Consider the following 60948-nt stretch of genomic DNA (forward strand, 5'->3'; position numbering starts at 1 on the left):
AAAAGTTTTAACATTTGATAACACAGAAAGTGTGAAAGGCTGACTTTTTTAATCAATATGGAGGTATAATCTATGCATAATAAACTGCATTCATTTAAACCAGTTTGTTGAATTTTGAAAAATCTATTCACATATGTGAGTATCAACACAATTAAGATATATCATAACTCCATTCCCCGACACCCACCCCCCCACCCCTGGGGCTAGGAAATAGATGTTTTCTACCACTATGCAACCATTTGCACTTTCTATATACAGTCATAAAATATGGACTCATTAAGAATGTCTGACTTCTTTGACACAGCATAATTTTGGAAATTAACCTGTGCTTTTGCAGGTACTAACAATTCACTCTTCCTGCTGCTAAGCAGCATTGCTTTATATGGTAGTATCACCACTAGTTTAACAACTTACTTGTTTACTGACATTTGTTTCCCATATCCAATTATGATTTAATCTACTATGAACATTCAGGTATGTTCATGTATATTGATGCATGAACGTCCTTGTATTTACATTTGTTCCTTTTATCTTGGGAAAATAACTGTGGGTGGAATGGCTGCATCACATAGTATGAGGATATTCATCTTAAAGTTTTTTTGCCGTAAAATATACATAATAAAAATTATCATTTCAATAATTTCTCAACATACAATTGGGTGAAACAAATTGCAGTCACAATGTTTTACAACCATCATGTCTATTTACAAAACTTCTTTTTGTAAAATAAAATGTATAGGACAAAAAAAAAAAAACCCACAAATTAAGAGCCCTAGCAAAAATGCTGTAGTCATTAAGCAATAGCCACCCATTCTCTCCTTCCATCCCGCTGCAGGTAGTCTCTCAATCAACTTTGTCTCTGTGAGTTTACCTATTCTAAGTATGTTGTATAAATGCAATCATACAGTATGTGTTCCTTTGTGGCTGGCTTATTTTACTTAACATAATGTCTTCAAGGTTCATGTTGTGGTATTTATTAGGAGAGAGGAATGACAAGGGTGACTTCCTTGTCTATAACATTTCCTTAAAATGTGCAGGAGACCAAGTATGCTATTTTAAATCTGAGCAACAAATAGATGGTTTCTATTTGTTACCTTTGGGCATATTTAAAATGTCACTGGGCCTCTCTGGTGGCACAGTGGTTAAAGTTTCAGTACTATCAAGCTATCAGTAGCCACTGCGGCATGAGTTCAGTGCCCCAGCCAGGGAGCTAACACACATGCCACAGCAGACCTCTCCTGTCTCACCTGCTGCTCCCCTCAGCAGTCCATTTTGTTATAGGGCAGCCCCGATATTGAACGGGTTGCCTGGCTGTGGGTCCTCACCCGCGCGCTTACAAGGGACTTATTAATACTCCACTACAGGCATACACAAAAGGTTAATAAAAGGTTTATTTACAAGGGAAAAGGAAATAAGGAAAATGTACAACTCAGGGAGAAAATAGGGAAATAAAGTCTTTTAATGCGTCCTACCCGATCCACTGACCTGGAAACCCAAAAAGCACTCTCCGAGCTGGCCAGACGCTGCTAGCTGGCAGAGAGTCAAAATGGGGGACCCCTCCAAAGCCCACGTGTCTGGCTTTATACCAACCTGGCTGCTTAACCCCACCCTCAGGTCCCAACCACCTTCCCTTTGGTGGTGATGGGATTTGGAGTTCCCAGAGTCTTTGGCTTTGGCCTGGGGCGGGGGTGGAGTCCACAAAGCCTGTATGGAATTAGCTTTAGGACATCCTTTTCCCCCTAACAATTTCAGTAACTCTGCCTGTTCTGTACCCCTCTCTCTCTGGTGAATCTTCTCTCACACGCACCCCCACCTCTGGCCTACACCCCAGTTCTTGTATGTACAAATCTTAAAAAAAAATTTAAGTGTCACTTAAACGATACTGTAATATTCGTCTATTTGCTGCATGCCACCAACCGAGGACAGCTCATGACTCCCTGGGGATGTCACTGACCCCATCAAAAGGTCAGGCCCGGGGCCTCCCCGGTGGCGCAGCGGTTGAGCGCTGGGTTGCGAGGCTGCCCGCGGCCTCTGCAGCGCCAGTTCAAGCCCCGGCTGCTCCTCGGCCACCGGAGGAGGGTCCCACATGGCGCGCAGACCTCTCCTGCCGCCCGCTGCTCCCCTCAGCAGTGTACTTCGGTCCTTCTGCCTGCTCTGCTCCCTGCTCTGGCTCTGGTGAATTCTCTCACCCTCCCGCGCTTCTGACTGTGCCCAGTGCTTGTATAAATAAATAAATAAATCTTTAAAAAAAAAAAGGTCAGGCCCGGCTGTTCCAGCAAGTAATCAGACGGCTTTAAGGGCGAGTCACCCACGGGCGCCAGTGCTGGCCTCGCTGCTCTAAGGCTACAATTGCACTCACGCCAAACAATCACATCAAATATCAGCAAGGACGGGCGTCCACGTCCGGGGGCGGTGTCTGGGGCTGAGACAAGGCACGTGCCAGCCACTCATCAAAGGCTGGAGATGGATCTGCTGGTCCGGCCTCCCGCTGGACAGCCCGCAGCCTCCGAGCACACCCAGCGCGCGCCCGAACTGGATTCCACAGCACCGGAAACGGCGACTCCCACTTGGGGCGCTGCGGACACACGAGTCGAGGCAGCCCTCCAGGAAGCCAAAAAAAATTAAAAAAGGGAAAAGAAAGAAAGAAAAAGGAGGGATAGAGGAGCGCAGGGCCTCGGCCACCGCACCACGCCGCGCCCCGCCTCCTCGCCGCGCCGGCCGCCGCCCTCGGGCCCCGGCGGCTTCCCGGGGGCCCAGGCCTCAGCCCCCGCGGCCCGCCGGGCGCTGCCCGCGGCGGGGACCTCAGGTGCGTACCCCGCCCCGCCGCAGCCGCCATTAAGAGCGGGGGCTTTTCCTCGAACTCGCTCCTCCCGCGGGCCTGGCGAAGGGGAGCCCTGGGGAGGCCGCCCGTCCAGTGCGCGGCAGGCGACGCCCCTCGCCGCCCCGCGGGCCCCGACCCGCATTGCCCCGGGGCCGGGCCCCAGGAGTGGGGGTGGGGCGGGAAAGCCCTGCCGCTGGGGGCTACGGCTCACGCAGGGAACGCGCATCCCTCTCCCTCCTGATTGGCTGGGCGGGGCTGGCGGGGGCGGGGCTGTAGACTGGGCTCTCTCTTGGGTCCGGAGGCGTGAGGTCGCGCGCCTCCTGGCTTACGTGAGACGCACTCTCGGCGAGCGGAGGCGCAGGATTGGCTAGTGAGGGGGCGGGGCTGCGGCTGTTGCCAGGTAACTGCACCCGCCTCCCTGCCCGGACGCCCGGACTCCGCCTCTCAGGTCGCGTGTTGCGGGAGGGTGCCCCGCGCGGGGGCTGTGTGGGGTTGGCTGGCAAGGGCCGCCTTCAGAGGTTAGTTTCTTCGCAGAAAATTAATGCAGAGACCAGAATAAGAGCTTTGGGCCAAGGCCTACAATCGGTCACAATTCCTGTGAAAAAGATTCTCAGGGCCTTGTAGTCTCCGCCTTGCCAACCCAAACTTTGTGTAATGACAGCTTTATTGAGATACGCCATAAAGTTCAGCCTTCGAACATGCATAATTGAGTTATTTTTAGTTTATTCCTGGAACTGTAGAATTATCGCCAGTGTCTGGTTCCACAAAATTGTCATCACCCAAAAAAAATCCCATACCCATTAGGCAGGAAGAATAAATATTTCTTCTCAGCCCAGCCCTTGACAATCGGCTTTCTGGTTCCCTCTGTGCTTTTCTGCACATTTTCTGTAGGTTGGGTCTTTTTTTTTTTTTTTTTAGGACTTATTTATGCATACAAGAGCTGGGGTAGAGGCCAGAGATGTGGGGGTCGGGGGGGGGGGGGTGAGAGGACTCATCAGAGACAGAGTGGGGAACAGCGCAGTCAGACTGACTGAAATACACTGCTGAAGGGAGCAGCGGACCAGACAGGAGAGGTCTGCCTCGCCATGTGGGTTGCTCCCTGGCCAGCCCAGGCTCGAACTCCTGTTGCAGAGGCTGCAATTGCTTCTTACTGCGGTGCTTAACCCCTTGCGCCACCAGGGAGGCCCTATAGGTGGGATCTTTCTAAGGAATCTTTTATGTCTGGCATCTTCCATTCCTGTTTATGGCTGAATAATCATTGTATGGATATAGCATATTTTCATTTTTCCATCCATCAATTGATGGATATTTACATGGTTTCCGCTTTTTCACTATTGTAAATAATGCTGCTGGGGTCTTTTGTGGGCATGTCTTCAACACTTGGGTATATACCAAGGAATGAAATTGTTAGACCATGTTTCATTTTCCTGGTAATTTTAAGTAAACATTTCTAGATAGAAGCTTGGAAGTAGGCAAATTAGATATTGCTCGCTGCTGCAATTGAAGAAGCATTTTTCCACCTTTTTCTCCCCCAAATGCAAGGAGGGCATTTGGTGCACACAGGGCTTGGACGTCACCTGTAAGTGTTAATCTGCAGTGGCAATTTAGAGAGCCTGCTTGTTAGTTCCTGAACCTGCTGCCCAGGGCTCTGGCTTTTGCCCAGTCACAGCCTTGACAGTCACACCCTCATTCTCAGGATGCTGACCTTGGAAGTAATTCTCACATGCTTCCACTTGCTCCTCCTGTCCAGCCCACACTGGACCATATGCTTTGGGACATTTCAAGGGTGTCTGACTTATTTTCCCTGTATTACATGCTATTCTGTCATGTCTATGCGGTGTCTCTCATTGGAGAGCACATGAGTTAGATTCATTCACCTTTGTTTCTCCCAGCTCTCCCTCCCCGCTGTCGATGTTTCCACATAATGGGGCCTCAATGCATCTCTGTTGAATGGTGAATAGGTCACTTGGGTTTGCAGTTTTTATTTACTGTAGGCCTGGGCTGAGCTGTGGAGAAGGTGATACCCCAGAAACTTGTTAATTAAAATCAGGAGCTCATACCTGAAAAATTAACCCTTTGACACAATTTTAAAAATAATCCAGGCCTCTATTTCAAGATTTTAGAGATTTGCTAAGAGAAGTAGATTGTATTTCAACTTAGGAAAATCGTGAATATTAGCACAGTTTACACCAACTGATACCTGTTTTTAGTTGTACCTATTTTTTCCTGTTAAAAACCATGGTTTTTGGTCCTCCCTGGTGGCACAAGGGGTTAAACATCAGCACTATGAAGCTATCTGCAACTACTGCAGCACCAGTTCGATCCCCAGCCAGGGAGGTGACCCACATGGCACAGCAGACCTCTCCTGACTCACCCGCTGCTCCCCTCAGCAATGTATTTCAGTCAGACTGCCTGTTCTGTTTCCCATTCTGTCTCTGGTGAATCCTCTCACCCCGCTCCCTGCACTTCTGGCCTGTACCCCAGTTCTTGTATGCATAAACTTTTAAAAATATAAAAAAATAAAAACCATAGTTTTGACATCACAATCCTCTTAGGGATTTCTGTGATATCATGAACAGAAATGATGCATTTACCACTGGCACTAGCAGTTGTCAGTTAAGACTGTGTTTTAAAGAATGTCTTTGTTAAAATTTTCCGTATGAAAGAAATTGTGTGAAAGAGTAGATACAGTGGAGCAGTACCAAACATACACTCAGCTTAGGAGAGTTCAACCATGGTTGCCCTGCAAAAATGAAATGAAAAAAAAAAAAAAGAGCTATTTACATATCATAGGCAATTTCTAACTGCAGTGTGTGAGAGCATCTGACTTAGGAGAAAGCATGCTTGGAGCCTGGCATATGCCCATAAATGGTCTCAGTCCTCTGGGACATCTCAGCACGAACATCTAACAGTGGGTGTAAGTCTAGTGATTAAAACTGTGATTAATGCTTCATGGCACCTAAACTACTTCATCAGATGAGTAATGGAAGAAAGAATAATCTGTGTCAACATTGCAAGGGAAACTGGGGGACTCAGTGAGAGGTCACAATGCTTCCCGTGCTTAGACCATCAAAGTGTGACATCAGATGGTCAGGGCACTACTATGTGGCTAGCCCAGTATGTGATGATATTGTAGAGACTGAAGGTATTAACATTCTGGCTGGAAGGCATGAATTCTGAAGACATATCCTCAGTGGTAAAATTCTAAGACGAAAGGCACCCCCAAACAACACCAAAGAGGGATAACTTTCTGATAGACAACTCAAAGCCAGCCCAGGGTGACTGACAGATTACAGAACTACTTTATCTGAAAAAATGTGCAGTGTGGGCCTCCCCGGTGGCGCAGCGGTTGAGCGCTGGGTTGTGAAGCTGCCTGCGGCCTCTGCAGTGCCGGTTCGATCCCCGGCTGCTCCCCGGCCACCGGAGGAGGGTCCCACATGGCGCGCAGACCTCTCCTGCCGCCCGCTGCTCCCCTCAGAAGTGTACTTCGGTCCTTCTGCCTGCTCTGCTCCCTGCTCTGGCTCTGGTGAACTCTCTCACCCTCCCGCGCTTCTGACTGTACACAGTGCTTGTATCAATCAATAAATAAACAAATAAATAAATAAAAATACATGCCTCTTTAAAAAAAAAATGTGCAGTGTTGGCATAGTAGCATTTGCTGATAAAGAGCTAGAAGATCCGTTAAACAAAGAAATCATGGACACAAAAATCCATGTCGTAGTGATTTTTTTTTTCATGTCAGACAACCACTCTCACACAAGCATTTTATGATCCATTTTATAGCCACTTCGAGGAAGGGAGCACTATTAATAATCTCACCCTCAGGCAGGTGTGAACTAGGACTGTCCTGTCCAAGGATGTGTCACTCGGATCATGGGACCCTGTCCCTGTCAGGTCTCTATCCAGGCTCTGTGTGCTCTTCCGCTGCCTGTCCTCTCCTCCACTGTGGTCCCTGCCCCTGCTCGCACACCCCCATCCCTGCCCCATTCCCTCTGGTAACCATTATATTCTCTCTCTGTGTTCAAGATTTGTTCCTACTGTATTTTTGCCTGTGTTTGTTTGTTTTGTTACTGTTACTTATATTCCTCAGATGCATAAAACTATCTGATACTCTTTCACTTTTGACTTATTTCAACATAATCACCTCAATTTTCCATCCATTTTCTCCCAAATGCCACTATTTCACCTTTCTTCACAGCTGTGTGGTATTCCATCGAGTATATATTCCACAGTTTCTTTATCCTTTCATCTCTTGAAGGGCACTTAGATTAGTTCCGTCACTTGGCAGTTGTGGATTGTCCTTCTATGTACATAAACATAGATAAATCTTTTTGTATTACAGTTCTGAGTTCGGTGAAATTTAGAGTGAGCTTTTATGCAGAAGTCCTAGCAGGAAAGAAATGGGGATTTTTCTCTTCTCATCTTTTGCATGCAAACCCACTTCTCTCTTTTTCTGCTTATGTGAAACAGAATGTGATATGTGGCGCTGCTGTGCTGAAATCTGAGAAAATACCGTTGGATCCGTGAGGCACATTTCCTGGCCCCCTCATCTAGTGTTACTCCTGAAATTTATTTTAGAGGAGAAAATGTCTAGACTTAGTGGGATTTACTCCATATGAAAGTTTGCATTACTATAAGAAGATCTTGGGCAAATCATTTCATGTCTTTGTCAGTTTCAGCAACTCTAAAGGAAGGTTTGAACTTTGTCCTCTGTGAGGACCCTCATAGCTCTAATCCTGTGTTTGGAGAGACACTGTGGATTTCTGCCACTCATTTTCTCATTGCTTCTCTCACACAGGGATCATGGCCCAAGTAGCTGTTTCTACCCTGCCTGTCAAAAATGAGGAGTCTTCAGAGAGTAGGATGGTGGTGACGTTCCTCATGTCTGCCCTTGAGTCCATGGTGAGATGGCCTTACCGCTCTATCAGGTGTCCTGCAGCTGGGTGACTGCTGAAATGGCTGCACTGAGAAACACTTCACTGACATGTTCATACTTGATTTCAGTTTGATGTCCTATTTGTTGAAGTGTATCCTTCATAGTGAATAATGGGTTTGTCATATAATTAAGATTTTCCCCCCTTATATTATGGATGTAATTATATGCATTTAAGCTTTCCAGATCTGTAAGTTTAATGATGGAACCTCTGTTACATTATTAAAGGTATTTTTTATTTCAATTCAAAGGTAAATCAATAATCCATTGTGGATCAGTTTACATCCATAATGTAAACTTTACCTTTTGTGTACATTTGATGAGAATTTTATATGCCCTCCAAGTACCTGATCACAAAATACTTGTTGATTAAAAGGGGAAATTAATAACTTTATAAAAGTGGAGAGACCTGACAGATGCCCCCCCCCAATCATGGATTGCAGCAGCAGCCACAAGCCAGGCTGACATCTCGCACCAGGAAAGAACATTTTATGAAATAAATGGACTAGGTTCATATAAATGTTGATACCATGAGGGGGCCTCCCTGGTGGTGCAGGGGTTAAAGTCTCAGCACTATCAAGCTGTTGCCAGCTACTGAAGCATGAATTCAATCCCTGCCAAGGAGCTGACCCACATGGCGCAGCAGACCTCTCCTATCTCACCCGTTGCTCCCCTCAGCAGTGTATTTCAGTAGATCCGCTTGTTCTGCTCCCCGCTCTGTCTCTGGTGAATCCTCTTATCCCCCCACCTCTGTCCTACACCCCAGTTCTTGTATGCATAAATAAATCTTTAAAAAAATAAATGTTGATACCATGAAAGACAAAGATTAGAGACTCAAGAGACGGGGCACACAGAAGGGGAGACATTGGATTGGATCCTGAACCAGAAAAAATAGATACAGATATTTCTTTTTTTCCTATAAAGAACATCATTGGGTCAATGGACAAAATATGAAAATACAAACAACAAACAGACCCGTCATATCTAAACCGAAAGCAAAGTGTATACCCGCAGTAAGTTGAATAATGCCCCTCAGTCCATGTGCTCATTCCCAGAGGCTCTTATTTGCAAAAGGAGCCTTCTGGATGTGGCTAAATTAAGGAGTTTGAGATGGGGGGAGGTTATCCTGGACTATCTGAGAATAAATAATACTGTTTAAAAAAAACTGGGAACAGGGCCTCCCTGGTGGTGCAGCGGTTGAGCACTGGGTTGCGAAGTTGCCCACGGCATCTGTGGCGCCGGTTCGATCCCCGGTTGCTCCCCAGCCACCAGAGGAGGGTCCCACATGGCGCGCAGACCTCTCCTGCTGCCCGCTGCTCCCCTCAGCAGTGTACTTCGGTCCTTCTGCCTGCTCTGCTCCCCGCTCTGGCTCTGGTGAATTCTCTCACCCTCCCGCGCTTCTTACTGTATCCAGTGCATGTATAAACAAAACAAACAAACAAGTAAATAAAAATCATAAATAAATAAAAATACATGCCTCTTAAAAAAATAAAAAAAAAAAAACTGGGAACAGATTTTAATAGACAGCATCAGCATCTGTTTAAAGGGTACTTACCCCAGAACTGATCACATGTGCATTCACTTGACATATGTTTGTGAAAGTGTCTCCTATGTCCAGGCCCTCCTCTGATGTTGGGACCCCAAAATTCAATAAGATAGATAAGGTCCCCTCATGTCTATTTGGGGAGACAGACAATAAAAGAACTTCTATGTGTATATGTTTGCGTCAATAAATATAATACATATCAGAAAAGCAGGGTCAGTGGGGAAAGAACAGATGGTTAACTTAGGGTGTCTAGGGGAAATTCTCTGAGTATTTGCCTTTTGTACAAAAATCCCAGTCAGTGTCTGGGAGCAGAGTGTTTAGGGCAGTGAGAACAGATTGTGCAAAGGCCCTGACGTGGGAACAAGTTTGGTATTTGCAAGGAAGTCAAGAAGTTCAGTAATACTAGAGCAGAGTGAGGAGAGAAACGGGTCAGAGGCAAAGTTCCAGAGACACGTAGCAACCAGATCACATTGTACAGAGCTCTGGACTTCTGTCCTCAGTCTGATGGAAGGTTTGGAGAGACCATCTATGAGTGTATGTAGTATATAACATACAATTTACCAGCTAAATCATTTTTAGGTATACAGTTTAGTGGTATTTAAGTATTTGGTTATTGTGCAACCATTACCACCATCCACTTCTAGAAATTTTTTGTCTTCCTAAACATCTGCCCCCATTAAATAATTATTCCCCATTTGCTCCTGCCCATCCCCCTGGAAAATGAAGAGTTTGGTTATTTTATTTTAACAAAATTTTGTTTAGGAATACTTCTAAGGTTTGCAAGAAAGTTGAAAAGATTGTACGGAGAGCTCCCGTATGCTCCTCACCCATAACCTACATAACCGTAACTTGAACATTTGTCAAAATGAAATAGATCAATATTGGTACATTTGACCAATTCCAGGCCGTATTTGAATTTCGCCAGTTTTTCTGCAAATCTTCTTCTTCTGTTCTGGGATCCACCTTACAACACCACACCGCATTAGTCATCACACCTCCGCTAGGGCCTCTGGTCTGTCAGTTCCTCAATCTGCTCTGGTTTTTCATGACCTTGACAGTTTTGAAGAGTACCAGTCAGGTATTTTATAAAACTTCCTTCAGTTTGAGTTTCTCTGATGTGTCCCTCCTGGTTAGACTGGAGTTATGGAGTCTTGGGAAGTCCACCAGGGTAAAATGTCCCTCTCATCACATCACGTCAGGGGTGCATGATCAACATGACTTACCACGAGTGACATGATGGTAAATTCATGTGTCAGCCTTGCTGGGCCACAGGATGCTCAGATGGCTGGTAAAATAATATTTCTGAGTGGGAAGAGATTAGCATTTGGATGGGTAGACCAGGTAAAGAAACGCTCACCAATGTGGGGGGTGGCCTTATCTACTCCATTGAGGGCTGGAATGGGACAGAGAGGTGGAGACAGGGTGAATTAGCTTGGGGTCTGACTGCACCCTCAGCACTCCTACTTCTCAGGCCTTCAAATCAGACTGGAGTCTGGACCCTTCATGTAGCACTTGGACCTTAGAACTGTATCATCAGCTTTCCTGGGCCCCCAGCTTCTGAATGGCAGATTGTGGGATTTCTCAACCTCCTTTATCACATAAGCCAATTTCTCATAATAAACCTCATATTTTACATCTATATATCTTCATAATAAACTTACAGATAGCTATGTGTGTGTGTATATATATATCATGATAAATTTATATGCGCACACACACGCACACATCTATTCTGTTTACCAGAGAACCCTGTGGCAGACACTCCTGAAGTCCAGGAGTGCGACTAAAAGTTCCAACTCTAATCACATGATTGGTTCCACTGGCAGCCATTCCCCCCCATCTCTAAGGTTCCGTTGTCACCTTATTAACAACCAAAGGCACTTGTCACCGCTCTCTTAACTTAGGAAAGACCAAGGATTTCTGGAGCTCTGTGCCAGGAATGTCAGTGAAGATGAAAAGCAAATATATATTTCTTACTATGAATCACAATTTTATCACATTGGGTTAATAAAGATGTTTTTCTTTGCATTTTAAGGTGCTTGTGGTATTTGCCATATTCTTTTTCTTGATGATTTTTCTAAGTCTAAACAAACATCTGTCTTCTTAGGGCAGTATTTGTGGCTCCATAAAATCTGAATCTGTCCTTATATATAATTCTTCCTTTTTTGTTTCTATTTCAGTGCAAAGAATTGGCCAAGTCCAAGGCAGAAGTGGCCTGCATTGCAATGTATGAAACAGACGTGTTTGTCGTTGGCACTGAGAAAGGATGTGCTTTTGTCAATTCCAGGACGGATTTGCAAAGGGATTTTGCAAAATACTGTAGGTGTTAATAATTTTTTTCCTTTGTATTCTTAATTCTTAAGAATTTAAGATTTATGCATTTAAGATTTATGTAATACTTTCTTCTAATATAGCATAGGTACACTCTTAAAAATAGGCCCTTTGACTTGGCTTACCAATGAATAGCTACTTCACAATGAAGGGAAAATGGACTTTGTATTTTGTGCCGTGTCCTCTGCAGTTCTCTGGTTTATAGAATACATTTGAAGACTGTAGAATAAATTGTCTTTGATTCCTAAAATAATCCCACATGTAAAACCCTTTTATTTTACTCCTTCCCAAAGGAAAAGGAAAAACTCTTCCAGAGCTTATTAGGTACTATTTTCAGGTAGTACTTTACTCCTTTTCCCTTTTTCACTATTGGACTTGCAAAATCTACAATGTGCAGTACATGTTGCGAGTGGCCAAGAGCATCAGTGAGCATATTTGGCCATTCATGAGGGAAATTCCTCTAGGAGGTTTAAACCTTCACCTTGTACAGTGATTATCTCTGCTACTGCAGGTTATCTACCAAGTTTTGAGCTAGCACTTTGTAGTATTCCCCGCGAGTAGTATTCCCTGTGACTATAAAGGAAAAAAAAAAAATGCCAGAAAGGCTTATCAGAAGGACTAATGTATCTACTACTCCATCCACCTATCTGCCTACCTATCCATATATCTATGTGTTGTCTAGAGATACACAGGCGTCTCCTATAAGGTGTGTGTGTAAGAGGGTTTTAAAAACAAAATTTAGAAATTTAGAAATCTAATTGTCTTTATTAAATGATTCATGAATTGGGCAGCATCCCTCTAGACTTAATAACAAATGGGAGGGGATTTATAGACAGAACAAGGATGGGGCAGGCCATTAGCCAAAGAAAAGATTATTTCAGGTAAAGCCACCTTCCTTGGGGGAAGCCAGTGGGGTTGTAAGCAGATCACCTCGCTAGTTCTGATTAGGAAACTCCAGAGTAATTGGTTTCAGGTTACACTTTCTGGAGGCATTGAGACTGAGGTAGGTATTAAGTCTGGGTGGGAATGACCTCAGCAAACGACTCCATTATGACCCTTTTTTTCTATTTCTAACAAAGAGTACACAATAATTTACTTTGTGCCCCAGAACTTGCAATGGATTAATTTTGTTTACTTATCTTTCCCATGTGCCAACTTTTAGCTTTATTGATTTTCTCTCTTGTTTGTGTATTTTCTTGCATTTGTTTCTTTTTTATTTTCTTATAATTTTTTTTATTTAATTGCATTTCTAGCTTCTTGATTTGGTAACTTACATCATTATTTTTAGTATAAATTTAAAGTTATAGGTTTCCCTTTAGGTTCTGCTTTAATTGTATCCCAGAGACTTTGATATTTTGTTTTCATTATCATTTAGTTCAAAATACTTTCTAACACCCCTAATATTTCTCTTTTGGACTCCTCCTTACTTAGACACATGTTGCTTTATATCCTAATACTGGCGATATTTTTGGTTATTGCTTTTGAATTAAATGCCATTGTAGTCCAAAAGAATGATTTAAATGCTTTTGCATTTGTCAAGTCCTAATGTATGACTTCACACATAATTTATGTTGGTCAATATTCTATATGCTCTAGAAAAGAATTTTGGATTCTGCAGTTAATAAACCAATTAGGTCAAGTTGTTAAATAATGGCATTTAATTCATCTATATTCATGTTATTTCTAATTTTTTGCATACTTATTGTGTCAATTACTGACAGAAGTACATTTAAATCTACAAATATATTGTGTATTTGTTCCTCCTTATGGTTTCTACTTTTTGCTGCACCTATGTTGAAGTCAGGAATCTGAGTGTTATTAGAAACATACACATTTATATTATCATGTCTCCCTATTGAACTGACCCTTTTTTCCTCATAAAATGTTCCTCTTTGTTTTCATGTATACTCTAAATCTTATAGTCTACTTTGTCTTATATTAAAGTGGACACACCACATTTCTTTCTTGTGATTACTATTTGCATGATATATTTTTTTTTCATTCATTTACTTTCAGCTTTCTGTACTTTTATATTTAAACAGTGTCTTGTAAATGATACGGTTAGGTCCTTTTTTTAAAAAAGTCTATATGAAAGTATCTGACTTTTACTCAGATCATTTTGTCTATTTCCTTTCAATGTAATTATTTATTGGCTTAGGCTTCTAGCTTGCAGTTTCTTTTCTACTGATATCTGTCTCACGTATTCATTCTTCCTCTGTGCCTACTTTCCTCTGTTGTTTAATACTATTTCTTACATTTTATCTCCTCTGCTGACTTTTTGGCTCTTCTATTTTTTTTCAAAGATTTATTTATACACACAAGAACTGGGGTACAGACCAGAAGTGTGGGGGGGGTGAGAGGATTCACCAGAGACAGAGTGGGGTGCAGAACAGGTAGATCTACTGAAACACACTGCTGCAGGGAGCAGCAGGCAAGACAGAAGAGGTCTGCATCGCCATGTGGGTAGCTCCCTGGCCGGCCAGGGATCGAACTTGCGCTGCAAAGGCTGCGGACAGCCTCGCAGGCTGCGTCTTAACCCCTTGCACCACCAGGGAGGCCCCCAGCTCTTTGATTTTTATAAGTTGTTCTTCAGATTACATACAATATGCCTTCCTGTCACAGTGAATCTAAAATTAATGTCTTAATTCTATATCTATAATGTAAGAACATTAATAATTCTGTATACTTCCCTCTAGCTGTAATATGTTATAATACTAAAGTACCTTATTATTGCTTTAAGCAATTTCTTTCCAAAAATTTTAAGTCCTTTATATTTACCTATATGTACCATTTCTAATGCTCTTTATTCCTTCTAGTCAATCTTCATTTCCGTCTGGGATTATTTTCTTTCAGTCTGAAGAACATTAATATTTCTTTTGGTGTGGGTCTGATGGTAACACATTCTCTCAGCTTCTATTTATCAGAAAATGTCTTTACTTTGCCTTCATTTTTGAAAAAAATTGTAGCTAAAAAAATCCCGTAACATAAAATTTACCTTGTAGGTTCATGTTGTGAAACAGATCTCCAGCCCCTAATAACAACCATTCTACTTTCTGCTTCTATGAATTTGACTACTTTAGATACCTATATATGTGGAATCACATAATATTTGTATGTACAGTTGTATATACAACGTTTGTGACTGGTTTCTTTCACTTAGCATATGATTTTCTCAAGGTTATCCATGTCATAGCCTGCTGCAGAATGTCCTTTTTTTAAAGCTGAATGATATTCCATATGTATATATCACATTTTATCTATTCATCTATTGATGTACATTTGGATTGCGTCTACATTTTGGCTTTTGTGAGTAGTACTGCTATAAACATGTGTATGCAAATACCTCTGAGACTGTGCTTTCAATTTGGGGGGATATGTATCCAGAAGTGAGGTTGCTGGATGATAAGGTAATTCTATTTTTAAATTTTTTTTTAAAGATTTATTTATTTATTTATACAAGCACTGGGTACAGTCAGAAGCACGGGAGGGTGAGAGAATTCACCCGAGCCAGAGCAGGGAGCAGAGCAGGCAGAAGGACCGAAGTACACTGCTGAGGGGAGCAGCGGGCGGCAGGAGAGGTCTGCGCGCCATGTGGGACCCTCGCTGGCGGCCGGGGATCAAATTGGCGCTGCAGAGGCTGCGGGCAGCTTTGCAGCCCAGCGCTCAATCGCTGCACCACCGGGGAGGCCCCTATTTTTAAATTTTTGAGGAATCTGTATGTTGCACCATTTTACATTCCCACTAATGATGCCCAAGGGTTCCATTTTCTCCACATCACTTACTATTAATGCTTATTATTTTCTACTTGTTTGATTGTAGCCATCCTAATGGGTATGAGGTTATATCTCATTGTAGTTTACATTTGCATTTCTCTGACTATTAGTGTTGTTGAACCTCTTCATATGCTGGTTGGCCAGTTTTATATCATTGTTGGAGAAATGTTTATCCAAGTCCTTTGCCCATTTTTAAATTGAATCCTTTAATTTTCTGTTCTTAAGTTATAGGAGTTTTTTCTATATTCTGGATATTAACCCCTTATCAAACACATGATTCAAAGTTATAACATGATTTGCCCGGTCTCCCTGGTGTTGCAGGGGCTAAAGTCTCATCACTATCAAGCTATTGCCAGCCACTGCAACAGGCACAGCACAAGTTCGATCCCCCAATGGCACGGCAGACCTCTCTTGTCTCACCCACTGCTCCCCTCAGCAGTGTATTTCAGTAGATCTGCCTGTTCTGCTGTCCAGTCTGTCTCTGGTAAACCTTTCATGCCCACCCCTACCTCTAGCCTATACCCCAGTTCTTGTATGCATAAATAAATAAAAATAAATCTTTATAAAAAACCCACAAACATATGATTTGCCAAAATGCAGTAGATTGCCTTTTAACTGTTGATCATGACTTTCCATACCCAGAAGTGTTTAAAGTTGTTTTGATTCCATTTGTCTATTTTTGCTTTTGTTGCTTTTGCTTCTTGGTGTAATATCCAAGAAATCACTGCTATGTTTGATGTGATGATGAAGCTTCTGCCCTGTTTTTTTTTATTTTCTCCTTAGGATTTTTATAGTTTGAGGTCTTATGTTTAGGTCTTGAATCCATTCTGAGTTAATTTTTGTATGTGGTGTAAGATAAAGATCCAGCTTACTTTTTCCACATGGATATCCAGTTTTTCTGTCATCATTACTTGAAGAAACTGCCCCTTCTTGGTTTAACAAGGGCTTGGGTGCTTTAGCTTTTCAGCTGGTCTGCAGAGCTCTCACAGAGGTATCCTAGTCTGTGCAGTGTTAGTTCAGAGTATCTGTGGGGGAAGGAATGCCTATTGCTTCTTCCTCTCCCATCTTGCTTACATCACTCTCATGCTTTGTTTTTGAAGAATATTTGTACTTGATACAGAATTCTAGCTTGACAATTTTTTTCCTGTAGTACTTTAAAATTTTCATTCCATTACCTTCTGGCATCTACTACTTTAGATACAAAATCAGGTTAGAATTTTTTTACCTCTTCTTGCTTTCCAGTTTTATTGAGAAATAATTGACATACCTCATTGTTTAATTTAAGGCATACAAAATAATGGTTTGATTTATATATGTTGCAAAATGATTACCACAATAGGCTCAGCTAACATCTATCATCTTATGTAGATACAATTAAGAGAAAAGCAAGAAGAAAGGAAGAAAGAAGAATTCTTATTTTTGTTCCTTTGAAGGTAATGTATCTCTTTCCCTAGCTCTGTTTAATATTAAGTTTTCCATACTTGGTCATAATTTGCCTATTTGTGGTTTTCTTTATTTTCACTCTGCTTGGTCTATGGAGTTGAATCTGCAGGTTGATATCTTCATCAATATCGGACATTTTTGGCCATTATCTCTTCTCTCTTCAAATATATTCTGATCCATCCTCTTCTTCATTTATACATATAGAAGAAAGTTTAGATAGTACCAACAGACATTAAAGCTCTGTTCTTTTTTTTTAATTCTTTTTTCTATTTGAGCTTCAGATGAAATAATTTCTATTGACCTTTTCTTAGGGTCACTGGTTATTTCTTCTGCTGCATCCAGTGTACTGTTAATTCTATCCTGTGAAGTTTTCATTTCCAGTGATTTTTCATTTCTAGAATTGCAGGTTAGTCTCTTCCCTTGGTCTCTGTCTCATCCCTGCAGTGGGAGCTGCTTCAGCTTCCGGACACTTGTATCATCTTTAGAGTTCCCTTCACCCCTTACACTACATTCCATGTTATTAGTTGTGATTCTTTTCCTTTTCCTTAAACCTTCCCTGTGCGGTTCTTTCCGTGGCAGCTGGTTGGGGCACTGGACCTGAATGTGATCAGTGGTGATGGTCTCTGGACAATGGCTGTTACTTTTACACTGCACAGCAAATAACATCTGTTACAAAAATACTTTCCTTCCTATTACTAATATTTCCTATGAAAAGAATTATTTATAGTTCTTTAACAATAAATACATTTCAGGGATGATCATCGTTTTACCATCATGAGTACCCTGTCCTTTGTGTATTAAAAGATCTTGTCTTGTGTTTATTTCTCTTTTCAACGCCAGCAACTCAGCCACTGAGAAAGTATGTCCATGCTCAAACGCTGAGTTTGCGCCATCATTTGTTTGCAGGTCTTGCCGAAGAGCTGCCTGAGGGGGAACACTTGTGCCCTGCAAACGGGATGCAGATCCCTGCAGGAGAAACAGAAATACTCAGAAAAGCCGTGGGGGACTATTTCTGCTTGTGTTATGGTAAAGTTCACTTGAAGCATTCATTCTCTGGATAGTACACTACCAAGTAGGTCGGTGTTACAGATCACGTTATTGACATGACTTAGAATGTCCCTAATATTTTAAAATCCACATACTCATCCAGCATGAGACTTTAGCCCCTTAGGGCTGGCCAGCCAGTGCAGAGAGAAGGACACAGCCCAGAGGGCGCTATTGGGCAAGCTGATGTCATAACTTCCACAGGCATATTAGCCTGACCTGTGCTGTGTAGTAAGAGGACAGTTAAGCTTGGGGTGGGGCTCTCAGCTTCTCCTGGCAGCAGCCTGAGTAACCTCAGGATGCTCTCTGCAGACCTGGGTACACCCATTTGGGCAATCTTCAAGAAAATGGGAAAAAAAAGGCCAATTTCTTTTTCTGTGTGAAGATTAAATGAAAACATTTTATAAGTTTTTTTTCTTTTGCCTTTGTTTAGTTGGAAATTTTATTCACTTGCGATATAGAGGGACAGGATGCTATGTGTTTTTAATACATCAAACCAGATGTCACCAGCTGTGTTTACAACATGATATGAAACTGATTGGCAGGGGTTTTTTTATGCTCACACTAAAAAAAATGAGTAAGACCAAGTCTTTAAAAAAAAAATGAAGCTCTTTCAATAGCTCAAATACCTTATAGAATCACACTATTATTACATGAATCCAGCAGATTAGGAGATTCTCCAGAGCACAGTTCTGGGGAAAATGAAACCTTTTCACGTTCATCCCCCAAAGAGTTGAGACTCCTTAATAGACTACTCACAATCATAATTGGCCGTATTATCTGGGTCTTGATTTTGTTGAACGACCCAAGGGGGACCCTTGGCTGGTCCTCTGCTGATGTGGATGTGTGGTCCAGGTTAGAAGCTCCCCTTTGCCTGCAGGCTGCACTGTTAACCCTTCACTCCTTCCTTTCCTGAACTCTAAACCAGTGCCTCTGGTTAACCTGGCGCTGACCAGATCAGAATCCCATCCCCTTTTTATCCTAAATTTTAACCAGCTATTTAGCTAGCTGCTATTTAGCCAGCTAGATATTTGGCTAGCTAACTAGTTTGTCTGCTACTAACTAGTTATCCAGCCAGTTAACTAGTCACATGGATAATGAGTCAGTCAGCCTGCTAAGTAGTTAACTAGTCAACTAATCAGTTAACTGGTTAGTTAACTAGTCAGTTGGCTGGTTATCTAGTTAGTCTGCTAGCTAGTTAACTCATCAGCTTGTCAGTCAGCTACTCTCGAAAAATTTCTGTCATTGTCAACACACTTCATCATCAGAGAAACCCCTCCAGAGCCTGTGGGGCACCAGGCTGCCTGGACACGTGCTCTAATGCAAATGAAACATCTTGCCTCTCTTCCAGGCAAAGCCTTAGGAACTGGGGCAGTGGTGCCTGTTCCATATGAGAAGATGCTGAGAGACCAGGCGGCTGTGGTGGTGCAGGGGCTTCCAGAAGGAGTTGCCTTTCAGCACCCTGAGAACTATGATCTTGCAACCCTAAAATGGATTTTGGAGAACAAAGCAGGGATTTCATTTATCATAAACAGGTGACAGGCTCTCTCTCATCATAACAGCAAATTAATTTGGAGATAAACTTATGGCTTCTTTTCAGTTTGTTAATTATGTCATTACATTTTAAAGTGGTTATTCAGATTTTTGCTCTGTCATTCTTGTGTGTTCACAATGGGTAATAGTATCGGTTTTCTTGCAGACCTTTCCTAGGTCCAGCGAGTCCTCTAGGTAAGTGACAGCATCTCATACTTGGTGACTGGCCTTGGCTGCTAAACCAGTTCTGCTTTTCTTAAATGCCAGTTTGGCACATTCTCAAGTTTGTTTATTCTTTGCCCTCTCCCCATTAAGGTGGCAACCCCTGACATTCCAGGGTGGGGGGTTGTGATGTAGACAGTATGTGACTCAGGGAGGATACATGGAGCTGAGACACAGCCCTCCTCCCAGCTCACATGCCAGCGAGCTTCTGTGTCCAGACCTTCACAGAAGGCAGTAGACCTGCCTTATCCTTGTGTATAAGAGCTTGAGGATTTTGGGGGACACTTCATGGTCCTGGACCACCAGCCCCACGCCTGGCTTTGTTAGGTTTGGAAATGGATCTGAGCAGCCATTTCATGTTTCTGAGACTCATGGTTCAGGAAAAGGAATGAGCCCATTCAGCAGAGGGTGAGGGGTAACCCATGGTGCCCTCAGGCTGGCTGGAGGAAAGCCTCTTGAGTCCCTGGGAGGAGATTAGAAGTGTGTGACAGTGCACTTCCTGGAGAAGCTGGCCCTCAGGATAAGTAGGGACTGCCCTAGTGGGTTCTTCCAGAAAGCCCACCAGCTGGTCTGGCAGGAAGCTTTTTGGAAAGGAGTTTGAGTCCATATCTGAGAACCCAGGACACCCCATAATCTCCTTAACATAATGGATAAAAAGGAAAAACAAAAAAAAGGGAACTTCACCAGAGCAATTGGAGACCACCTATGCCCACTTCTTATTTTCTCAGATTCTTGCTCTGGAACATAGTTCCAGAGCTGTAGCCATTCATGAAAGACAGGTCCGAAGAGGGTGTTATGCTGAGACTACAGTGGTAGAGAAACAAGATGGGATAGGCAGGTGTGCTGGGCAGGGCTTGCACAGGTCACAGGGTTCACTCCCAGGTGACATGTTCTGAACATGGACTGCCCCAAAGCAAAGTCTATTTCTGGAGCAGTTGTGAGTTCCTGGAGTCTCACATTAAAGAGTGGGATGGGGAGGAGCAGCTGGAGGATTAGTGGTGGGGAATGACTGGCTGATAGTTGTGCCAGGTGGCTTTTATTTTCATTATAGAATAACAATGATCATGTTGACACTGATCGCTGACGCCTTGCAGGCACTATTCTAAGCACTTTGCATATATTAGTGAATCCTCACCCAATTACCATTTTCAGATGAGGATACTGAAACACAGGGAGTTTTACTAACTTGCTCGAGGTGGCTCAGGCCCCAGTCTGCTCCTTGGCCCCATTCTGTCCACACAGATGGCCCAGAATACTGGGCCTGATATGGGTTGGGGTCCCCCATGCTAACCTGTGATGACCTGAGTTCTGTTCTCTTTGTATCTTTCACTTTATCTGCCTTCACTGTTTTCATATTTCAAGGTATGGAAAGGCACTAATGTGTGTCTTCTTACTCCTGCACAGGTGGACCTGGCATGGTAAAAGGTGCTGAAGGCTCAGTAACATCACCCAGTGAAAGGTAAGGGATAAACAAGAAAATCCATATCTAACTCCAAAGTGTTAGATTTTAGACTGGAACGGTGTCTGTGTAGCACATGTGATGTGTACTGTAAAGGATTAATTTACTACTCTTCTTTATTTTGTTATATATTCTTATGCAAAAGGATGGTTGGGATTATAAGACTATAGTCCACTGACACCCTTAATTATTACAAAAGTCAATGTTAAAACTGAGTCCCTTTTGCATTCAGATTGAAGGCAAGAGGTATGCACAGGGACCCAAGGCGTTTGAATCCAGTTGTCCAAATGCCTGTGGTAGGTTTTCGCCTTGCTGGCCTTGACCAGGGTTCCCTTCTCCTTTCAGTGGTGGCCCCATCAGTGTGAAAACTGAACCCATGGAAGATTCTGGTATGTACACTGATACTTTTAGAATCAACTATTTAGCATGTTTAACTCCTTTCTTTTTTTTTTACTAAAATAAAAGGTGGGACTCTTAGTAACCTAGGAAGGGAAGGAAACTTCTGAAACTTGAAAAAAAAAAATCTATGCAAACTCCACAGGTAGGGCCTCCCTGGTGGCACAGGGGTTAAAGTCTCAGCGTTATGAAGCCATCACCAGCTACTGCAGCATGAGTTTGATCCCCGGCCAGGGAACTCACCCACCAGGCACAGCAGACCTCTCCTGTTTCACCTGCTGCTCCCCTTAGCAGTGTATTTCAGTCAATCTGCCTGAACAGATTGACTCCATTTGGATAACTCTGTCTCTGGTAAATCCTCTCACCCACCCCACACCTCTGGCTAACATCCCAGCTCTTGTATGCACAAATAAATAAATCTAAAAACAACTCCACAGTTAATTTCATACTCAATGGTGAAAAACTAGAAGGTTTCTTAGATCAGGAGGAAGTCAAGGATGCTCCCTCTAACATTCCCTTTTAACACTGTGCCGAGTGTCCTAGCTAATGCAATAAGACAAGGAAACAAAAGATACACAGGTATAAAATGACAAAATAAAACTTAGCACATGGTAAGATTTTCTATATAAAAAAAAAAGAAAAAGAACCACCAACAACAAAAACTAGGGACAAGGACACTAACCTCAACTGGGGTCTTACTTGTAGAATGTTTTATGCAAATATTAGAAGAGAGCCTTCTAGGGACCTCCCTGGTGGCACAGGGGTTAAAGACACAGCGCTATCAAGCTGTTGTCACCCACTGCAGCATTAGTTCGATCTCTGGCCAGGGGGCTATCCCACATGGCGCAGCCGACCTCTCCTGTCTTGCCCACTGCTCACCTTAATGTGTTTCAGTGAGTCTGTCTGTTCTGCTCCCCACTCTGTCTCTGGTGGATCCTCTCACCCCCCACACCTCTGGCCTACACCCCAGTTCTTGTTTGCGTAAATCTTTTTTTTTAAAGAGAGCCTTCTAATTCAGTAAATATCAAGTACTGTGATATTGCTAAGTAGCTATATTTGTGGGCAAACATGATTTTAATTATATGTAAATTAGAACATGACTGCAAAATGAGTAAAAGGTCTTGAAGACACATGTGGGATGAGGACTTGATTTACAAATAGAGCTATGTTTTTAATTTTGGACATGTTTTACTGACTTCCTGCACTTCTTAGTCATTTCTTAATTTTCTACAATAGAGATATGTTTGCATGACAGTGTATATAAGGGAGGGAATCCTTCTTTAAAGGATAAGAATAGTTGGCCCACATCCCTGACTCTTCCCATTCCTCAAAAAAAGAAAAATGGCATTTATTAAAGCAAAAATGTTAGAAGGTTAAAAATAGGAAGAATTTTTTTTTTTGTTTGTTTGTTTGTTTATACATGCACTGGGTACAGTCAGAAGCGCGGGAGGGTGAGAGAATTCACCAGAGCCAGAGCGGGGAGCAGAGCAGGCAGAAGGACCGAAGTACACTGCTGAGGGGAGCAGCGGGCGGCAGGAGAGGTCTGCGCGCCATGTGGGACCCTCCTCTGGTGGCCGAGGAGCAGCCGGGGATCGAACCGGTGCTGCAGAGGCCGCGGGCAGCTTCGCAACCCAGCGCTCAACCGCTGCGCCACCGGGGAGGCCCAGGAAGAATTTTTTTTTAATTCAAATGTTTAATCAAGGGATAGAAAAATGTTGAAAGTGGAAAGGTTAGAAAACCTAAAATAAATGAGTACATAACATCAACATTCAGCTCTTGGAAGGATGAAGGAATCCAGGCTGTAAGCAGGTGAAGCTACTAGCACTGACTAATGCTCAGAAGAGCAACTTAGAAACATGAAATAGGGGCCTCCCTGGTGGCACAAGGGGTTAAGACGCAACCTATGAAACAGTTTGCAGCCACTGCAGCACGAGTCAGATCCCACACAGCACAGCAGACCCCTCCTGCTCCCCTCAGCAGTGTATTTCAGTCAGTCTGCCTGTTCTGCTCCCCACTTTGTCTCTGGTGAATCCTCTCATCCCCCACACCTTTGGCCTGTACCCCAGTTATTGTATGCATAAATAAATCTTTAAAAAAAAATAGAAACACGAAATCGCCAGTTCAAAAGTTAAAATTTGAGATAATGCAAAAGAAAAGCAATATTCAATATGAAGAAAAGGTATAACATGAAGGAAAATAGACTTTAGCCAAGTAACCTAGAAAGCAGACGCCAAGGTGGCTAAGGCTTTCAGGGTATGGTTTGCACTCAGCTGCCTCCCAGCTCCTGGGGGCCCCTCCTTTCTCACACCCAATGGTCCTCCCACCACAACTGTGGATGCCCACGTCACCCCTATCCACATGTGAACACATGCATAGAAGCACCACCTTACATCGCAGAGTCTGAGAGATAATGGTGCTTGTCCACTTTAGCCGCTCTAAGTAAATCCAACACCAGTCAATGAAATGAATCATGTATTTCAGCTGAACAGATTTCAGCTGTGGAGTCTTCCTCTCACACACGACAAGCCTTACATGTTTCCTCTTACCTTTGGATGCTTTTCAAAGCTCAGGAGTGTTCTGTGTCTCAGATGGTCACCGGAGATTTAAAGCCCCCAGCCACAGTCAGTCTCCTCTTAGATGCTGGGAAGACTAACGCTGTGGAAGGGGAGTGTTGCAGCAGGATGAGCACCGAGCAGGATCTCTGTGACCCGAGCAGAAGCATGAAGGAGTCCTGGAACCCTCGGTGGCTTTTTCAGGCTTTTACTGGGTTTACCAGGTACACAGTAGGCAGTGGGGCTGGCAGGCTGGCAGGCCTCCCAGCCCCTGCAAATCTTTACTTTTCTGGGCTCTCTGGCTTTCTCTTATGGCCTCTGCTTCTCTGCTGGTTCCCTTCTTGTGATTCTGCTCTGGTCTACTGTTCCTTTGGTGTCCTGGCCTTAATAGGCCCAGTTTCTTTTCTTTTCTTTTTTTTTTTTTTTAACTTTCTTTGTGGTTTAATATTTAGGATTTTGTGATTAAAATTGAATGTATTTTTTTTTGGGGGGGGTTTGTGGATCTTTTTTTTTTTTTTTATAAATTTTATTATTATATTCCCCATACAATTGCAGCCCCCCCATTCTGACCCCAATCCCTCCCCTCCGGCCCCCCTAAAAGTGTCTCTGGTTCATAGTTTTTTGTTGATTTTGATTTTCACTTTCTTATAGTTATTCATTTTCCTGGTCCCTTATTTACGTTTTCTAGATTCCTGCTATGAGTGAGACCATCCGGTATTTTTCTTTTTCTTTTTGGCTTATTTCGCTGAGCATGATCCCTTCCAGCGCCATCCATGTTGCTGCAAATTGCATGTGTTTATCTTTTTTGAATGCTGAGTAATATTCCATGGTATATATGTACCACATCTTCTTGATCCAGTCATCTATTTTTGGGCATTTGTGTTGTTTCCAAAGCTTAGCTATTGTAAACAGTGCTGCTATAAACATAGGGGTGCAGGTGTTCTTTGGAATTGATGTTTCTGTGTCCTTTGGGTAAATACCTAGGAGTGGAATTGCTGGATCATATGGAAGCTCTATGTTTAGTAGGTCCAGAAATCTCCACACAGCTCTCCACAGTGGTTGGACCAGTTTGCACTCCCACCAACAGTGCAGAAGAGTTCCTTTTTCTCCACACCCTCGCCAACATTTGTTGTTGCTAGTTTTTTTAATATGTGCCATTCTCACTGGTGTAAGATGGTATCTCATGGTAGTTTTGATTTGCATTTCCCTGATGACAAGTGATGTTGAACATTTTTTCATATGTCTGTTGGATAGGCCCAGTTTCTTGGCGCAGGTGCACCCACCTACGCATGCCCACACCCTACTCCAGGTGTCCGCCATCAGGCATGCATTTAATCTAATGGCGGGAGGGCAGAAAAACCTGATACTTTTTCCTTACCCTACAGGGTGGGAGTGCTTGGCTTCCCCCAGGGCCCTTTGGGGGTCCACAGCTCCTGTCTCCCTTCTCCCCAGCTGTTGGGCCACATGAGCTTCTCCCACCTTAAGACAGGCCTCTTTTGTTAAGACTTTGGAGATGTGGTTTATTTGAACAAAAATAAGCTTCCTATTAGTGGGACTTTGTACTGTGGGTTTCATGATGCAATATGAACCACAGCCAGCTGCCCGCAGACTTCAGCAAGCCGGCCCTCAGTCACTGCTGCGCACGCTGTCTGCACAGAGTGGCTGCACAGAGCAGGCACAGAAATGGTTCTCAGATGTCTCTCTGTCCCTCCCACCTCTGCCTCGCCCTTCTTCCCTCGCTCATTAGGAGGAAAGGCTGAAGTAAATCTGTGTCCAAAACAGTATTACATTTCTGCATGTCAAATCTGGTTCCCGCTGCCTGGATTGAAAACAATTTTTCCTTGACAGTCCAGCTATCACACGTTTATCAAATGCTTCTGTTAGAGTCTTTAGTTCCTAGTTAACTTGGAACTTGTGCGTTAATTAAAACTTCATTATACAATATTACAAAAGTTAGACAGTTAAAATTTTTACAAATTCAGGCAAGTAGTAAGTGATAATGAATTTCCTCTTCAGCCTTCACTCTCCCCTTTCAAGCTCCTCCATCCCCTACCCTAAGCTCCTGCACATCTCAAATTCCACCCCCACTTTGGGACCCTCAATTCCTAACCAATTAGTGCAAATCCTTTCAGATTACCTACAAATAAACACAATGGAAGCATTTTTCCTTCTCTAGGCATAAGTAGGCTTCTACTTGCCAACTTTCCTTTAATCTTCCCATGAGATTACCTTTTTGTCCCATTTCTGAGCAATCTCCTCAACTTCATCTACCACTTCATCTGTGACTATTCTGTGCCTTGGTTTTCTAACAAATTTTTCTTTTTGCTAATCCTGTTGTTTACTATCTAGTCTCATTATCCTTGTACCAACTGCTGGTAAACATTTTCAGAAGACCCCCTCAAAACTTATAAATCAATGTCAACAGTGAGTCCTAGGCTTTTGATTTTTTTTTTATTTTTATATTCCCCATACAATTGCAACCCCCTTATTTTGACCCCAAATCCTCCTTTCCCCATCCCCCCTCCCTGCGCCTGCATAGTGTGTCTCTGGTTCATAGTTGTTTGTTGATTTTGAGTTTTTTCTTTCTTATAGCTATTCTTTTTCCTGGTCCCTTTGATGTTATTTTTTTTAAAGGTTTATTTATTTATGCATACAAGAGCTGGGGTACAGGCCAGAGATGCGGGGGGTGAGAGGATTCACCAGAGACACAGTGGGGAACAGAACAGGCAGACTGACCGAAGTACACTGCTGAGGGGAGCAGCGGGCAAGCCAGGAGAGGTTTGCTGAGCCATGTGGGTAGCTCCCTAGCGGGCCGGGGTTCGAACTCATGCTGCAGAGGCTGCGGATTGCTTCATAGTGTGGTGCTTAACCCCTTGTGCCACCGGGGAGGCCCGGCTTTTGATGTTATTAACAATCTGGTTTAGGGCCTCCCCAGTGGCACAGCGGTTGAGCGCTGGGTTGCGAAGCTGCTCACAGCCTCTGCTGCACTGGTTCGATCCCCGGCCTCCGGATGAGGGTCCCACATGGCGCGCAGGCCTCCCCTGCCGCCCTCTGCCTGTTCTGCTCCCTGCTCTGGCTCTGGTGAATTCTCTCACCCTCCTGTGCTTCTGACTGTACCCAGTGCTTGTATAAATAAATAAATCTTTAAAAAAAAAAAAAACTTTAAAAAAAATCTGGGTTAAATTATATAGAATACAAACACACACTATATCTATATAGACACATACACACGATATATATATAGACATATATAATCATACGTATGGCTCATTGTAGTGGCAGGAGGGGCACAGGAGCAGGATATCTATGATCCGAGCAGACAGGTGAAGGAGTCCTGGAGCCCTCGGTAGCTTTTTCAGGCTTTTATTGAGATTTACCAGGTACATGGCAGGCAGGGGTGCCGGGGGACTGGGAGGCTGGTAGGCCTCCCAGCCCCCAGCAAGTCTTCACTCTTTCTGGGCTCTCCGGTGTTCTCTCGTGGCCTTGCTTCTTCTCTCTCTTGTTCTCTTCCCGTCTCTCTTTTGCTCTGCCGTTCCACTCTCTCTGCTCTGCTCTCTTCTGCTGGTGTCCCCGTGACACCACCTTTATAAGCCGAGTCTCTCAGCCCAGGTGTACCCACTTACGCATGCCAACACCTTGCTCCAGGTGCCCGCCATCAGGCATGCATTCAGGACCACAGGGTTCCATCATCAATCCTAATGGGGTGGTGGGGGGGCGACAGGCAGAAAAGCCTGATGCTTTTTTACCTTACCCTACACTCGTATAGAGAGTGTGTGTATATATCCCTCTCTATATATATACTTTCGAATCATAATAATATTTTTTTACTCACCCTAAAACCTAGAGGCTGAATGCAGTGCTTTAGTCTTTCTCACAAGTCTGTGTGTTGGCAGGCCATCCCGGGCAGGACGGGTTCTGCTAGGGCCTGATGGTCTGAGATGGCCCTGGGCCCCAGGCCTCAGCAGGGAGGGCCTTGCGTCTGGGGGTGGCTGGTCCTGCACGTGCACGTGGCACCTCCACGCCAACCCCCACACTGATGCCCAGGCTTGTATCCCTTGAGCTAACCCAAAGTTAAGATTATACGGGTCGATTCAGGTCCCATTGCAGAAGAATATTTATGGTATTTCTCATAAATGCACAGCATCTTGAAAAGGAAAATTTCCCCCAACTGGGAACTAGACTTTCTGCTTCTCTTCCATCCTTTCTTCCCTCCATTCCTTCCTCTTCCTCTCCTTCCTTCTACCTTTTATATTGATTTTATAGTCTTTTAATTTATATTACTTGTAAATTTATACTGATAAGGTATTTGTTCATAATACATGAGCTACAAGTTCTTTCGCTGATTAAAATATTGCTATGTTAATCAAAATGGAACCTAGAAGTGATATTAGTTGTCACATTTCTCTGTTGGTGGGTTTGACCCAACACTTTTTTTTTTTGACCCAACACTTTATCATTTCTTTGCATTCAAAGGTATATCACTGAAAGTAACAGCTGTGTCAGTCAAGGAAGAATCAGAAGATCCTAATTACTATGCATATAATACACAAGGTAATACCATTTTAGAATCATTTTCCTCTCCAAAAGTTATCTGCGATGGAAAATTTTCTATATCCCTGCCTTTTTGATATATTGCTTGTTCCCCTTCCAGGAAGCCATCATCCTTCCTCAAGCCATGAAGTAATAGAAATGGAATTACCAATGGAAGGTTAGAAAAATGAAGCACTTTATCTCTTTTTTTAAATTTTAGTTTTCAGTATTTTATAGGGAATATAATCACTCAAACACATGCCTGGAAATAAAGAGGTGACTTCCTAGCTTGCCCTTTTAATGTTAGCAACTCTTATTTTTCTGATCTGATCTGTGTTTCTATTTAAAGCTCCTGGACATAAACCCCCACCCAGTGCAGTTTGCTGCTTTACTTCCTATCAAAGTTCTTTTGAACAGAGTTGAATAGAATTAGGTTTTGTTTTGTTTTGTTTTGAATATACTTTTTGGAAATTTTTGAATTGGCTATAAAATTTGATAAAACCTCCCTCTGTTAATATGTAAATTTTTTGAGTGTCACGTGTAAGACCAAAATTACTACTGTGGCTTATCTGTCCAAGACAAGACTAAGGAACATTTCCTCTCCACACAGCCAGGCAGTTTGTAAACTTTGCCAGTTTACAGGCAGGATGACCTCACTATTAGAAGATAAAATTAATATTAATATTTTTGTCTCCTAAAAAAAAATTTTGTCTCCTATTACTATCTGTTTTAAAATTAAATTTACCTCTATGCTTTAATATGAAGTCTACTTTAAATGTCAGGATAAGCTACTTTTTTGGTATAGAAGCAGCAAAATGTTGGAACATGAGGATACATAATAATGAATGTCATTTTAGAAATTTTTTTTTCAAGATTCTACTCAGCTTGTCTCTTCAGGAAGGAGTGAGGACCCTGAATCTGAGGTGAAAATTGAAGGTTAGTTACCAAAGCCTTGCCATATGCCCAACACTTAAGTATAGTTTTCATTCTTTCTTAAGGGATATTTTTGGGCAGAAATCTGAAGTGGAAACCTGTGTCTGTGTGATCACAGCAGTCCATGTTCCCAGCCAGTCCCAAGTGCTCCGGGTTTTTCAGACAGTGGAACTAAGCCATTCAAGTTATCACTGGCCCCAGGGGGACCAAACTGGGTTAGGAGGAAGAAGGAACCAAGCAGGGTGGGGGTGGACAGGAGCAGTAAGAGAAGGGCAGACCAGTCCACTCAGAAACATACTCCCTCTCCTGCCAAGCTTGATAAGCAGAATCCAAAAAGAACAGCTGACACCACTGGAATCAGCGAGCTCATGGGAGTGCAACTATCTAAAGGAAGTCAAGTTCCAAGCGTGATTTAGTTATGATTTTTTAAGATCCACTGTGTTTTCTCTGAACTGTTTACCCAATTGACCTGTAATCTGTTTTTTGTTTGTATGTTTAAAAAATCACATCCATTCTTTACAATTAAAAGATTTATGAAACCTTTTTGCTTTTTCAGGGACATGAGTAAGACCATTTATCCTAGAATGTATGGGGTTTCAGTCCATTTAGTTAATGAATGTGCCTAATTTCTTTCTTTGTGATCTATTTAGTAATACACTAAAAACTATTTTTATCTCTTCATGCTGAACTATGAACTTCTCCATAGTCTCTTCCTAGTAAGAGAAGTTCTTTGATTTTTATATATTTAATAATACTATATAAGGTTTCAATGTTATTGGGTATATAATTCTCTTAGTATTTAACCTCACTCACCTGTTAAACAGACATGATTTTGAATTAGTAAAGTCTGAATTTTAAAATAGTATTAAATAAATTCAGTTTTCAGAAACATGATTTAACAAGAAGACAAAAGTATTTGGATAATAGAGTACAAGCTATAAAATAAACACCCCCTTGAAGTTGTTTACTTTTTTTTTTGGCTCAATAAATCCTTTTTATTTAGAGATACTACTTCACAGGAAACACATCATGGGGTCTGAACTATTTTTCCATGAGTTGGGGAACTTTGAGATTTAATGACTGTTCCCAGACTGACATAATTCTTCCATTGTATTTCATTCATTGGAATTGTAAAAACGGTTTCATCAAGTTGATTATTTTAAGGAGGGAGATACCTCTGTCATATTGATAATGATCATATTTATAATGATTTATAACAGAAAAGTGGGTGCAATTTAAGTGTCCAGCAGTCAGAGAATAGGTAGTGGTGATCTGTTTGGAAAGATGCTGACAGCACATCCAGTGACAAAACTGATTCCAGACAAGTTATAAATGCAAAGGGGAGGTCAATAAGAAATCATAATTCATGGTAGGAGGTCAATTTTTTTTAGAAAAAATATTCTATAGAATGAAAAGGAAGTACAACAAAATAGGAAACAAAACTCCAACAACAGTATTGGAATTATGCATGATTTTACTTCTCTCCTTTTATATTCACTTCTCCCTGACTCTCCACAGTCAGCATGTATTATTGAAGCGTTAAGAGAAAATGTTCAGGTGCCCACTGGGAATGGGCAGTGTTTCTGTGGAGTCAGGCCTGACAGCTTTATTGGACGTGATATGGTGATACCATCAGTGTAACTACAGGGGGACCCACAGCCAAGAGGGCATGGATTTTGGGTGGATTTTCCACTAGTGAGGATTCATTTGTACTTGAGTACAAATGAGTACTTGGGGCTGAGTAGCTTTGTGGATGGAGTGTGATTATTTACACAGGAGTTTCAAAGCCATAAAGCTTTGTTGTGGCATCAGATACCACCATTCTGAGCCATACCCTGAGATTTTTGTTTTCCTAAAATTTCCATGAAAGGATACCCTTAAAGCACTTAAAAAATTTTTTTTTTGAGGTGAAATTCACATTTCATAAAATTGACCATTTCAGATAGAACAGCTCCAGTGGCTTCAGTGCATTCACAAAGTGGCACAACCACCATCTCTCTAGTTCTAGGCATTGTCATCACCCCAAAAGAACACCCCCTACCCACTAAGCAGTTACTTCCTAATCCCTTCACACCCAACCCCTGGCAACCACCAGGCTACTTTGGCGCTATGGATTTTCCTATTGTTATACTGCAGCTAAATGTTCTCTAAATTTCTTAAAATTCAGTCTGTGCTTCTGATCAAAGTGGCACTTTGACCTTTTTAGAGGAGAATTGGCCTCATCTTCTTCAAGTTGTAAATTTCCACTTCTGTTTTAAGGAAACACCAATTCATCCAATATCACAAATTCTGCAGCAGGTGTTGAAGATCTTAACATTGTTCAAGTGACAATTCCAGGTATGAAAGTTTATCTGGCTTTACCATAATTTACCTTATGTTATATATTTCATTTTATAGGTGAGTTTCTTTGGAACTGTTATTTTTTGCTTAGTTCGCCCTGACAACTAAGGAATGACAATCCAGGGATATATAATACGCTGCAGATTGCCACATAGTCAATATCTTCCTTATAGCAGACATTGTTATCCAGATACACTGGCGTAAACTGGAAAACCCTCACCAGGGCAGGCAACTCCCAGCACCAGCCACCAGTGAATTAGAACTGGCCACAGAAGTGAAATATACTACTTGTACCTCAATCCTCTCTTTTGGATACGCAAAATATATCTGCAGAGACACAAAAGAATCTAGTAACAGTTCTCCAAGGAAGGAAGCAAGGTTAAGTCAGGGATGGGAGAGATGTTTCACTACATACTGTTTTATATCTCATGGATTTGGAACCATGTAATTAGAACAGAATTTTTAAGTATTGAAAAATCTCTCTTCCAATCTCATTTCATTGTACTCCTTGTATATATCATATTGCGCCAACTAGGATCTCCATTTTGAAGTTGAAAACTTCAAAAGAGTACTGGGGAAAGTGGACATCCCTGTCTTGTGTGATATTGAAAATGTACCCTAACATATAATGTGTTTACATAGAGCAATTATTCAGAAATTTAGAGGTACTTAGAAATTATTGAGAAATTTTTCTATTCTCTGTAATGGCTCCCACTTATAAAACATTCCAAAATATTTAATTGTTGCTAAAACTAAAGGAATAAGCCAGGTAAAGTGTTTTCTCATATGTTAACAGGCATTTCCTTCAACAGCTTTCCTGGGGGAAAATATATTAATAATCCTAGTTGTCTGTTTAATTATTTTTAGATAATGAGAAGGAAAGATTATCAAGCATTGAAAAGATAAAACAACTAAGAGAACAAGTCAATGACCTCTTTAGCCGAAAATTTGGTAAGTATTTATATCATTACATATCCAATATTATGTACTTGAAATACTTCTTTTTCATTGAATACTTTATCTAAGAAATTGATCTCTCTGTGAAGGAGCTATCATCAAAATTAGTATGTATAATCTCTGAAGAACTTTTATACAGAAACACTAATTATCATCTTTAACAGTAATCCTCTTTAGCAAATCATTATTTTGTAAAATTAAAATTAATACATTGTTATAGGTCAGTTGTATCTCAATATAAAAGTAAAAGATAGCAGCTGGTTCTGACTTACTGCAGTCCCGCCATGGCTGAGCATCGCTGTTAATGCTCAACATGTGATTAATCATTTAATTCTCATAAAAACGTCTTTCAGGTAGCTGCTACAATAATCCCTACTTACTGGGCCAAGAGCCTGAGTCAGCTGCACTACCCATTGCCAATTTCAAAATCATGAAATTATTCACACGTCTCAGTACCATTGCAAATAAAGTCATAGTGGCTGATCGCCGCTGTTGTCACTTGATGCGGATAGTTTGAAAACCTTGACATTAAAGATAAAACATGGCTTAGGGAAAATAAGGGACAAACTGAACTAATTTTTTGCTGTTTGCCTCATCCATTTGCTCACAGGTGAAGCAATTGGAGTGGATTTCCCAGTGAAAGTTCCCTACAGGAAAATCACATTCAACCCTGGCTGCGTGGTCATTGATGGCATGCCCCCAGGGGTGGTGTTCAAAGCCCCTGGCTATCTGGAGATCAGCTCTATGAGAAGGATCTTGGATGCTGCAGAGTTTATCAAATTCACGGTCATTAGGTAAGTGAGAGCTCCCTGCTTGGTCAGGAGATACGATCTGCAGATGTCACTTGCCTAAGAGGAACATGTGGGAGCAGAGGGTCCCTGCAACCCCCCACTCTGCCCCACTGCCTCGTGTGCTCATTTTATCCTATTCTGCTTCTGCCAGCAGTGTGTCTGTGTTCCTGTTTCTTGGTGATCGTGGGCAGCCTGCCTCCCACCAAACCTAGCATAGAGGTGACATGAAAGTTTGTCAAATAGAACTAAATGGCAAGAGAGGGAAATTGAGCTCCATGCATTTACCAATGTCTCTTTCTTTCCAGACCACTTCCAGGCTTTGAGCTCAGCAATGGTGAGTATTTTGTGTGGGGAAGATGGTTCGCTGTGTCACGTGAAGTGTCTCCTAGGGCACTCACCATGGGAGCCTTGCTTCTAAAACCCTCAGCCTTAGAGCAAAGCATGCTGCTCTTTATATGCATTTTATTTTCCCTGATTGCTATAAAGTTCTTTATTCTGTTGCTTGAGCTCTGTTAGCCATGCCTTTTTTCCTCATGCAACAGTTTGGTAGAGCTTGCTCTACTTCAGACTATTGATGAGTGAGATAGCACACTTTATTCCAGAGACCTCTATAGCGGGGACTCAGAGCTGACACCGAGCTACTCTGTCTCAGTTGGTAGATAGTGTCTGCTTGGCCACCCCAGGCCCCACATCTCCCACTGCTGACCTCCCCACAGCTCAGAACCCAAAAGGCTAAGATGTGGCGGAGAACAAGCTCCCAGTAGCCCCTCCAATGAGGAGAGTGACATCTGTTCTGATGGAGCAATGCTCCAGCCACTCTTCTTATTCAGTGTTGTTTTTTTTTTAAAAAAGATTTATTTATTTATGCATACAAGAACTGGGGTACAGGCTAGAGGTGCAGGGAGGTGAGAGGATTCACTGGAGACAGAGTGGGGAGCAGAACAGGCAGACTGAAATACACTGCTGAGGGGAGCAGCGGGCGAGTCAGGAGAGGTCTGCTGTGCCATGTGTGTATCTCCCTGGCTGGGGAGCGAATTCGTGCTGCAGAGGCTGTGGACAGCTTCATAGGTTGTGTCTTAACCCCTTGCACCACCAGGGAGGCCTTTGTTCAGTGTTTTTGATGTCTCCCCTGGAGACAAGTGCAAACAAGTCATTATCTTATTGGGGGTGGGGGCGGCTAAAGCAGAAGATGTAGGATGGTCTCATGAGTTTGAGTCACAAGGGAACCTTCTCAGTAGAAGTTTGAAAATGAAAGTGTTCTTTTAAAATGCTCACTTATTATTCCTAAACTCATCTGTTTCTAAATGATCTGTTGCATTTTTAAGATAGCTTTGCTGAAGCATAATCTACATACCATAAAATTCACATGTGTGAAGTGTACACAAGTCAGTGATTTCTAGTAAATTCAAAGTTTCACAACTACCACCACAATCTAATATTAGAATGTTTTTTATCATCCCCCAAAAGATTCCTTCTACCCATATTGAGTCATTTCCCTAAATGACTGAATGAACTAGATGAACTTTCTGTCTCCACCTACATTTTCTTTGAGTTTTTATATCTGTGCTGCCTTGAAGTTAAGCTTACCTGCATCGTGGCCAGATCCTTTAAATTTAAAATAAGAAGTTTTTGGCTAGCCCCAGTGTCTTTGGTGACTCGTAGCAGGTAAATCATGTGCCTTTTGTGCTCACTTCCTTCTCTGTTATTTCAAAGTTCTCTTGAGAATCAAATGAAAAAAAAAATGCAAAAATGGTTTCAAATCATCCCTGTTTATACCAGATGTGGCAGATACAGCTCCTTGCTGAAACTCACCAAAGATGTCTTTTGTTTGATTGGTATTCTTTTTAAAAATGGGAAATAGTTGCCAACATTGAAAAGTCAGGGTCTCTTTCATAAATACTGATTTCCCAGTTTCTGTAGAAAATTGAAGATCTGGCCATAGCTAGCCCACGTTCACTCAGGCAATGTTGTGCAGGAGCTAACGCTCCCCCAGCCTCTTCTGTCAGGCTTGTCATCACGCTTTGCTGCTGTTTTTCAACAGTAATAATAAGACAAAAGTGAAATCTTTCTTATTTCCACGTTTCTGTCAAAAGTGGGAAAGCGAAAGATAGACCAAGAGGGACGTGTATTTCAAGAAAAGTGGGAGAGGGCGTATTTCTTCGTGGAGGTGCAGAATATCCCTACGTGTTTAATATGCAAGCAGAGCATGTCTGTGTCGAAAGAGTACAACCTGAGACGCCACTATCAAACCAACCACAGCAAGCACTACGACCAGTACACCGAGGAGGTGCGTGACGAGAAGCTCCAGGAGCTGAAAAAGGGACTCCAAAAGTATCTCTCAGGGTCATCAGAAACGGTGTGTCCTGAGCAAAAGCATGCACTTGCCAGCGTGAGTCCGACTAAAAATACAGCCGTGCAGCCGGTAGAGGATGTAGCCGGGCACTTGTGGGAGAAGTTACGTGAAAAAATCAAATCATTTATGGCATATTCTATTGCGATTGATGAGATCACAGACATAAATAATACCACCCAGTTGGCCATATTCATCCGTGGTGTCGATGAGAATTTTGATGCGTCGGAAGAACTTCTGGATACTGTACCTATGACAGGTACAAAATCTGGAAATGAGATATTTTTGCGGGTTGAGAAAAGTCTTAAGAAGTTTAATATCGACTGGTCAAAATTAGTCAGTGTGGCCTCAACTGGCACGCCTGTGATGGTGGATGCAAATGACGGACTTGTTACCAAGCTGAAGTCCAAGGTGGCGATGGTCTGCAAGGGCTCAGATCTAAAGTCCATTTGTTGCATCATTCACCCAGAATCGCTTTGTGCTCAAAAGTTAAAGATGGACCACGTCATGAGTGTGGTAGTGAACTCTGTGAACTGGATATGCTCCCGTGGGCTGAACCACAGTGAGTTCACGACTTTGCTCTATGAGCTGGACAGCCAATACGGCAGCCTTCTGTACTACACAGAGATTAAGTGGCTCAGCCGCGGGCTGGTGCTAAAGAGATTTTTTGAATCGTTGGAAGAAATTGATTCCTTCATGTCATCGAGAGGAAAGCCCCTGCCTCAACTGAGTTCTCAAGACTGGATCAAAGACTTGGCCTTCTTGGTGGATGTGACAATGCATCTGAATACTTTGAACATCTCTCTCCAAGGGCATTCACAAATTGTTACGCAAATGTACGACTTGATTCGGGCCTTCTTGGCAAAACTGAGCCTTTGGGAAACTCATCTGGCAAGGAATAATCTGGCCCACTTTCCCACCCTGAAATCAGTTTCCAAAAGTGAAAATGATGGCCTGAACTACATTCCCAAAATTGTGGAATTAAAGACTGAATTCCAGAAGAGGTTGTCTGATTTCAAACTCTATGAAAGTGAACTGACTCTGTTTAGCTCTCCCTTCTCCATGAAGATCGAGAGTGTCCATGAAGCACTTCAGATGGAAGTTATCGACCTGCAGTGTAATACGGTCCTGAAAACGAAATACGACAAGGTCGGGATACCGGAGTTCTACAAATACCTCTGGAGTAGCTATCCGAAATATAAAAATCACTGTGCAAAGATTCTCTCCATGTTTGGGAGTACCTACATTTGTGAACAGCTGTTTTCCATTATGAAACTGAGTAAAACCAAAATCTGCTCCCAGTTAAAGGACTCACAGTGGGACTCTGTCCTCCACATTTCAGCATGATAAGGGGGGTGATAAAAGGGGTGCTCCCAGCATGTCCCAGGCGCGTGAGGTTGGAATGGGACGAGACACGGGGGAGACATGAGAAAATGAATTACCAAATATTTCTGGTTTTCCATTTTTTTCCCCCACTCTGACTCAGAAATATAACTTGCAGTAACATACCTGTTTGTATGACATTTTATGCCTCACCATATAGTTCAGTAAAAATCAAAGTTTTATTGTATTTCCAGTAATTGACTTTTCTTAAGCCTGGCCTGTTTCATTCATCAGATAACTGGCTTGACCTCTGTAAGCATTTGGGGCTATAAATTCAAATAGATCAACAGAGAAATAGGGGGGATAGGTATAATCATGGAGGGGTTAATATGCCCACATATTTGTCTCTGCCTTTTGCCGGGTATCCCTTATGGTATAACTTGCTTCCAAGGTGAGTAAGGTGAATCGGTTGGGGGTGTATTCACATGCTATTGTATTCTTCTATCATCTTTTCTTTGCCTCCATGTGAATCCAGAAGGGTAGGAATTAAAATGGAAACCCCCATCACAAATAACATTGGCTCTAAAAGGCAAAGTTAACTGAGGTTTTGGAGATTCTTTTCTTTACTTTGAAATAATTTCAAATTTATATAAAAGGTGCAGAAATGGAATTAGTATGGAGAACACTTACATACCGTTTAGCCATTTTTTTAATGTTAATATTTCACCCCTATGTTTTATCATTTTTTACTTTGTCTCCCTCCCTCTCCTGTGTATGTTATATTCAACATTGCCTGAGTAATGGCATGCCTCTGAGCCTCTGTATGTATAAATGTATGTGCCTAATTTTTTCCTGAACCATGTGAGGGGAAGTGACATCTTTTACCCCTAAGTACTTTGGACAGTATTTTCTAAGAGTAAGAATATTCTCTTACTTAACCATGATTTAGTTACCAATTTGAGTAATCGAGTGTTACTGCTCCTCGACCTTCTGGCTAAGCTCAAATGTAGTAAATCAAATATTGATGCAATAATTTTTTAATCTAGTTTTCTCTTCATACTCCAGTTTTATCAAGGAACCCATGATGTCCTTTTCCTTTATAGCATTCCCTCCCCACCCCAGAAGGTTGGCATTTGGAGGCACATGTGTATCTCTGACCTCTGTGTTCTTAATCTCAATTAGTCACTGGAATTAGTGGCCCTCCATATTGGAGGGATTGGTCTGACTAGGGTGCAAAATGCCAAGCCTGCTGACCCATGACTCAATAAAGATGCAGTGATAACAGCGAAGGGAGGCTGCAGCGGGGAGAGCCGGAGCTCTGGGTGGTTACCTGTGCAAGGCCCCAAGCCTGAGCGCATGTCATCAGACACTGGGGAATGACCCAGTCCTGCCAGTTGCTATCTTTGGGAATGAATGCAGTCACAGCTGGGCCCTGCCAGCTTGGAGGCTTACTTTCTGAGGAAGGAGTGCGGGGTGTTCTGGTTTATACTGGGAGGATGGGTTGGGGGAGGGGAGGGACGGCCAGCTCCTGATGCATCTGCACAGATACTGAGCCCAAACATCAGAGGTATGGCCCTGCATCAGGCCAGACTTGCCTGGGACTCCCAGCTCTCTTGGATGTGGGGCTATCACATAAACTTCAAAGAAGCCTTGTTGGTGGGCAAGACAAAAATCAGCCCCTCGTTTTATAGACGGGCAACTGGAATTCAGTGGTTGAGCTGCCGCTCCTTTTGCACCCTAGTCAGATCAGTCCCTCCAATCTGGAAAATAGTCCCCTGCCCGAGCTGCCAGGATGCAAATGGAGGTCTGCGCGATGCCTGGCCTATGTTCTTCCTGGTCTGAGCAGCCGCTGTGCAGACATGGAGATGCTGCCAGTGTCTGTCACGCTGCCCCAGCTCCTCATCTGTCATGTGTGGCTCCTTGTTGGGACTAGCCAGTGGGTGACAGGGAGGGGACAGAAGGGTTCAGCTGCACTGCTTTCTGTTGACTGGTCCATTTATGGCAATGTGTGGTGGAACCAGGGTGGCTTGGCCAAGACTGTCACTCCTATTACGAAGCCAGGACTGGAGGAAATGATTGATACCAGGTGATTTTCAATAGTTATGGTGATGGGGCGTCAGCAAATGGGAACAGTTGGGAGTGAGCAGTGGAGAGATGAAATCAAGACCTGGGCATTGGATTTGGTGGGTCCCTGTCAGCTCTCAGGGGTGGGGGATGCACTGCATCTGTGCCAAGGCCCTGTCTTCCCATCCCAGGGTGGTCACTCCTCCTGCCAGGATCCAGGGGTGGGTGGCTACAGAGGATGCATGTCACACTCCCTCCTCTGAGCAGCCCTCAGCCACCACATCCACCAGACACTAGGATGTGAGCTCCGTGGGGTCAGAACAATGTAGTGGATCCCACGGGGCTTTGGAATCAGAAAAGAAAGCCTGACTCTGCCTCCCAGTTCTGCCTCCTAAAGTGCTGTATTACCTTAAACAAGTCACCTACATTTTCCAAGGCCTGGTTTCCTTTTCAGTAACATACCTGATGGGGTCGTTCTCAGAACGAGAGTTGTTTAAGGAGCTCAGCATGAAAACTGGCTGCAGAGAGAATGCAGCCTTAGCCCAGGCACCGCCGGCACCCCCACCCATCATATACCTCCCTGTGCACGCACGACTGCAAGCAGGCCCTCTGGACCTTGGGCTCACATGCCATGGTCCACATCAGCACAGAGACAGTGAGGCCAGCACAAGCCACTGCTGGGGGACCCGAAATTAAAAACAAACAAACAAACAAAAAAAAAAAACCCAGCAGAAAACACTTGATTGGCACTTTAGCTTGAAAAAATTGAAACTAAAAATTGTGAAAACATCACAGCATATCTACATATTTTTTAAGACTTTCTGTTATAATTGCAGCTAAACAAGCAAAGGAGTTGGACAGTTAATTGCTCCAGTGACTTATGACACTCCTTGATGTTGGACATTTCCAGCAAAACTGTGGTCTACAAATGCAAAAATAACTAAATAATTAAGTTCTCAAGGTCTCCATCATTTTGGGGGCAAATTATTCTCTTGAGAAGCATCTTTCACCTGGCAAACTTTCTCCTGTATCTAAGGGACCAGAACTGCCTGTCCTTAGTGCCATTTCCCTCCGAGCTCTTCCTGCCACTCGTGGCCTTCCTGACAAGCTGAGTCTTCTGCAAGATTTCCAGCTCCAGTTTAAACTGTGGTGTCTGCATTTTGGGAAAGAACCACCAGCAAAGACTTTGAGGCCATGGTTGGCAGCAGTGCTGGAGAAAGTGGTGGTGATGTGTATTTGCTTTCTAAATGGACAAGCTCGAAGTGAGTAATCAGAGGTGCCCCCTCCCAATACCTAAATTATATATATATAATATAAATATATATTATATATATTTATTGGATATATATTATATATTTCTATATAATATATTATAAACGTTATATATTATGTATTATATATTTGTATATAAAATATATATTATAAATATATATTTTATTATATATATATGGTCAACTTACGAAGGTGTGCACACAAGATCACATCCCGCCCTGACGGTAGTGTCTACCCTTCTTCAGGACTCTTCTACGGAGGGGCCAGGGTTAGAGCAGACAGTTTCTGTCCAAATGAACAGCCAACAGGGGCCGTTTGTTCCACTTGCAGTTGGCCTTGTGCAAACTTGGTGTTGGCCAAGGCCAGGTCAGTATGCAATGGACAACTGTGCAAGTCGCTCTTGCAACTTCCTCCAGCAGCGTCCACACCCCTCAGTCCTAGCACAAGGCTAGAAAACCCGCAAAGGCCGAGCCCCGCCTGCCCCGCGTCTCTGCAGAGCCTCTGTCCACTCCAAGCAACATTTATTAAGGGGAACAGACAGCGAGGTGGGGCGGCGCCCGGGGCTGCGCTGGAGAACCAGACCTCAGGCGCCGCATGGGTGCGGGGAATGGGCGCAGCGGGCGAGGGCGCCCCCTGGAGGCGGCGTCAAGTGGCGGACGACAGCTTCCGTCGGGTGCTCTCGCTGCAGCGGTGCAGGATGAGGTCTGCGCTGGGCCGTGGGGGTACAGCGGGCTGCGGCTTCGCGCGGTCGGTCTGCGACTGCTCCTCTGCGGGGTACAGTGGCCGGTGAGAGGGCCTGGCCCGCCCCTGTGCCTGGCCTCGCCTCACTGTCCGCGGCCTCGGGTCTCCCCTACTCCCTGACCCAGCCCAGAGGCGAGCGCTCCCGCGGCTCCCGGCGCTCTCCGCCCCCTTGGCCAGGCCACGCCCCTGGCCAGGCCACGCCCCCGTCCCACCTGGCCCCGCCCCCGGCCGGCTGGCCCCGCCCCTGGCCCCGCCCCGCCCTCCCTGCACTCACGCGGCGGACGCGGAGAGCTCCGCGCGCCGGGTCGCGCCTGGCGGCGCCGCTGCTGCAAGTAGCGAACACTGTTTCGTTTGTAGGTGTCCTGGCTGAGGCGCTTCCGCGAGCGCTGGTGGATGCTGTGCGCGTTTCGGATGGACGACCTGGGCCCAGCGGGTTTGGGGTGCTGGTCAGTGACCTGGCGTCCCTGCGGCGCCCGCACCCCTACCCCCCCGAGATCCGGGTTGAATGGCCCGAGAAAGTGGGGAGCGGCAGAGGATGGGGGTCTGGGGTCCCGCACAGCCCGGGCGAGGCGTGAATTTGGCTGCTTCCACCCCCAGGAAGTCCTCAAGTCTAGGACAGCGCCCAGGCGCCGTCCCAGTGACACCGGGCGCGCCTTCACTTTTGGGTCACACCCCTGCTTTCCTGCGAGCCTCTTGTGCCAAGCCCTCGGCGCTCTTGACCCGACCCGGTGCTGCCCCCTCCACTACCCCCCCCCCACCTCCTCCTGGTGCAGACACGCTGCGGATCTCACATCCCAGCTCCAGGGATTTGCTCACCTGCGAGGTGGCGCCCCTCGGCTCTTGATCTGGCGAGGGGCTTGGGCCTGGTCCTCACCGGACTTCTGCAGGTACATGGACGGGAAGTAGCCTGTGACATCGTCTTTCCTGCAACAAAAGGCAGTTGCAGAGGAGGAGGGTGCTAGGGGAGGGGGTTCCACCAAACAACTGGGGCCAAGGCAGCTGGGGTTGCAAACACTAGTCCCTGCCCTTCTGCGTCTGAGTTTCCTCATCTGTGCAAGGGAGGACCTCCCAGCTGTGACACTGGAGGGGAGGAAGTTCCCAGACCCAAATCTCTCTATACCTCTGCCATACTGTATGTGTCAGCTTTTTCTTCTATTCACCAGGTCCTCCTGTGTTTTCTTCCCAAACCTTTAGTTTTGGGTTTTGGCCTTGGTAAAATAAAACCTGTGATGTATCCTAAATAAATATGGTGTAAGGCAGGGATCTCGTTAATTTTTTCCCCATATGGACATTGGTTACAGCGTCATTTATTGAAAAGGTTTGCCTTTTCAATCTGCTACTATATTTGGGGGTGGAAAAAAACTGCATAATACAAACTTCACTCAGTAAAAGTCTAACTCTTCTTGGCTGGTGGGAGAATCAAGCAGATTCTCAAGAGCACCTGGTGGGGTTAACAGAATGTGAGTCTAAGACATTAAGTCTGCCTCCAAGTGTCCACCCAGGGCCATGCTGAGGGTGGGTGTTGCAGCTACAAACTCCCTGGGACCCTGAAAATGTATGCAAGGACCTGGGAGTCCCAGTGGCTTCAGGGAAACAGCTTTGCAAACCCCTGGGTGTTTCTGCTTTTCCCAGAATCAGAAAAAAAATTACTATTTCTACATTCATTTGGAGAATTGGAAATTGCGATGAAGGATTTAAAAGAAAAAGGGATGACAGGGTCTGCTCTACCAGTTTTCAAATATAACAATTAGTACAAAGATTAAAAGTGTTGCTGGAGAAAGAATAATAATGGGCATGGCCCCAAGTAACAAAGGAATATGTGCCCACTCACACAGGGACATGGAACCCCTCGAGACAGGCAGAGTGGGGTTATCACCTGCTAACAAAAGGCAAGGGCTACCACAATGGAGCCCAGAGGGGTAGTGGCTTACCCAGGGTCACACAGCCAAACCAGCACTGAGCCCACACGAGCAATGACTCTCGGGGTAGGGCCGTGGGAGGGAGGGGCACACTCTTACCTGATGACCCACCAGCCGTCCAGGAGCTTATGAATGACCTCGATGGTTTCACCCTCCTGCAGGGATATCTCATCCTCCATCACAGAGTCATAGGCTTTGATGGCGACGTAGCACTCACCTGAGCCATGTGGGAAGGTATGTGGTGTGAGGGGCTGCCTAGCCCCAGGCTTGCCACTCCTGCTGTTGGGACCCCCTCAGCTAGCTCTCCTACCTCCCTGCCTGCTCCTTCTGGTGTCTCTCTGCAGCCTCCTCCCATCCACTCGTGGGGGGACCCTGAACTTCAGTCCTCTTCCCACTGTCTACATGGAGCTTGCCTACTCCCAGCCACCACCATCCAGACCAGGGTCAGGGCCTGGCCAGGTGGGAAGTCAGGTACCAACTATCAGCACCTTGGGCTCAGTGTACACACTTCCTGCGGATGTTCAGAAGGAGCCATACTGCCAGACAAAATTGTGAAATCTCACCATTTTGAGATCTGGGCAACCAATTCTAATTTTTTTCAAACTCCACCTGGGCCACATCCAGCCTCAGGGTCGCCAGTCTACTCCTTCAAGGCAGTAATGATGTCTCCACCTCCCGCCAGCCCTCCTTCACGACCCTCAGGTCTGCTATCATTCAGCTTCCTGCAGGTCCTGGCGCAGTTCAGCTGCTGCCACATGTCCCAGGTACCCAGTCACTGCCCACCTCTATTCCACCTCCCGGTTCCCTGTCCTGACCAAGGCCGTGTCCTGTCCCTGGCCTGCCAGGCCCTCCAGACAACAGAGCTCAGCCCTGACTCCCCTGTTAGAGGAGTCACTTCCGGCCTCTCGGTGTCCCTGGGCGCCCCTCCTGCCTGTCTCCCCATACAGCTGCTGCCGTGGCGGGCAGAGGCACCTTCATAGTTGGGCTCCGGGTCCTCAGCCTCATCGGGACTGTCCAGGGGTTCCAAGTAGGATGCCGGGACCCAGCCACGCTTTGTCTTCATTTGGCAGAACCACCAGCCTGTGCCGGGGGCGTGGAGCAGTAAGTCACCATGGGGAGGGGTGGTGAAGACGCTCGACACAGACACCCAGCACTCGGATTCAAGAAAATCACCTTCCCCACATCCCACGCCCAAATCACACACCTCATGCACACAGTCGTGGCTCGGAACCCGCTTCACGCGCATCATGAAGAGAGGCTCGCCGCCCCCCCATGCAACCCCATCACGCACGGTCACGGCGGGGAGTATGTGCAGGTAACCCAAGTCACCCCGGGTGCACACTCAGAGGGGCGGTGACGGAAGCACGGAGAGCAGAGTCGGGGCCCCTGGTGGGAGCTAGAGCTCCCCTCAACCCCGGGTCGGGCAGGGAGGAGACCGGAGGCCTCCTCGGTCGGGGCGGTGGCCATAAGCCAGACAGCGTGACAGGAAGGCCCGGAGGGCTGGGGGCTGACCGCTCTGGCTCTTCTCTACGACGTCCACCACGTCCCCCGTGGCCAGGGCCATCTCCGAGCCCGAGTTCTTCCCGTAGTCAGCGATGGCGCGGTACGTCTGCAGGATGATGGGGCCTGTGATGTCTGGACAGAGGGGCGGCAGGGCGAGTTGACACTGAGGGGTGGCCAGACTCGTCCCGGCTCCCCCTGCATCCCCCACGGGGGCTCCGGCACCCAGCTCAGGCACCTCAGGGTGGAGAGCAGCAGCGCCGGCCCCGCACCGTCAGCGCCGGCAGGTGCCTGGGGCCACACGTTTGACCCACTTCCCTTCTTTCTCCTGTTGAGTACCCAGGGGCCCAAGCAGCCCTTCTGAACCCCAGCGCGCACGCGGACTGCACAGGGAGCTGGCTGGACACAGCCCCGCAGGTCTGCCGTGGAGCGAGAGTCCAAAATCCCAACCCGCCCCAGGCAGCGCCGCGGCCGCCTTTCAGGCGGGGTTGTATCCTCCCCGCCCAGGTGTGCGGGCAGCGCCCTGGCCCTGGCCCCTGAGACTGCGGCTGTGTTTGGAGACAGGGCCCTTCAGGAGGTGATTACGGCCAAGTGAGGTCACAAGTGGGGGGGCCCCGTCCGGGAAGCATGATGTCTTTCTAAGAAGGGGCGGGGGCACCAGAGCTGCACAGAGGGCGCAGCGGGTGGGCAGCGGCCTGCAAGCCAAGGGCTGAAGCCTCTGCCGAACCCAAACCTGCCGACACCGTCACCTTAGACGTCGGCCTCCAGAACTGCGAGCGAGCTCACCCCTGCCGGCCGGGACTTTGGGAAAGCTGCCCCGGCTGACAAGACGCTGCTGGTCCCTGGACCACACGCTGAGCGGCCCAGAAGGCAGGGGTGTCCCCCTGACCCGGGGGAATCCTGCCCCACCACTCAGCAGCTGTGTGACCCTTGGCAAGAGTCTCAACTTCAGCCAAGCCTCAATGTGTCCGACTGTGAAACGGGGCAGAGCACAGCGGGCCTAGTCAATGTCGTCATAGCGGTGACTCCGTGAGTTCAACATGGCAACAGTGCAGCCAGCACCGGGCGCTGGGGGCGCGCTCCACGGCGGTGAAGCGGGGTCACTAACCATCATCGCACCACAGCGACAGGCCCGACAGGCCCCGACAGGCCCCGGCAGCGCAGAGGCCGGACAGCCGGCGGTGCGGGCTAGGAACTGTACCCTTGAAGGCCGTGCAGTGTTGCACACTAACATTATCTCAGGAAAAAAGAGACTAGATTACTAAAAGTCACAGAGAGAAGCACTTGCACTTCAAATAAACTGTTGGTAGAAAAAAAAAACTATTGATAGAAAAAAAAGAAAAAAATTAGACACAGTCACACCCCTGCATCACCCTCCAGAACCTGTTGATTCATTCCGCCACGGCATCCCCTGGGTGTCAGGAGCGGGTCTGTGTGGGCTCTGCAGCCCCAGGGAGGGCAGCACTGTCACTCCCAAGGAGCCCCCTGGGCTAGCCAGTGACCCCCCCAAAGATCCCAACTCCTTAGTGAGGTCACCAAGACCCTCGCAGCTGCTCTTTTCCCGCAGTCAGAGTCTCAATCACGTCAACAGTCCCCCTGGGTGGCTCAACTTGGCCACTGCCCCCCTAAACCCCCTCTCCTGCCCTCTTACCAGCTATACTGCTCTTGCCATCTTTAGGCACCAGGTATGTCTCTGGCTTTTTCACCCTGTGGAAGTAACAGTGTGGGTTAGATACTAGCTCCCCCTGGGGAAAGGAAGCTGCCTGCAGCCCTACAGAGCTTCCCAAGAGAAGGCAGACGCCAGGAGTGGGGGCCCGGCAGAGAGAAGGTGGTCTGGACTAACAAGGACAGGACAAGCCAGTCGAGGGAGGGGCCCCACCTACTGCAGACCCAGGAGAAGGTGCCAGCTGCAGAGTGCCCTCCACCCCAAGCTCGCAGCCGAATGGGGCGGGGTGGGGGCAGATCCTGGGCCATCTTCCTCGGAGCCCAAGGGGAGGCTCTCCCAAGCAATTGGGAGAGGGCAGGGGAGCCGCCCCCCTCCCCTATTCCTGGGGAGCCTCAGGGGCCCTTAAGCACCAGCCAGAGCAATGCTATGTGGGTGCCTCCCCCCACACTCAGTGACCAGAGGAGAGAGCAGGCCCTTCCCCAGGCTGACTGAAGCAGAAAGTACATACCCCTGAGGACTTGCTTGGCCCCGGTGTGGGGATGGCGAGGGCAGGCGGAGGGTGAGGGGACAAGGCAAGTGCTTAGCAATTAACAAAGGCCACCAACCCCCCCGCTCCTCTCCCAGTTCTCAGAGCTTGTGAGCAGGGGACAGCGGGGGACACTGTTTCCAGAGGCTCCAGGCCCTACAGCCAGGCAGTACCAGGGTTAGGATGAGGACCTCAGGGCTCTGGATCCCTAGTCCAGAGTGCCCTCCTGGAGTGCAGGTGGGGACTAGGCTTGGGTGCTGGGTGGTTCAGATCACCCCAGCTGGAGTCCTGCCCCCTCTTTGGTTGCTTCCCCTCTCTGACAGGCCCCTCATCTGTAAAATGGGGAAAGTCCCACCCCCCCAGGAGGCCAGGTTCACCACCCCACCCCTCTCCTGCCACTCACTCGTTGTCCGAGGGAAGTTTAAGGTCAGCTGGGCGAACTTTGAAGAAGTTGAGGAGGTGGGGGCATCGGGAGATCTTGACTGGCAGGCCCATGAGCCCGTTGAAGTACTCGGTCAGTGTGCCCTGGCGGTTCTCCGCGGCCCGCTGCCCATCAAACCACCTTGGGGCTGGTCAGCCGGGGAGGGCAGCAGAGAACCAGTGAGCACATTGGCAAGGTCAAGGCCCAGTGGGGATGGGAGTGGAGAGGGCAGCTTGGAGGGCAGGTGTGAGGGGCTGGAACAGGTAACCAACACCCACTCCTCACCTGGCAGGTGGGGGATGATCCTGTTTTCGGCGCTGATGTCCCCTGCCTCTATAGGAAACATCTCCTTTAACATTTTCTAGACAGAAGAGGAAAAAAAGATGTGAAGGAACATTCTGGAAGGAATATTCTGTATTACAACACTGTAAAAGCACAAAATTGGAAACAACCTAAATACACTTCTCATCATTCCAGCTAGAAACTTCCCCATTCACCATTCCTTTCTCTCCCATGGCACATCCAAGCCACCAGCAAGTCCTTCTGGTTTGAGTCCCAAGACCTATCCAGAACCTTACCCTTCTCACTGTTCCCACTGCGGCTAAGGAGACGCAGCCTCTCCCTGGGCTTATGTCGGTCCCTCTTCCACCTTTGTGGGGCCTCAACCCAGCACCCAGAGGGATCCTCTGAAAACCTAAGTTAGATCCTGTCCCTTCTCTGCTCAGACCCTTCTTGCTCTCAACTCAGAGTGGAAGCCAGGCGTCAGGCTAGCCTGCAAGGGCCCACGTGCCTCGCTGCATAGACAGAGTTGGGGATTACACTGCCTACCTCGCTTGTCTGTTCTGCCACCACCTTGCGCCATTCACTCTGCCCCAGCCACCCGTGGCTACTCCAGACCCAATAATGCCTCAGTACCTTTGCACTTGCTATTTTTATTCACCCCCCCCCCGACACACACACACTAAGCGTTTTCTCTTTCTCAAGTCTTTGCTCAGCTACCAACCCCCCATTGAGGACTTCCCCTCCTTAACCAGCTCTCCCTGGCTCCCTTCCCTGCTTTATTTTTCTCCACCATTCTAATTACTTATTGTTTGTTTATTTGTCATCCTGACACCTCCTTACAAGCAAGGATTGGGATTGGCATTTATACCACCTTGAGTGGCATTTCCCTGCTGACCACATGGAACTGCCTGGCACTTAGCAGTTGCTCAATAAATAGTTGCTGGATAAATGATGAGTTCACCAATTAATAAAATGGGCTAATGCTACAATGGAGCAGCTCAGAATAGCTGAGCGAGGTGAGTTGGAGTGACATACATAGCTGCATGAGCCTGGCTCAAAAAAATGTCTCTCGTGGTGGTAAGAAGATAGAGAAGGAAGCTAACAGCACGCAAGGACTTTTTCATAAGACTGAAAATGCACATTCAGCACTGCTATGTGCTGTTCTTGGACATGTGTGTGCGCACTCAGTCACCCAGGGCAGGGGCTGGGATGGGGATGTGGGATGACGGGAGCCTTCCATGTCTTTTATAATATTTTACTTCCTGTATCTTGACAAAGCCTCATCGTGTGGGGCACTGGGTGAACAAAGCTGGCTTTGGTATTCTTTGCAGGTACCTGTGCTTCACTGCCCATTTTCTCACGAGAGAAATGCAAGAACCCGCACAGTTCCAGGACTCCCTTCCCTGGTTGAAGGAGGGCCCCGCAAATGGAGTGGCCTTTTGGGGACCTGCTACCCACCTCTTTCAGGTCCAGAACCTGGCAGCCACGCTTTGCACACCATGGCCCCCTGGAGGCCCTCATTTCAGTCTGACCAGTCACTGGCGTGGGGAACCCTGCTGGGTTCTCTCATGTAAACCTTGGCAAGAGTAGACACCCACAAAGCAAGGTGACCCAGTTTCGGGGTGTCAGAATCATCATGTTTCCTCTGGTCCACCAGGGGCCTTAGTGACCAGGGGTGAAAGAGCCAGCTCCTGGGATAGTCACCTCTGGGGACACTGGCCAGGCTGCCGCCGAGTGGACAGAGGAGGTCTGTCCCTTAAGAATGCCCCCTTGAGTTAGTGGTGCCTGGGGGCAGAGGTTGGTTGGAAAGATGAAAAAGCTTTGGAGATGGAAGAAGTTCTGTGGATGCACTACTTAATGCCACCAAACTGCACACTTAAAAATGGTTAAAATGGTAAATTTATGTTCTATATGTTTAGTTGAAAAAATAATTCCGCCTTCTCTGCGAGCTGGTGGGTGGGAGACTGGGGGGACTCTGGTTCTTCCAGCATTGGGGGCACCTGGCCTGTTCTCCCTGAAAGAGCAGGAACTGGGTACCCTCCCACCCCTGGCACGCACGTGCCCACACTCACGTGGAACTCGTAGATCTCGGTAAAGCGCCGGTAGACCAACTTCTCAGACAGATCTTGCCACTTCACCAGGAACATGTATACCTGGGGGCCAATGGGACAGATGAGAGCCTGCTCTCTGGGCCATCGAAAGGGCACTAACTCCAGGGACCAGCAGCTACCACCACCTAGCCGAGGACCAGGGCAAGACCTTCTCACATATGAGCAAAAAATGCTCATCTGTAAATTGGAGATAAAAGTTGGGGCTCCCTTTTGGGGCTTGGATGCAAAGCACAGGAGGTGAGATACAAACAGGCTGGGCTCACACAGTATAAGAACTCGGTCACATATGGCACGCTCCATTGATATGAAAAAGAAAGTAGATTTGAGGTTGCCAGGAACTGGGGGACTGAGGTTGTGGTGTGATTGTTAACAGGTGTGGAGTTTCTTTAGGGTAGCAGTGAGAATCTTCTAGCAATGACTGTAAGGGTGGTTGTGCAATTCTGTGACTACACTGCACACTATAGAGTCATACCTGTGCCCTGGGCGAACCGTATGGTATGGGAATTATATCTCAATCAAGTCATTATTAGAAAGAAAAGTGGGCCCCCATTTTTAAATTTTTTAAAAAGATTTATTTATGCATACAATCACCAGAGACAGAGTGAGAACAGGGGCAGAACAGGCAGATGGACCAAGGACACTGTTGAGGGGAGCAGCGGGAGAGACAGGAGAGGTCTGCCGCACCACGTGGGTATCTCCCTGGCCAGCCGGGAATGGAACCCACGCTGGAGAGGCTGCAGACAGCTCCCACAGTGCTGTGCTCAACCTGCTGCACCACCAGGGAGGCCCCCTTTTTAAAATTTTTAAATAATAGCTCTCCTACTGGGTATGAAACAGTTTTAATTATAAAAGATATTTTATTCTGGGGCCTCCCTGGTGGCCCAAGGGGTTAAGTCTCGGCACTACGAAGCTATCACCAACCACTGCAGCACAAGTTTGATCCCTGGCCAGGGAGCTACCCACATGGTTCAGCAGACCTCTCCTGTCTCCCCTGCTGCTCGCCTCAGCAGTGTATTCAGTAGATCTGCCTGTTCTGCTCCCCACTCTGTCTCTGGTGAATCCTCTCACCATAAAACCTCTCTCTTTAAAAAAAAATTTTTTGTTTTGTTTTAATACCTGATAGGAACAGTGTCACTACATACTTCATCTTTTTAAATGGATGTTTGAAGAAGTAATGGCAGAAGTTGCATAAGGGAATATTATAGAGATGTAAAAAAAAAAATGAGCTCATTTGAGGGAAACTCCAGGATGTTACAAGAAAATAGAAACAAAAACAAAAACACGTCACCTTGGGTGCCTCCCTGGTGGCGCAAGGGGTTAAGACATAGCACTATGAAGCGGTCTGCAGCAAATGCAGCATGAGCTCACCAGCCGGCCAGGGAGCTACCCACATGGCACAGCAGACCTCTCCTGACTAGCCCGCTGCTCTCCTCAACAGTGTGTTTCAGTAGATCCACCCCCACTCTGCCTCTGGCGAATCCTCACCCCTTCCCCACCTCTGGCTTGTACCCCAGTTCTTGTATGCATAAATAAATAAATCTAAAAAAAAAAATCGGCCTCCCTGGTGGTGCAAGGGGTTAAGCAACGCACTATGAAGCAATCCACAGCGACTGGCCAGAGAGAATCCCACATGGCATGGCAGACCTCCCCTGCCTCGCCCGCTGCTCCCCTCAGCAGTGTATTTCAGCAGTCTGCTTGTTCTGTTCCCCAATTTGTCTCTGGTGAGTTCTCTCACCACCCCCTCATCTCTGGCCTGTACCCCAGCTCTTGTATGCATAAATAAATAAATCTTTAAAAAAAAACCCACATCACCTTGCTTGTTATCTGTATATAGTAAAGAAGAAAAAAAATATTTCTGTGTGTACCTACTTATATTTGCAAAGAGAAATACAGGAAAGATGAGAACTAGAATGAGTATATCTTTGAGCATACATTTTTATAAAAATTTTTATGGCTAATCACGTATTAATATCTGCATATTTCAAGATAAAAGTGAAAATATTGTTTTAAACCTCAAAATTGGAAATAAACAGAAACGAACTTAACTATATATCAAATGGGTAGCAACCACATCAAAGAAAAGTGGAAAGAAAAAAATGCAAGTGAGTTTTATTACAGTACTTTTCCTGCCCTTAATCTAAAGATAAAAGAACTGCAAAGAAAATAAAAATTTGTCTTCCTAGGTTAATGGGTGTATTGTTGATTGTGTGGGTGCCATAATTCTGAAGGACGTTGATGTGTATTGTAGAACTGAGCAAAGAAGCAAGTCCATCCACCTTGCTGGGCGCCAGCCAGAGTTCCCACAGTGAGAGGCGGCGCCACAAGCACGAAGTGGTGAAAGACAAGAGTGACGTGAAGTGGCCATTTTCCCTAGCAATGAGCAGGTCTAGCTTCCAGAGCGTGGCTTCTAATATCACTCCCCCGCTACAACGAACCCGGAGTCCTCAGGGAAAGGGTTGAATTCTAGGGTTGGTCTGGGAGAGAACAAGATAAGCCAGGACACCTCGGGCCAGAGTAAGAATGTGTCAGAGGGGCATAGAAGCCACTTGAAGGAGCGCCGCCGACTGGCCAGTCTGGACGACCTGAGCATTCAAATAAGTAACAGTAGCAATGGATTATAACCCACTGCATAAAAACAGTTGAGATCAGGGAAAGAGTGATGAAAACATCCAGATTAAAGGTTAAGTAGGCAAATGAAACGCAAAAGATGGTCCTGGATCGGATCCTGAACGTGGTCAAGTAGGACAGCTCATAAAATCTGAATAAAGTCTGTGGGTGGATAATGGAGCTTTGTCAATGTTAATTTTTTGGTTTTGACATACCTGCGTTGTGGTTGTATAAGGGAATGTCCTTGATTTGAAATTATACACCTGGTAGAATTTAGGGGTAAAGAAACAACTTCCTCTTACAAGATTCAGAAAATACAGAGAGAGAAAAGAGGGGAGAGAATGTGGGTGAAGAAATGTTAAAGTTGGACCTCTCTGGTGGCACAAGCCACTGCAGCACCAGTTCAATGCCCGGCCAGGGAGCTACCCACATGGCGCTGCAGACCTCTCCTGTCTCATCCGCTGCTCCCCTCAGCAGTGTGTTTCAGTCCGTCTGCCTGTTCTGCTCCCCACTCTGTCTCAGGTGAATCCTCTCACCCCCTGCACCTCTGGCCTGCACCCCAGTTCTTGTATGCATAAATAAATCTTAAAAAAAAAAAAAAGAAATGTTTAAGTTATTGGTACTTTGGAGGGGGCAGCTTTTCTTTAAATTTTAAATTATTTCAAAATTAAAAAGTTAAAAGGAAGAAAGGTCTTGGCACAGAATATTAAATATACCCTAAAAAGTGCCATACAATTTGCCAGTTCTTCCCTGGGCTCCCTCTGGACTTGGGGACCCTATCTTTGGTGGGGCAGACACTTCCTCAGCCGCAGGACAGGTGGGGAGACTTGGGGCCCCTGTGGTGACACAACTCCCATGTAACCGACCCCACAAGCGGCTGGGGGGACAGAGAGCGCTGCCAGCCTCCCCCGACCCCCCAGAGGCCCACTCCCTGAGAGCCGGGCCCAGGGAGGGCTGTCCAGAGGCGCACCCCTGGAGGTAAGCGCTGGGTTTGGGGAAGAGGACGCGGCCGGGAGAGGGGCCTCCTGGCGGGGCGGGGGTCAGGGAGTGAGGCGGACCCGAGGCCGGCTGTCCTCCCATGCAGGGATGGGGCTCCCGGGGCTCCCGGGCGCGCCTCTTCTGGGCGGCCCACATCCAGGGCTGAGGCGCGCAGCGGCCCCCGCGATCCTCAACCCGCGGCCGCCCAAGGCGCGCGCGTCTGGGGCCCAGACCCCGGGTCAGCGCGGGCCCTCACCTGCCTCCCGCCCCCGAGAAGGCGGTCCCCGCGCTCCGGGGCGCCCGCGGCTACTCACGTAGTGCTGGCTGGGGACGAAGCGCTTCTCGAAGCCCAGGAGGGCGATGCTGCGGATGAAGGTGTCGCCCATGGCGGGGCCGAGCGCGGGGCCGAGCGCGGGGCTGAGCGCGGCCCACTCCCCCGGGGCGCTCCCGCGCGGGCTTAAATGGGCTGGAAAGAGGAAGTGACTTCTGGCCTGGCGGCTGGGGTTGGGGGCAGGACCCGGCAGGGAGGGCGCACAAAAAGGTTCTGCTTCTTCTTTCCGCTTCTGGGTTCCTCGAGCTCCCAAGAGGCGGCTGTGTTTGTCCCTGTCCTCCCGTGGCCCCCCAGGTCCCAAGGGGTGCAAGCGACCCGTGCCCATCACCGCCCTCTCCTCCTGGCTCCCTCTGCGCTCCTGGAACAGCCAGGAGCTCCCGCCCCGGGGCCCTTGCACGCCTTCCACCTGCAACCTCTTCTCCCACAGAACCGTAACTCCAGCCTCCATTTTCTACAGGTGTCTGCTCGAATGGTGCCTCCTCTGTGAAGCCTTCCTTGATAAGGTCACATAAAGTACCAAAACTTTATACTTTCCACGCTCCCACCCCGCCCTGTTTTTTTTCTTCAGGGCATTTTTCAAGACTGGCCTCTTACTGGTTTTATTTTACTTTTAAAAATGTTTCTCCTTAGCAGGACATGAGCCTCATGAGGGCTTGGCCTCTTTCGGCAAGGAAGGACTCCAGCCCTTGAGCTGGTGCCTGGCACACTGTGGGCCTTTCATACACACATGGGGAGTGACTGAGGTACTCCTGAGAGAGCGGATGGGCTGTTCCGTGAGTGTGGGCTAGCAGGTGCACATCTCTGGCATGTGGGCGTGGCTGAGCACCAGCAGCAGTCAGGACAGAGCTTGAATGACTTCGAGTTCCAGTCCTGATTAAAGAGTTGGCCTCAGAGGCGCGCAGTGAAGCGGGACCATAGGTGCTGGGAAAAGGAGATTTGGGTGGAAGAGGTCAGGAGGGAGGGCAGTAGGGTGCCAGGGGAGAGTCTGCGGTCTCCCTCACTTAGTCTGGCTGCTCAGGCAGGCAGGTGGGGCCTGGGAGGCTAGGTCCGTGGAGAGCTGGTCCAAAGTCAGACCCAGGCAGTCTGGACGGGGCCAGTCTGTGGTCCTGAGCTGCAGATTCCAAGATTGAGACCTGGTAGCAAAGACAGACAAGTATTGAGAGCCAGAGGTTTCCTGGGCTAGTGGGGACCATGGTTGGTATCTGGATGAGGCAGTGGGGGGTTCTAGAACAATGGCCAGCAGGTTGTTCCTGCTTTGCCTTCTAAGAATTCAGGTCCACTTTCACTCTGAAAGATTTGCTTGGTAGGTGCCGCCTGTCACTGCTGCCCTACCCCCATCAAGAGGTCACCAGCCTTGGGTGTGACCAGTCTTGCAAGTTCTCTTTCTGGTCATTTCCATGTACATAGCTAGGATCTTCCCACATAAAAGGACACACTATCAGCTGTGCAAGGAACTACAGAGCACAACGTGGAGAATCTCGCAGGCACTGTGTGGAGAGAAGGCTCAGACAGTGCACCTGCTGAGGGGGGACACCTTTAATTCGGAGCTGAAATGCTGCCAAGCCAGCCTTCGGTGTTGGAAGCCAGCGAAGGTGGGCTGGGGTGGGCACAGGGACAGTGGTGATGTGGGAGCACAGAGGGCAGGAAACGTGCCCTTTCTTGACAAGGTTTCACTGGCGTGCTCATTTTCTGAAATGTAGCCTTGTCCAGGGGTATAAGGATCTGTGCTGGGCCCCTTCCTCTGGGTACACGTTGCTCCAGTGAAAAGTTCAAAACAAAGGCCAGACCAGGTGGGGTCATCGCCACATGGTGGGGGGGGGGGGGGCGGGGCGGGAGCAGTGGTATGAGGCTCATGGCTGAGTGGCTGTCCTTTAATTATTCACTTAATGCTCCTCCCTGGTGGACACTCGGCTTGTCCCTGGTCTCCTGTGTCCCACACGGGGCTGCTTTGAGGTCCCTGCATGGATGCCCGTGTCCAGTGCTGCTGATTTACCTGGGTGGACAGGGGAAGGGCAGAGGAAGTCCGCAGGAGGCTGGCTGCAGCAGACCTTCCTTTGGGTACCAGGTCCCTGGCCCCAGTACTTCCCTCCCAGCGGCCTTTCCACTCTTGAGTAACTGCCTGGCAGGGCTGCCTTGTTCTGAGACACCAGCCACAGCCCAGCGCCCTAGGGACAGCTGCTGCCTTTCCACGTCCCTCCTGCGAGCTCCCCACACTTCTGCTGCTGGCGAGGCACTGGGTTTTAGTTTGTAGGCAGGCTCCCAGCATTTTAGCAGGGTTGGATAGGATTTACTTTGATGTAAACAAGCATGTGATTAAGTGATTTAAAAAAAATGGACCTAGATGAAGGAAGGAGATAATGCATAGATAAAAGATTTTTATTTTGGTGGGGGAAATACAAACTTAAGTTTTAAAACTATTGTGAAATGTATAGAAAACCTCAGGAAAATGCAGTTAACAATGATAGAAGTATGGTTATTGTAAAGCTGACATCTCATTAACTGTCACCTGGGAAGTGGAGCCATACCAGAGCCCCAGGCCCACTCCACCCCGCCTTCTTGCTCCCAGGAAGGAATTACTCTGAGTCAGGAGGGTTTATGATCACATCGTATCTCACAATGAGGTTGTCAGGTAGGTACAATTCCCCCACTTTATAGATGGGGAAACAGGTCCAGCATGGTAAGCAGGTTGCTACAACTGGTTGGTGAAGAGCTTGAACCCAGACTCACTCACACTCTGTCCTGCCAAGTCCTTGAACAAGTATGCAAGTGAATGAATGAATGAATGGTGATTGGGGGTTCATGAGGGAAGAGTCAGGGGGCATGAAAGACCCGAAGAGGGACTCCCAAATCAGGCCAGAATGGGAGAGAGGCAGGCTTTCCAGTCTGCCCAAGGATCTTGGCCTCTCTCCAGATACTTTCTCCTCCCTTGGGCCTTCCCCTGATGCTCCAGCTAATCAGTTCCTCAACCAGGAAACCCACCAGGCAGTAGGGTGTTGGAGGCACGTTGTTTGGACAGGGGTCTGGCAACAGCACCAAGACCTAGGCAGTGCCCTCTGGGCCCCGTCAGGAGAGTCTCTGACTTCCCAAGACTGGAACAAAGCAGCCCTCACCTTGGACTGATTTCCTAACTAGCTGAAAGCCCACTTACTACCCCCTTTCCGGGATAGGATGGGCCTCCTGACAAGGCCCTATGGAGGGGGCCAGCACACAGGCCCTGTTCTGGTCTAGTGCTGGAGAGACAGGATGGGGCCTCTGTAGCACTGCCGGCTGGCAGGCAGGTGGGCCACCTGGCAGTGACACTGGCTGTGTGGGCCGAGATCTAAGGGCAAGTAGCTATCTCTTCACAAAAGTGCAGGCCACTACTGAACTCTGTGCCTCCCAAGGGGCCCTGAGTCATCCTTTCTCAGCAAAAATCAGGCTTGGCGAGGCCTCCCTGGTAGAGCGAGGGGTTAAGACGCAACCTATTGAAGCTAGCCACAGCCACCACAGCACGAGTTCGATCCCCGACCAGGATGCTACCCACATGGTGCAGCAGACCTCTCCTGACTCACCCGCTGCTCCCCTCAGCAGTGTACTTCAGTACATCTGCCTGTTCTGTTCCCCAATCTGTCTCTGGTGAGTCCTCTCACCCCCCCATACTTCTGGCCTGTACCCCAGTTCTTGTATGCATAAATAAATCTTTAAAAAAAAATCAGGCTTAGAATGGATTCTGGTAGGTGAAGTGCAGGCCCTGTGGCCAGGTGCCTGAACTAGGGTGATGGGCTCAAAACACAACTGGATCACACCCCTGGGAATCAAATATCTCGGGAAATCTCCCCTGGGCCTGATGACATCACTACTCTGCCCTTGGCCAAATGACAGGGCTCCAGGCCTCTATACTCAGAGAAGGCAAAGCCTTTGGAAGCCAGGTGGGCACTTTCAGGGGTGGGGTGGGGATGGGGGTGGGCACCAAGGCTGGAGGCCAGAGCCCAGCTCACATAGACCAGCTTTCAACTCTGATTCTTTCTAGCTTTGTGTCCCTTCACAAGTTAACTCAAGTTGCCAAGGGCTGCCTCCTTAAAATGGTCCTAATGACTGAAACTGTTCTGTGGAATTGAGGTCCAAGTGCTTGACGTGGCAAGTCAGTTATCAGCAGATGTAGACAGTGCATGGGGCTTTCCCAGAGGTGCCCTGTCCGCCAGGAGTCAGGGCACTTTCTTGCGGGAAATGTCACGTGAACGAGCAGGCATTCCGGGCTGCTGGGACCACCTGAGCAGGCTCGTGGGGCCTGGGCGCTAGGCTGGTAGTGTGTAGGCCACCCTGTTGTGAGTGGGTTTTTCTCAGTCAGGGCTCCCCACAAGCTGCCTGGAGTGGAGTCGCCGGCAGGGACTCTGAAGGTGGGAAGGTTTTCCAGACAAGGTCAGTAAAGGACAGCAACCAAAGCCAACGACTGCTGCCTGTAAATGTCCAATCTGTCCCCACTGCACTGCAGCGTCTGACAGAGGCCCTGAAACCAAGAGGGCCCTTGACAAGGATCTCTGATGAGTGGGGATTTCCCATTACTCCCACACTAGGTGCCAGAGCACCCCCAAAACTAATGCCTGCCCTTCTAGCCCACTGACACTTCCTTATACACTGGGCCTAAATATGTCCTGTGGTGAACGCTACTTGAAGCTCATTAACCACCACCCCCTGGCCTAGATTCAGCAGTATGCTGCCACCATAGGGAGTGTGGTAGGGATTTGCTTCAACTCAGGGCTAAATTCAGCAACAAGGAAAACATGCCTCCAGATCCAGTTACCAGGGCTGGCATTTCCACCTCTTCAGCCCTGTGCCTGGGACTTGCCAAAGGGCTTCGTACCTCTGCCACTTCCAGGGGTGATCAGGAGAGCAGACAAGAGGGGGCAGTCACCTGCACACAGGTGGTTTAACAAGGTGTAGTGGCTCGTCCTGCTTCCAAGAGGTAAGCCTTCTGCTTTTGCTGGATTAGGGGTAACTCTCACAGGCCCTCTGGGGCCCTGTCAAGGGTTGTCCTTATTTTATAGCGCTTGGGCACCACCAAGGTTTATGTGAGCAGCCTTAAGACTGCATGAAGCTGGGGCCTCCCTGGTGGCACATGGCGTTAAGATGCAACCTATGAAGCTATCCGCAGCCACTGAAGCACAAGTTTGATCCCCAGCCAGGGAGCTACCCACATGGCGCAGCAGACCTCTCCTGCCTGGCCCGCTGCTCCCCTCAGCGGTGTACTTCCATCAATCTGCCTGTTGTTCCCCACTCTGTCTCTGGTGAATCCTCTCCCCACTGCCCCCGACACCTCTGGCCCGTACCCGTTCTTGTATGCATAATCTTAAAAAAAAAAAAACTGCATGAAATTGATGCTACAAAATGCCTGCCAAGTCTCCTCTTGCTACTGAGGAAATCCGGGGGAAACCATCTTTACAAACGGAAATTTTATCATACCATTTGCTTTCAGTGCTCATTTTCCTAACACTTCCTCAAAATAAAACCACAAGGTATGAGTAGCTGAGGGTGGGGGTAGGTCAGGCAACTTACGGGATCATCACACTAACCAGATGGGGAAGCTGGGGAAACCCACAAGTATTCTGCTTTGTTTTTACCAGTTTTCTGGGTGAAGTTGCTTGTCTAGAGCAGGTGGGTTAGAACCACCCACTGTTCATCTGCTGACAGGTCACCTAGGCTCTCAAAGACACCTTGCACATCTGAGTCAAGAAGTGCGTTGCCATGAGGCGAAATACAGAAAGCTAATTGTCCCTTATCATTTTGGAGTAAAACGAATCCAACTTAGAGGCTAAGGATTCACAACTCTTGAGAATCTGAACAGAATCAAGCGGCCCCATCTGTGCTCATCCTACTAGACCTGGCCATGAAAAGCACAGGTAAATTGCTGTGCCAAAGCATGAGGGCTGCAGGTCCTCTCAACCCCTAAATCCTGTCCCCACTCTAGGGAAGTAGTGCATTCCTGAACCCCATTATCTTCAAAATACAGACAAGCCCAAAAAGTGCTGCTCCCACTTAAGAGATCAGAGACCATACTTCTAGAAACGTGCTTCGGTGCGTGACAATTCTCTACCCACAAGTGGTCACGATAACCATGTCCCGAGGTGTAGACTGGCACCTGGGCTGTTAAGCAGAAACTGGGACGGTTTGGTGCTCAGTCACTATAGCAGATCTTTTGGTACCTGGTGAGGTACCTGGTGGGAGAAATGGTTGTTCAAGATACTCAGAATAACCAAGTCACTTCAAAAGGGGACTGGCCACCTCTTCCCAATAGCTCCATCGGAGTAACAGCAAGGCCAGAGCTGGGCCCTAGCCCTGTCCTGAGTCTCTACTTGACTTCATCTTGGTACAGAAGCCACACCTTACCTCATAGTCAGGGCCGACTTAAAACCAATGGAGGTAAAGTCTCCAGATAAGCTAAGGGCGAGCTTGGATGCACTGAGGTCTTAGCCTTGGTAGGACCCACAAATGCAGATTTCCAATCAACTTTGTCTCAGCTTTTGCATAGCCCTTCCTCAGTCCTACCTTTAGCTGCTCTGCCTGTTGAGGAGCAGAGGCTGCTACAGAAACAAAGCTTCAGCTTTCCTGCCTCTGAAAGCGGTTTGGAATGTGGGTTATACTCAGCCCAACTCCATCGACAGGATTTACTAGTACAATCCTGGGATGTAAACTCTTTTCTGGTTTTACTTATAAATTCATGTAAGCTGTCCAGAAGTGGCACGTGGATTTGGCCACAAAGCCTTTGTTCCTGGTCACTTTAATTTATTCCCCAGTAAAATGTTTAACACTGAATTACTATGTAATGAAGATGTGGATTCAGAGTCGCTAAGAACATGAGAATTACTGAGACCTATTAGTTTTGTTTTTCAAACTGATCTAGTAGATTTTAGCGAGCAAGTTTCCTCCCCAGGAATCACACTATTTACAAATTGCCTCATTTATAAGTGCACTGTTTTCATTAACACAGGTAAGGCTTAATCCTGTGGGCTTTGTGGCTCTGGGTGGGTGAGCCAGGGGTCATTGACAACATCCTAAAACAAGCCCCTGGCGCTGACCTCAGAGGTAACTTTGCCACTGCAGGCAAGGTGATGTGGTTCAACAGCTGTCCTGCCGGGAACAATGCTGTTCTAAGGGAAGTTTCACCAAGACACCCCCTTGTGGGAAGCAGACTGATGAGAAGCTGTGTTCCAGGCCCAAGATAAGATAGGGAATGGCTGAAGGCCCCTGTGCTCTCCTGGTAGAAGACAGATGCAGCT

At 46.6% G+C, this 60948-nt stretch overlaps 2 protein-coding genes across 3 annotated transcripts; one reads left to right on the plus strand and one right to left on the minus strand.

The window, feature by feature from the left end:
- Nucleotides 1-2528: 2528 nt before the first annotated feature.
- LOC311181701 (general transcription factor II-I repeat domain-containing protein 2B-like) lies at nt 2529-37301 on the plus strand (the record flags this gene model as incomplete). The annotated part of the gene is made up of 16 exons (XM_084250141.1): nt 2529-2806; nt 7620-7723; nt 11481-11619; nt 17754-17873; nt 19243-19426; nt 19591-19619; nt 21051-21105; nt 21451-21494; nt 28527-28604; nt 28705-28761; nt 29457-29519; nt 31776-31853; nt 32724-32807; nt 33424-33607; nt 35698-35771; nt 35827-37301. The coding sequence occupies exons 2-16, from the start codon at nt 7625-7627 to the stop codon at nt 37299-37301; spliced, it is 2763 nt and encodes a 920-aa protein (XP_084106267.1). The 5' UTR covers nt 2529-2806; nt 7620-7624.
- A 3834-nt stretch (nt 37302-41135) lies between these two features.
- On the minus strand, nt 41136-53750 carry NCF1 (neutrophil cytosolic factor 1; the record flags this gene model as incomplete). 2 transcript variants are annotated; one of them, XM_084251533.1, is made up of 11 exons in its annotated part: nt 41136-41380; nt 41629-41774; nt 42171-42278; nt 43373-43490; nt 44246-44353; nt 44786-44908; nt 46425-46480; nt 47369-47534; nt 47672-47747; nt 49741-49821; nt 53679-53750. In XM_084251533.1, 11 exons carry the CDS (start codon nt 53748-53750, stop codon nt 41259-41261), a joined length of 1176 nt encoding a protein of 391 aa, XP_084107659.1. In that variant the 3' UTR covers nt 41136-41258. The 2 variants fall into 2 exon arrangements, with proteins under 2 accessions (XP_084107659.1, XP_084107658.1); XM_084251532.1 differs by having other exon boundaries at nt 41136-41372; nt 41567-41774.
- Between the last annotated feature and the right edge of the window lie 7198 nt (nt 53751-60948).

The sequence above is a fragment of the Talpa europaea genome (genome assembly GCF_964194135.1).
Source record: "Talpa europaea genome assembly, chromosome: 12".
In the NCBI taxonomy this organism is placed as follows: Eukaryota; Metazoa; Chordata; class Mammalia; order Eulipotyphla; family Talpidae; genus Talpa; species Talpa europaea.